Genomic DNA, 58,183 nt, shown 5'->3' with positions numbered 1-58,183 from the left:
CGCTGTCACCTCGGCCCCCAGCATAAAACCCAGAACTTGAGCGAAGCCCCAGGTTTTCCTTTTCTTCTGAGACGATCTTAGACGCCTGCAAGTTTTGATCCTTTTCGACCTACCGCATTGCAAGACTTTTTTCTTCCCCCCCCTCCTCCCACCCCCCAGTTCAATTTAAACCTCAATTTAACCTGTGAACGAGTTTGGCCCTGCTCAGGCAGGTCCCGATGGCCGTGAACATTCCCACGGGCGCCGCAGCGCTGCCGCCGCCGCGGGAGTCCCTCCCACGCCCCGCGGCTCCCCACGCCGCCGCCCCGAGCCTCCCTGGCCTCGCACGGAGCGCATGGCCCCGCTCACAGCCGAGATCCCCCGTGTTTTAAGTGTAACCTCCCGGTCCTAGCAGCGGGTAACTCATCACACAACCCCAACCAAGCGCGCAGCCGCCGGCCCGGCTGGTTTTTGTTCAGCCAGTCACTTCGGAGGTGGAGGTGAGGCCAGGGCAGGGGGAAGGAGCTGTGGGAAGCCCTTATTTTTGTGCTGCTCCAACATCTGTCCCCATGGGCACTGCCACCCGAGGCCGGCAGTGGTGGTCGCTTTGGTTCTGGAGAAACAGATGTTGGTGGGGCGAGGGGCGCAAAGCCCCGACTTTTAAATCAGGGGTGCGCTGGGACACAAGCGCGGCCCTGCCCAAGCCCCAGGAGAGAGGCAGAAGGGCTCCCCACAGCCCACCCTGCGCGACCCCCACCCAGCCCGCAGGGGGTGGCTTTCCCCGCGTGATTTTAAGGGCAGCGAAGCGAACAAGACCCGTGACTGGAGCTGGCAGCCAGGACAGGCTGGCCGCGGGCTCCACTCAGGGCTCCGCGCAGCCGGGCGCGCCTGGCCCCGGGGTGACGGCCGGCAGCGCGGGGCTGGGGTGCGCGGCGCCGGGCGGGACCCGCCGGGGCCGGTCCGGAGGAGAAGGCGGCGTGCCCAGCCCCTCGGCCGCCTCCCTTCTTCCTTCTCGCTGTCCCTGCCTCCCGCCGGGTCCGTCCCGCCCGGCGCCGCGGAGCGGCAGCGCCCGCCCGGCCGCACCGCCGCTCCCCGCGCCCCCCCCGACGGGCGGTTTCAAGTCCCCCCGTTCCGAGGTCTCCGCGGCGCCGGCCAATCAGCGCGCGCTGCGCGCCGCGGCCCGCCGCCTTAAAGGGCCCGCGCGCCGCGCGGCGCCGGGGAAGCGGCGCCGCCCGCGGGCCGAGCCGGGCGCGCTCTAGGACCGCGCGCCGCCGCCGCCCGCCCTCCCTGCCCGCCGCGGGAGGCCGCCCGCCGCCTCCGGAGCGGGGCGTGGCGCGGGGAGGCCCCGCCCCCGCCGGGCGGTGATTGGCGGGAGCGGGCGCCCGTCGGCGGCGGGGGCGGCGCCCGGCGCGGCCACGTTCGGGTGCGCGGCCAGCGGCGCGTTGGGCGCAGCGAGCGGCGGCGGGCGCGGGGCGATGGGGGCGCGGCGGTGGCCGGCGCTCTGACAGCCCCCGGCGCTCCCTCGGCGGCGGGCGCAGCGGCTCCGGCGGCAGCGGCGGCTCTCGGCGGCCGCCTCCCTCCTCCTCGGCGCGGACCATGTTCGCCAAAGGGAAGGGCTCGGCGGTGCCCTCGGACGGGCAGGCGCGGGAGAAGTAAGAGCGGCGGCGGCGGCGGCGGCGGCGGCGGCGGGGGGAGCGGGGCGGCGGCGGCGGCGGGCGGCTTTGTGCGGGGCGGGAGCGGGGCTCCTCTTCCTCCTCCGACCCGGCGCTCGGCTGTTGCAGGCTGGCGCTGTACGTCTACGAGTACCTGCTGCACGTCGGCGCCCAGAAGTCTGCGCAGACCTTCCTGTCCGAGGTGAGCCCCGCCGCCCCCCGCGCCCTTTGTGCGCCGCCGCACGCCCGCCCTCCATCTTGCGCGGGGCGGCGGCGGCGCCGGGGGGTCGCCGCGCGTGGGGGCCCACGCCCACCCGCGACCACCCCCCACCCGCACCGCCCCCCCCTCCCGACCCACCCCCCTCCGTCTTCCTCTTGCCCGCAGATCCGGTGGGAGAAGAACATCACTCTGGGCGAGCCCCCCGGCTTCCTGCACTCCTGGTGGTGGTAAGTGCGGGGGTGTCCCGTCGCGGGTGGGAGCAGCCCCCGGGGGCGGGGGGGGGGTGCGCGCCGGTGGCGCGGGGCCCCACGGGGTAAAGCCCCGGTAGTGGCGTGAGTCAGCAGCGGCGGCGAGCCCCGAACCGCCCCGGCTCCCGCTCCCCGCGGGCGTCGAGGCGCGGCGGAGCCACCCCCGGCCCCGCGGGAGCGGCGGGCAGGGCTCCCGCTGGAGCGCTGCCGGGCCAGCCGCAGGCACCGGGCTGTGCCGGTGCCACTGGGGCGCCCAGGGGAGCAGGGCTGGGCGGCTGCGAGGCTGCGAGAAGTCCCTGAAGTCTCACAGGGGTTATCCCTTCAAGGTGTTGCCTCTTGAAGGCTACTTTTGCTTCCTTAAGCACCCAGCATCCCCAGTGCTGACGCTCAGATCCGTGTAGTGTAAAGCTGGGATGCACAGCTGGATCCAGCTGAGGTCCCATCCCAGCTGTGGGCCCCGTGGGCTGGGAAGCCACTCACCTGCGCTGACCTGGGTGCCGGATCCCTGATGAGTAACTGCTCTTCTCCCATCTCTCCCTGCCGTGCAGCGTGTTTTGGGACCTGTACTGTGCAGCTCCCGAAAGGCGAGACACTTGTGAACATTCGAGTGAAGCCAAAGCCTTTCATGACTACGTGAGTAACAAGTTTCTAATCCTCGCGGTAATTACGGCGTTGGGGAGCTCCGGCGCACCGAGAGCCAACCTAATGTAACCGACTGGCAAAAAGCGTGGGGTTTTTTTTAACCAGCAATGTTCTGATTTGACTGAACAGTATTTCATAATGTTGCAATTATGTAAATGAGCTCAGATACTTATCTTAAGCACTTAAAGGCATTTGGGCTAGTGGTAGAATTAAGAAGTTTTGCATAGCAATGGACAACAAAGCGTTTATAGAGGGTCCATGGCAAGATCTTTCATGCTGAGGACACTGTGGTGGTGAGATGTTTCATGCTGAGGGCACCTTGCAGGACGGGTGGGGGTTGGATTTTGTTGGGAGGAGAAGGGGGAATTCCCCAAACCACTGTTGAATGCCCCAGTTAATATCTCCCTGCCTTTGGCTAGGCTGAGGGCTTCCTTGGTTTCCTGAGTCCTTCCTTGATCCCAGCAAGGGAGAGGTGTTGTCTTGTTGAAGCTGGTGTTGCAGACCCCCGTTGGTTGGTCGTTGTGCGTCTTGGCTCTCCATGGTTTGGGTTGCAGAGGTGGCAGCGTGACCCAGGGACGGATGATGCTTCTGGGGTGGCATGGCTGAGTCTGAGGTGTCTCCCAGAGAATCCCTCTTGGGAAGGGTGCATGGCATGTCCGCCCCATGGGCGACGGGTGGGCTGCCCACTCCCGTCCCGCACACGGTGCCTGCATCTGCAGCGTTGGGAGGAACTTGCACCAAAGGATTAGTCACCTGGCTGCGGGCTTGGACCCCAGTCAAGTGCGTTTAAACCTTGTAGCAGGAGCTGGTTTTGTCTGCTCCGGGGAGACTATGGTATGGAAACCATTTTTCCTCCCTTCCCAAGTTTCTCGTTGCCTCGACATGCCTGGCTTGGGATGTGTGAGGGTTTGGTGGCGAGCAGTGCCAGGCGAGCGTCTCGGGGACCTCCACGGCGTTCTCACATGCTGGCACTGGACACAGCGGCCGCCCTGGGGCACGGGCAGTGCCAGAGAGGCTGGGCTGGCTGCTGAGCTGCCTCTTGTCTCTTCCCACCCTGCTGGGTCTTGGGGGAAGTGTGTCTGGGTATTTGCTAGGTGGAGTTTGCCAGTCTGCCTGTCCATCCCTGCAGCCGCTGTCTGCATTGCTTGTTTTCACTGGGTCGGATTAAGATGGTGAACTCCTGAACCGAGGGTCAGAGCTGATAACCAGCTGCACGTCTAGCAGTTGTTGGCTTCTGCTTGCTTCCTGGATGTTTTGGGGCAAATTGTGGGGGGTTTGGGAGCCCAGATGGGACAGTGGGCTCATCAGGAGCAAAGCAAAGGTAGATCTTTAGGCAGCAGAGCCACAGGTGAAGATGATACTAGCAAGCAAGATCTGGTCCATCCACAGCAGCCTCCTCATCGTGTCTGAGGATTTAGTGTATTTAGAGAAATTAATCTTTTTTTAGCTTGGTAATAATTCTAACAATAGGCCTGAGTGCATTAGATGATTCGCATAAACTTCTTTAATACACGTTGCTTTAAGCTTACAGTAAATAGACACAATCCTGATTGTTTTTAATTCTCAGGGTAATGCAGTTTTCTAACAGCCCCAAGTGCTTTACCTTTTGAGTAACTCCTAAGATTTTTCACTCCCCTGTGCTTTGGCTTGGTGGCACTGGGTTCGTTTCCCCAGGCATGTTTTGGCCCCAAGACAGGGCTTGTGCTTCTCCATGGCGTGGCTGGTGACGGATGCTCAGGGTACAGTCCCTCTCTGAGGAGTGGTGTTTTCCTGGCACAGCTTGTACTTTACAGGGCGAGGGACCTACCTGGCCAAAACTTAAATATTGACTAAAGAGCCAAACGATAAACGTGGGAGTGTGAATACAGCCTTGTTTCTCTCCAGCTTCTGGGCAGGCTGCTGGTGCCGGTGAGCGTGGTGGGCAGTGTCAAACACCAAACCCAGCGACCCATCAGCAGTGCATGGCAGCTAAAACGGGATATGAGCCCCAAATGGGGCTGGATCAGTGAGTCATTAGTTGCTTCATGTGGTGGTTGTGGTTAAAAATATCCCAATCCAAGTCTTGCCCCAGGTTGGTAGAGAGTTGTATTTACACTTGGCCAGCAATGGGCAAACTCCGTGTGTCCTGCTTGGTGTTTGCCCAGAATATGGTGTGTGTTAACCCAGAGACTGTGCTACTGTAAGGACAGAAAGAGGGGATGCTTTGGGAGCCTGGCATGTCACTTTCCCAGAGCCAGAACCACTGGAGGGGTTCTTGCCTGGGACACAAATCTTTGGGGAACGGGGAGCAGTTCTCCTCGTTAGCAGGGTGGCATTTGCATGGTGTGTCATTTCCACTTTATTTTCCAGCATAACTGTATGAAAACTGTTAGAAGCAGCAGGTCAAATTGATGATTTTTTCCCTCCAGTTTTGAATGTTTATAAATCTTCAGTGAGAAATTAAAGGAAGGAAATTAGGAAAGTAAGGAGAAATCCCACCACTCTTTTTTTTTTTTTTTTTTTTTTTTTTTTTGAGGAGACCCTTGAAAACTGTGGGGTCTTATGAGTGCTTGGAAATACTGCTTTTTACCTTTCCCCTGAGGTTTTTCTCCCAAGCTGGGACAAAAGCCTGCTGGGACTTTGTAGAAAGCTGCTTGTTGGGAGAAGAGTGATGGGAGTGGGGATTCACCTGGCACAGGCAGGAGGAATGCTGCTCTGCTCTACCCTTCATCTCTGGCAGGTCTGTGCATCTGTTAACACAATTATCGAGTTGTGTTGGTTGGAGGGTTGTTAGTCATCCTCTTCCACCTGTATCCGAAGAGTTTATCCAAGCTAACAACCCCACGAGCACTCACCAGCTCCTAAAACTCAACCTGTAGCCATTGATTTAGGTTCCTCCAAGCCCCGTGGCGAGCATGCCAGCGTTCCAGCACGCTCCCGGAGCCGGCAAGCTTGCAGCGGGATCGCTCGTCATGACAGGGGATTTCAGCCGCCGCGTTATCTGGGAATTGGCCGATGGCTGGTCGCAGTTGAGCATTTCAACGCCGTGAAAGCCAATACAATTTGAGTTAGCGGTGATGACTGCCAGTTTAAATACCGCAGTGAATTTCTGTCAAAGAGCTAATACATAGAAAGGGGAATTGCAGAAAACTTGATCACCAGAACCACTTCAGTCGATTTTGGCCTCGAGCTACAGAAAATGAACTTAAATCTAGTTGACTGTTGCTACATACTTTTTTGTGGTATTGCTCTGCCTGCACAGCCAGCTCATATCAACGTGCAGCAGAGAAAACTCAGGGTAGCCTTTAGCTGATGAAGACTTTGACTTCATCATTCCCTAGTTCTGTTTCCCCCAGTTTCCTCCTGAGAAGGACCTGCACTTGGGAGCGTTTGAAATGCTGTTTTCTTTGCAGCACAAGATCTGCGGAGCTGTGGCTTCAACTTGACATTAACGCAAAGCATTGATTTATTTGTTTTTGTTTTTAACTTTGGAAAGCTCCTGCAGTTCTCTCTAACTTGAGTCTGGAAAGATGCTCTGCAGCAGTGGGGTGGTTGCTGCTGGAGGTGCAGTGGTTGGTCTGGGAAAAGATGGTGTGTTTGGGGCTCTTGTCCTCCTGTCTTGGTTGGGGACAACCAGGGCTCCTCCTTTTTCTCCCACCTGAAACAGTTCCCCTTAGAGAGATCTCAGGGGGTTCTGAAGCTCAGATGGATGGATGGATGGATGGAGAATTCAGGCTTGCTGGAGTTAGTGTGCTCGGTGGAAACAAGGTAAAGCCCAAGAGGCTGGAAGGACTTGGGCCTGCTTGCTGTACAGGCTGGGGGTGTCCCAGGGATGATTATTCTATGCTGGATCTGCCAGTCACGGCCCATCCAGGTGTGGGACAGGCACCCCATCCCAGCGTCACTGCCTGGGTATTCTTGGGCTGCAGGGGAGCATTTCCTTGTCACAGCACCATCTGCTCCCTAGGGTCTGTGTGGCCAACTCCTGGCATGGTGCCCTGGCAGGTGACATGGCCTTGTGGGACCCCTGGGAAGGGATGCTCTTCATGCGTGAAGGGTTTGGTGTGACTGTCTCCTCTCCCATGCCAGGGTCTCGTCTTGTTCCAGGACCAGTGAAGGTTGTAAGGCCTTGTTCAAGGCACCCATGGCTGTGAGGGTGGGACCAGCAGGTGTGATGATCTATGAGTACCTCTGTGGTGGTGGTGGTGGTGGTGATGGTCCATGAGAGCTCCTCCTGTTGTGTGCAGCCAGTGTTGTGTAGGAGAAACATGTTGTGTAGGAGAAGAGGTGTTTTTGGGGCAGGTTTAGTGCAGTGCAGGGACAGGGGTCGGGAACAGCTTTGTGTGGTCCCTGTGAGCCCCCACAGGCATTGCCTGAGCCCTGGGCTCAGTGGCAGCACACACAGCTCTGTCCCGTTTCCATGCGGGGCTGCGCTCTGTCTGGGCTCCATCCAGCTCCGCTCTGCAAGGACAGGGTTCCCCAGTAGGTAACCGGAGAGAGGAGTTTCCTTCAGGAGTGGCAGGCTGCCAGGAGCAGCTGCAAAACTCCACATCATTAAAAAAAAAAATTGCAACAAAAATAAATAAATCCAGATATTCCCTCTCCTGGCAGTGCTGGGCTCAGCCTTCCCTCCCAGTTAAGGGTACTGGTGAGCCTGGGTGTCCTTTAAATCCTGCTCTTGCTAGAGTACCATGCAAGGGTGGATTAGTTTAATATTATATTTTAAACAACATTGGCTGTCATGACAGAGCAACCTCGGCTTCCACGCTTCTTGCTGCCCATCAGCAGGACCAGGGCATTGCAGAGCAGCACCTTTCCACGGGTGATGCTCATGGAGAAGGCTCCATTGTGAAACTGGAGGTCAGAGCCCAGAGCTTATGTCTTAGTCTTTGACTGGGGAGCCTAAATATTTATCCTGTTCTGTCCCTAATGAAAACAAATTGTCAACAGTTGTTCAGTAACTGACTAAATTAAAATCTGTAATTAGTCAATTAGATTAAAGAGTTGGCACAACCTGATTGTATCATGCTGGTTAGGTTATTAAGAGAAAGGGTGTGATTTTTAATTACTGAATGCTAATTTTGACGGTTTCAAATAGAAACAGACGTTCCCCCCCTCCACCCCACCCCGAGTGCCTCTGCAAAAGTAAGGCAGGGGATGGATTTTATATCAACAAATGGTGCGAACACGCAAAGTTTCTCTGGCTCCAGTCCGGGAGGGGGTTCTCCAAAAAAGCCGGGAGCGGGATGGGAGGAGAGGAAGGATTTCTTCAATCCTGCCTGAGGATGGGAGGGCAAGTGGGGGTTTGTGCCACGGGTGGGGACCCCCTGCCTGGCTGTGTGTCGCAGTCTGGCTGCTGCCCATGGAGGTCCTGCCCTGCTGCCCCATTGCCCATGCCAGTGTGCCCTCGCCTTGCACGGGCCCATGTGCAGCAGCGACAAGCCGTACACTGGAGTATTTTTTCTTTTCCCTGTTTTCTTTTTTTTTTTTTAATAGTACCTTTTTAATCCCCCTCCCCCCAGTGCTTGAGAGGGGCCAGCTTCCAGTGGCAGGCAAAGCCCGCAGCGGGGAGGAGGAGGAGGAGGAGGAAGGCCTTGCGTGGCGAGCGCGGCAGCCCAGCGCCATCCCATTGTTTGCCCCGGCGGCCACGTGGGCGAGCGCGGTGAGGCCGGCGAGGGGACCCGCTGCCGGCTGCGGGGGGAGCGCCTGCCCCCGGCAGATGCTGGGCTCCGGGCGAGCACAAAGCTCGCAGCCCTGCCCTCCCCGGCCTTCGGAGGTCCCTTCGCAGGAACAAAGAGGGCGAGGGGCCACCGTGCCAAGCCGTGCCGTGCCGGGGAAGCCGTGGCCGGCACGGGCGCTCCTGTCCAGCGGCGGGCAGTGGGGAGGTGTTAGGTCAGGACGCCGTCTGTTGGGTACGAGTGGGACTTTCCTGTCCTCCTGATCATTTCCTTCCTTACCTTGGAAACTTGGATTTTCTCCTACCTTTTGTTCCCTATTTTTCTCTTGTAAAGCTGTCCCTGGTTCTATTGGAAACAGCTGCCATGGCTGGTCCTGGGGAGCGGGCGGGGGGCTCTGGCTGTTCCTCCTCTCTTGCCGCTCACGCCCCCGTGGCAGAGCTGGCACTGCCGAAATGGCACCCGGCTGTGCGAAGCCCTCGCTGGTGGGGGTGCTCCGGGGGGAGCTGCTGCAGCCACGTTCGTTCCTGGTTTTCCTTAGGAACAGAGGGGATGGCAGAAGGAGAGCGTTGGCAGCACCCGGAGCACCTTGTGTCCAGCCTGGCTAGAGCTGGGATCTGACCTGAGCCTTGTGTCCAGCCTGGCTAGAGCTGGGATCTGACCTGTGCCTTGTGTCCAGCCTGGCTAGAGCTGGGATCTGACCTGAGCCTTGTGTCCAGCCTGGCTAGAGCTGGGATCTGACCTGAGCCTTGTGTCCAGCCTGGCTAGAGCTGGGATCTGACCTGAGCCTTGTGTCCAGCCTGGCTAGAGCTGGGATCTGACCTGAGCCTTGTGTCCAGCCTAGCTAGAGCTGGGATCTGACCTGTGCCTTGTGTCCAGCTTAGCTAGAGCTGGGATCTGACCTGAGCCTTGTGTCCAGCCTAGCTAGAGCTGGGATCTGACCTGAGCCTTGTGTCCAGCCTGTAGTGCTGGGATCTGACCTGTGCCTTGTGTCCAGCCTGGCTAGAGCTGGGATCTGACCTGTGCCTTGTGTCCAGCCTGGCTAGAGCTGGGATCTGACCTGAGCCTTGTGTCCAGCCTGGCTAGAGCTGGGACCTGACCTGTGCCTTGTGTCCAGCCTGGCTAGAGCTGGGATCTGACCTGTGCCTTGTGTCCAGCCTGGCTAGAGCTGGGATCTGACCTGTGCCTTGTGTCCAGCCTGGCTAGAGCTGGGATCTGACCTGAGCCTTGTGTCCAGCCTGGCTAGAGCTGGGATCTGACCTGTGCCTTGTGTCCAGCCTGGCTAGAGCCGGGATCTGACCTGAGCCTTGTGTCCAGCCTGGCTAGAGCTGGGATCTGACCTGAGCCTTGTGTCCAGCCTGGCTAGAGCTGGGATCTGACCTGAGCCTTGTGTCCAGCCTGGCTAGAGCTAAGATCTGACCTGTGCCTTGTGTCCAGCCTGGCTAGAGCCGGGATCTGACCTGAGCCTTGTGTCCAGCCTGGCTAGAGCTGGGATCTGACCTGTGCCTTGTGTCCAGCCTGGCTAGAGCTGGGATCTGACCTGAGCCTTGTGTCCAGCCTGGCTAGAGCTGGGATCTGACCTGAGCCTTGTGTCCAGCCTGGCTAGAGCTGGGATCTGACCTGTGCCTTGTGTCCAGCCTGGCTAGAGCTGGGATCTGACCTGAGCCTTGTGTCCAGCCTGGCTAGAGCTGGGATCTGACCTGAGCCTTGTGTCCAGCCTGGCTAGAGCTGGGATCTGACCTGTGCCTTGTGTCCAGCCTGGCTAGTGCTGGGCTCTGACTGGCCCTGCCTGCAGGACACAGCATGGGCTGGATCCCTGTGAGCATCGCACACCTGCCTTGCCAGCATCCCGCTGGTGGCTCAGAGAGGTTCCCTGACTTCTACTGAGACTTCTGCTCAGCCCATGGGCACATTCCTCCTTATTTCCTGGAATTTTTTCCCTCCGAGTCCTCACCCTGCAAATCCCTGGGGGGACACCCAGGGCTGGGGTCTCAGCAGATCAGAAACAGTGCCTTCCTCCAGGCTGGCAGGGAGCAAAAATGTCTCTGCAAGTAAACAAATACCTCACCTCTGCCTAGGTTTGGGGTTTAGGTTTCTGTTTGGTCTCTCAAAACTCCTGGTCATGGCCACAAGTGCCAGGAGCTGGGTTCAGAGCTTACAGCTGTGTTGTCAAGGAGGGATTTCCAAAATATGGGATAGCTTCTGGGTGCTGCTACCTGTGCGTGATGGAACCCCGCTGCCCACCCACCCAGCCACTGCCACCTCCTCTCATCCCCAGAGCGGTGACACCAGTCTCCTGTGGCAGTCAGGGCAAGAGGGGCACCTGGGTGGCTTGGGTAAGATTTGGGTTTGGATGGGGGCGCAGCTCTGTGTGGCAAGACCAGCTTTCCTTTTGTGTTGAGTTTGTGCATTTCATGAATTTTTTTTTTTAATTTGATAAGAGGAGAAATGCTCATTCTCCTGCCCGAGCTTAATGTGGCATGCATGGTGACTGTTAGTATCAAAATTAAGCAGAAAACAAATGTGTACATATGCAATTACATCTGTGGAATATGCACTATTAAGAGGTACATGTGAATAAAGATAGAGGGGCGTGTGCCTGTGTATTTTGGAGTGGTGGGTCAGAGCAGTGCTTTGTGCCCGGCCATCCAGTGCCCTCCCACTTGCCTTACTCTTCCTCCTCCATGGTCTTTGCCACCACCAGCAGTGGTTTTTGGCAAGGTGATTTCCACTTCTGTGTTCCCCAGGCTGGGTGGGAGCCTGTGGGGTCGGTTGGTCGGTCTGTCTGTCTGTCCATGTGCGAGGCTGCGCCTGCTGCCTTAAGATAAAGTCCAAAGGAAGACCTCTGGCTGTGTCTTGAGCTAACATTTTCTTTTTAATTTTTTTTTTCCTTAATGTTTCTGCATCAACCCTTGAACATTTGATCTGGTGCCTCTCCTCCTGGGGTGCGGCAGCTTTCTGTAGTGAAAATGAGCTCTCACCACCCCTCCTGCCTGCCTCAAACAGGGTCTGGAATGGGGGGAAGGTTTCCTTCCTGTTTTCCCTGGATTTGGGCTGTTTTGGTTTTTTTTTTTACAATCTCTCAAGGCTGAGCTCGCACCTATAATTGGAATTTTTTGGCTACAAACTGAAGCAAGGGGATGCCCTGCAGCAGCTCTGACTTGCTGGTGAGCACGACCTGCCCAGCACAGCTGGGGTGCTGGCATCCCATGGCATTCCCAGCAGGTAAAACAACCCAGAGCCAGTCCCTCCTACCTGACATGGATTTCCTTCTGTGCCCCACTCCTGTCCCAGCTCCCACCCACACAGCTGTCATCGTACCTGGGTCAGCTGGTCCAGCACTGCCTGGTGCCCACCATGGCGAGTGGCTGGCTGGAGTCTCCTTCCTTCTAGAGCAGCCTTGCTGCAAGGGTGTCCCAAGCCTTGGCTTTGCTTATTTACCCATTTCTAGTAACTGTAAGGTGGGAAATGCCCCATTCTCACCCCACGGGTAGCTGGCATTGCCCAGCTGTGTCCCCAGGCAGGTGGCTGCTTCCTGCCCCAGGCAGTGTTTTTAACTCAGCGTCCAGGCTGGTTGTTTGGGGTTGTGTTTTTTGCTTTTTTTTTTTTTTTTTTTTTTTTTTTTTTTTTTAAGTGAAAAAAAGGCAGGGCACGCTGAGGAAGGGGGCAGGGTGCTTCCTTGAAGCACCCTGTTTTGGGGTGGGCAGATAAGGGTGCTGCGTCACACTTGGCTCCTCTGCCCTGCCAAGCCCAGCAGAGCATCCTCCTTGCTCTCCTGCTCCGCCCAGCCCTCACTGGGTGCTGATCCTGTTTTTTGGGGGAAGCCCCATTGGGATAAGGCAACCTCTAGTGCAGAAGCTGCTTGAACCCCCACACCTCCCTGCCCACGAGGGGTGCTCACAGCAAGAAGGAGGGAGAGGTGCTTTTCTCCCCCTTGGCTCCTTTCTGCCAGAGAGTGTGCAGCTGATGGGGTGTAAATCACACCCAGCCTCCCTGTGCCCATCTGCCAGCAGAATGGAGGTGGGGGGTCATGGCTGGTGACAGCTTGGGGTGACTTTCCATCACAGCTTCAGCCCCTCTCCGGTGTCCCTGTGGCTCTGGGAGAGTGCCTGCTCCTCCCTGAGGAGCGGAATCTGAGTCTTCCTGTTGGTGCTGGCAACACTGGCTGTTGGGGTCTTCCTGAAGACGTGAACCAGGAGGTGGGTCTGGTTCTGTGAGACCCTGTTGGGGTCTGGTTTGGGGCAGGGACAGCCACGCTTTGAAATGCTTGGTCTTTTGGCAGGATGTGCTTTGTGGGGTAGGGAGGTGTGGAGCTCACAAGGAAGCAAATGCTGCTTCACATTGCATATGGGTCCCTTTAGCCCAGCTCAAGCACAGTTTTCCATGGAAACCCCAAAACAGATGGTTTTGGTTTGTCCTGGGTATTACAGCACCAATAACACCCAGGTGCTTCACACCTTTGCCAGTCTCCGCTGGAGAGAAAGTCCAGGCTGAGGCTCCCAGGGCTCATTTCATCATTAAAAGCAGATTTACTTGCTCGTCCCAGAGCCCTTCGGGGTGTTGTGGCACATCCTGACAGCTTGTCCGTCCTTACCTGCAGTCATCAAGGAGTTTTCAACATGACTTATATAAAGCCTTTGTACTTGGATTGCTCCACCGTGCTGCACAATGGCTTCTTTGTCATCCTGCCAGCTAATTAATTTTAACTTTTACCGTTGCTCCAGCGCGGTGCCTCATCCGCCTGGTCCATTTGAAGCTTCTCCCCCCCAGCCTTAAGTGTTTTCCAAGCAGTTTGACTTGTTGCTGCTGAGTACTGGAGAAACCAGCTGGCCCCGCTGGTACTCATCTTCTGGAGAAGGAGCTGCCCTCACACTGCTGCTGGAGCTGGGGTTCGTGGAGGAAAAGCCATTAGGAGGCTCAGGTTTTCTCCAGTGGCTTGTTTCTCCTGGCTGGCAGCTGAAGGTCCCCACAGAGAACATCCTCTGATGAAAATGACAGGCTCTGGCTCCCTGGCCGGTGATTGGCACCACAAGGATCTCGCAGCCAGAGGTGAAAGCCTTGGCTGCATCTTCGGGACAAAACCCCTCGTGCCTGCGGACGTCTAAGCATGGGGGACTTGACAGTGGTGATTTCTGGAGGGCTGGGCTCTGTTTGGTTGTGCTCTGGGAACTGAGTCCTTGTTGCTTGCATCCTCTGAGCAAACATCTCCAGCACAGCATTCCTGGTGCAGCAGGGAGCTTACCCCTGGCACCTCCTGAGCATTCACAGGGGAGCTGAGCATCTCCTGAGAGCTGCCTGGAGAAGGACCAGGAGAGATGTGACCCCAGCTGGGTGTCCCAGCCCTTGGGGTGGGGTGAGCCAGGGTATTGTCTTTTCTGGGTAGGAGGGATGGAGATGGCCTCATGCATAAACATCAGCTGAACTGCAGCCCTGGGGTTTGTGTGAGCAGTGCTGTGGCAGGGGGAGTTCCCCTCTGCTCGGGATGGGGACAGTGGCAGGTCAGGGAATATGGAATTGCTGCCTTTGTGTTTAATCTGGTTATAAGGATGGCTATTAGAGATAATGAATTTTGCCTGTCCCCACTGTTGTAATACAAGAACCCAACTGTCTTTCAACACCGCGAAGGTCACTCCTCTTTATTTCTGGTTGTAAATATTGCTGGTTACAGATGTTTGGGGTTGATGGACATGGCTAATTAAGTTTCTCCTGTCAGCTGGTTGGCAGGGGTGCTGGCATGGAGGTGAGGTCAGAGGGCAGGATCACAGCCGGGCAGCAATACCAGCAGCCACTTAGCATGGTGTAAGCCCATCTTACTGCAGCCCCTCGGTGAGAGCAAAGCTGGCTTTGCGCTGAGCCTTGCCCCTCTCTTTATTATGAATTTGGAGCAGGCTGGTGGGAAGACGATGACTTTCGGGAGCAAGTTTCCATTTTGCTGCTCTCATTTGAGGGGAATTCAAATGAGGACACCTGCTGTCCCCAACCTGACCTGAGGGTGGGAAGAAGGGTGCAAAAACCCTTCTAATTTTTACCATCGAGTATCTTTTACGCCAGCACCAGCAGAGGCTTTTTCTTTCCCACGGGGACTAACATGGAAATGACAGTGTGCTGGCCAGCAGAGCTGATACCCCACATCAGATCAGCACCGGGAGGGGCTGGGGGTCCCTTTCTGTGGGGCGTGGGGCCGGTTGCTTCCCGGTGCTGATCCTGCCAGGCAGGAACCGTCCGCGTGCGCTGCCTGTGCGCCTGGAACGCAGCACGTGCTGCTGTGCTCCCCGGCTCCCCCCGCGCGCCTGATTTATGCCGCTCCACATTTTCTCCTCCTTTCCATGCCTCTTTCTCCTCTCCCTCATTTTTTTTTTTCCTCCCTTGTGCTGCCTGTGCATTGCCTTGCTCCTTTTTTTTTTTTTTTTTTTCTTTCTTCCCTTATTGCTCACAGGCCTCCCTGTTAACCCAGCGGGCTGCAAGATTTAGGGCTCCCTGCCTGGTGTGCAGTCTGAGTGGGGTTTTATTCTCCCAGAGGAGGGAACTGTGATCCCCATCACCCCACTGGGATATGATCCTTGCATGTAGATGGGGCTGTTTTATCATTCTGTCTTATGGCCGCAGAGCACAAGTCGTGTATCCCTGTTCTGGATGCTCCTGGCCATGGATTGCAGCAGAACTGGTGAGGTGGCCACGGGTGCCCATCGCCTCCATCCCGACGTCACTGTGCCGGCCATCTGTCCCCTCCTGTGCGGCGCCGGGCTGCCGGCTGCTTGCCGAGGCATCAGGGCTTGCCCAGCGGCTGCGAGGCCACCAGAGGAAAAAAAAATTACAAAGAAAAAAAGTTGCATTTTTGCTTTGCATGCCCCCATTGCATATGCATAACCTGACTTTTTGTTGCGTTTTTGGGAGGGGCTTTTTTTTTTTTTTTTTACTCCCCCTGCTGCTGTGCCAGGCGCATCAAAAGTTTGCTGGGTCTTGTGTGCATGTGCGGATGCCGAATAATTTTATTAGCTGCCTGGAAGGGAGCCAGCACGGCGTGCACCGTGCAGGAGGTGGCTGCTGGGGTGCCTTCCCTTTTCTTCCCCTTCCCAGCTGGCCCCCCTTTGCCTCTGCTGGTCTCCTGTGGGTTGCATCATCAACATTACCCCTTCATTTTATTTTTATACGTATTTCTTAGGGAGGTTTTTGGTTTGGATTTTTTTTTTTTCTTTTAGTTTTTGCTCCTTAAAGGGTTAAAACCGATGGGGAAGTTCAGCTAGCACTTGCAAGATATGGTTGCCTTAGCAACAGGCCTCCTAATCTGGTAGGTGACCTGAGAGACTGTGGAAGATGCAGGGGTTGGTTTGGCATTTCATTATTTCATGAGGCTGCGGCTCTCCAGCTGGTTCCCTTCCCAGCACCGCCACCGCCGCTGCTCCCCCCGCTGCCGCCCCCGGCATTCCTTGGCAAAGCCCGGAGGGGCCAGCAGCACGGTCCCCTCCCTGGGCGCTGCTGGGTCCTGGGAGCTCTTGCTCAGAAAAGGAGAGAGGGCTTCCCGCAGCTCAGGTGATAATTATTCAACTTTAGGATTGTAAAGATGGTTTCCTACCTTGCGTTTCCTCCTTTGAAAGGATTTGCCATGGTGGCCCCAGATGAAATAATCCATGTGGCCCCAGAGCTAAAGGTGTGCTCATTGGTGCTGTCGTGTCGGTACTTCCAAACCCTGTGTTTTGGGGTCTGTGGCTCCAGTAACAAACAGATGGGACATGAACAGGGAAGCACAGTGGTTGGTAAAGGTGATGGAGTTGAGATGCAGCATCCAGCCAGTGTTTTGGGGAAGGTTGGTGGGCTTTGGGAGGAGTGTGGCAGCATTATTCCAGCTGCTCTAGGCTCCTTTGGGCTCACCGGGCCAAGAGGCACAACCAGCACATACCCAGGGATGGATAGACCAAGACCTGGGCATTTCAGTGCCACAGCCATGGCCGCCTTGTAGTTTTTTTTCTTGGAAACATCCTCAAGTTGGCATTTCCCAGCACTGTCCCTTTTCCCTTGCTGTAGTCACCACCCCATGCAAAGCATTGGTGATCACCCGCTCGTCCCTTCAGCCATCCAAATTAAGAAACTGCATCCCAAAACTTCCCTGCCTGATTTGGCCTCACTAAATCTCTGTGCACCTTTGGATGGGAGCTCAAACTTCTGCCTGTGCAGTCCGGCACGGGATTCAAATGGATGTTGGTCACACCTGACAATGCCCATCAGCACAGAACTGTTGCATCCTAGTCCAAATAATCATTGAGCTTTTGCCAGGATGGCCAAGCCACTCTCCGTGCCCAAACCCAGGATGTTTTCCCCCTTGGTGGATGCTGAGTGGTTGTGGAGTGTGGCTCTGCCCTTAGCACCCAGCCAGGATGGCTGGGCAAGGAGACCCTGAGGGAAGGAAGGTGTCCAAAGGGCTGGGGCCAAGCTCCCTCTGGGTACCCATGGAATAAAAGGGCCAGGATAGCGCCAGGGGCATCCCATTCCCGCAGATCCCAGCGTGCAGAGACCTCTTTTGTTTTTTCCCCCTCCCACTACTCCACGGCGTCGATGGCAGCTGCCTGCGATGGACCCGGGGAGAGCCGCCTTTGTTTACCCGCCTCTCCGGCAGAGTGAGGGCGGGGATGCTCTTGGATCGAGGTGCTGATCTGTCATCTCCAGGTTTTATGCATCCCCAGACAAGAAATCAGTGGTGCAAAGCACAGACTTTTTGTTACTTATCGCCGAGCTCTGTGCAGAGCACGGCTGCTGAAAGCAATCTGGTGTCTGCGATGCCCAGATTTATGGTTTCCCAGCCTCATTTGAGGTGTTGGCTTCTACTGGGAAGTAGAAAACCTGGTTTGAGCCATCGGAATAGGATGAGAGGACCATGGCGTGTAGTGGCACTGGACCCCAGGTCTGATCCCTGAGCTGGCAAATGGTCCCAGAGCCTGTCATCACCCTGGGTGGGACAGCATCTCCCTTGCTCCATCTTATCTGATGGAGACAGGAGGACCAGTGTCCCAGGGAGCTGAAACAGCTCAGCTTTCCCTCTGTGTCTTCTCCACTCAGGGCTGGGATGGCAGAGGCAAAGGCTGGAGGGAAGCAAAGGGAGGAAATCAGGCGAGCCAGCAGAATCCCTAGAAAGCCCTTTTTTTGATCACTTCATCCCTTTTTTTCCCCGTATCTCTGCTTTGTGAGGCTTTCCAGGATTTGTCCCTCTCGGCGGGGATTTCGGGCGGGCAGCCGGGTCCCCAAGCACGGACAGACGGACAGGCTGCCAATCAGCCAGCACGCACCGTCCTTCCGTGGAGCGCCATGCTCTGCTGCCAGGGGCTCCTGGGGTTCAAGCACAGGATTATACATGGGGATTTTTTTTTTTTAAAGAAAATCAAAAATTCCCAGGGAAAATATATTTAAAAAAAAAAAAAAAAAAAAAAAGCCGTCTCCCCCCCGCCTCCGCCCTGCTGAGAAGCAGCTCTGCGATGGCGGCTGGAAAGCGAAGCCGTAAGTGTTGCGCGTGCCATCTGCTCCGCTTGGATCGCGGGAGCGGCTGGAGCCGGCGCAGCCTCGCGGGAAAGGGGGGCCAGCGCTTTGCAGGGGTAAAGATAGGGTCCCCCTGCCCCGAATTCCTCCCATCTGGGGTCCTCTAGGTCAGTTTGAAGCCCACGCTGGCGTGTTTGAGCCCCAGCTCGTGCTGCTTGGAGGTGTCCCATGGATGCAGGATGTGCGCCTCTCCCTCTGGTTCATCCAGAGGTGAAGATGGTCGTGGGGTGGATGAGTTGTGTGGAAGGGAATGGGAAGGTTTTGGTGGGTTTAGGAATCTGCAGCTCTGCTGGCTGCCTGAGGTGGAAGCACCTGCTGGCACAGGGTGCTCTGTAGTGTAGGGCACGTCTCACGGGGACCTTGGGTGTTTGCTGTCATGAGAGCAGCTCAGCAGGACACATCTGGTCCTCCCAAGGGGGATGCCAAAGGAAAACTCCTTCCCCAATAAGGAAAAATATATGCTGTCTCTAAAAAGAAAGAAACGTGTCTGTTTGTGGGTTTGCTATGGGAGCATCTCTGGGTTCCCACACAAGTTCCTCTGCTGGCTCCTCAGCTGGAGCCACCAGAGCAGTTTGGGTTTCTCTCTGCTTTACCAATTTTTACAAAACTGGTATTTTTTGAGGCTCCTCAGTGGGTCAAGCCAACAGACAGAGATGGGATGCAGAGGGAACCCAGGCTTTCTCCCTCTTAAGGCAGCCATGTCCTCAGCAGCTGTGTCTGGGGCTCATGCTGGGCTGTGGGTGGTTGACTTGTCTAGAGGGTAGCCAAGAGATGAATATTCCCAGGGTGTGTGATACCCAATCTGGGAGATCAGTTTGGACTGCAGGGACAGCAACTGTGGAGCCCTGAACTACCCCTTGGCTTGGCTCCACCAGCAGCACTTTTGGTCTGTGGATGTTTGTCATATATGGAGTGTGTATATATGCATACATATATATATATATAATTTGCTGACTGAAATTAAACCACATTAAGTACCATATAGCTTGCTTACACCTCTGCCCCAGTGGGATGGGGGGCAGAAGGGGAAAGTAAAACCTATGGATTGCGATAAGAATAGTTTATTAATTTAAATAAAATACAATAATAGGAATGAAAAGGGAGATGATAGAAAGAGAGAAGTAAAACATAAATCAGATAACTAATGCACTACATAATTCCTCACCACCTACTGACTAATGCCCAGCCTGCCCCCGAGCTTCCTGGCCAAATTCCCCCAGTTTACGTACTGGATATGACATTCTGTGGTATGGAGTAACCCTGTGGCCAGTTTGTGTCAGCTCTCCTGGCCATTCTCCCTCATGGTTTCTTGTGCACCTCCTCACTGGCAGAACACGGGAAGCTGAAAAGTCCTTGACTTGGAGTAAGCACTACTTAGCAACAGCAAAAACACCAGTGTGTTATCAACGCTGTTCTCATAACACAGCACTGTACCAGCTACTAGGAAGAAAATTAACTCTATCCCAGACAAAACCAGGACAATGTAATTTTATTTTTTTTGTATTAGAGAAGGTTTTCTTGCAGAGCTTGGGAACTTGGAGAGGATGCCTGGTGTTTTCCTCCCTCTCTTCCCATGCAAATGCAGTTGCTCCTTTTCTCCTGCTGATGGAAAAGGCAGCGGTGGTGTGAGTGGGTTGAGCTTGTGGAGAAGGGATAATGCTCTCCAAACAAAACCAGAGAGCTTGTGAGGAGAAATGGAAAACTGAGGGAGGGTAGAAATGTTTGAGGAGGGGGCTGCAGAAGGCTTTTGGTCTTGCTGGGCTTTGGGGCAGGGTGGAAGGATCCCAACTCAGTGTTTTCCCACACTTGTTCCCAGCTGGTGAGCCTGGTCAGACCTTCACAGGGGTTTCTGGGGTTCAGCACTGGCTGTAGTTAAGCCTTGTTAGAGCCCAGCCCTTTCTTGGGGAACCTCTTGGGAGCTCCAGTTCAACCCCATGGAGATGAGTTGGGAAGACACGTCCCCCTCACCAAGCCCTGGCCTCCAGGAAGCGCTGCCGTGCCCACAGCCTGTGGGCTCTCCAGAGCTGCCCACGGCCTTTAGCCATCCCACCTCACCAGACGCCACTTGCAGGTGGTGGGCTGACCCCACCTGGGTGCCAGGTGCCCCCCAAAGCCACTCTGTCACTCCTCAGCTGGACAGGAGAGAGGAAATACCACGAAAGGCCCATGGGTCGCATAAGGACAGGGAAACATCACTCATCAGCTACTGTCACAGGCAAAACTGACTCAACTCGAGTAAAAATTAATTTAATTTATTGCCAATCAAATCAGAAAATGATAATGAGAAATACAAACTAAATCTTAAAAGGCCTCCCTCCTACCCCTCCCTTCTTTCTGGGCCCGACTTCGCTCCCCATTTTCACTCCCTCTTTTCCACCAGTGGCTCCAGGGGACAGCCCCCCCTGGGCTGTGGTCAGCTCATCACAGTTGTCTCTGCTGCTCCTTCCTCCTCAGGGAAAGGACTCCTCCCACTCTTCCCCTGCTCCAGCATGAAGTTCTTTCCATGAGAGACAGTCTTCCACAAAATTCTCCAACATGGGTCCTTCTCCTGGGCTGCAGTTCTTCCCACACTGCTCCAGTGTGGGTCCCTTCCATGGGGTCACAGCCTCCTTTGGGCATGGCCCTGCTCCAATGTGGGGTTCCCCATGGGCTGCAGGGTGATCTCAGCTCCACCATGGAGCTCCATGGGCTGCAGGGCCACAGCTGCCTCACCATGGTCTGCACCCCAGGCTGCAGGGAATCTCTGCTCCGGTGCCTGGAGCACCTCCTCCCCCTCCTTCCCCACTGACCTTGGGGTCTGCAGGGTTGTTTCTCTCACATGTTCTCACTCCTCTCTTCTCTGTCTGCAGTTGCTCCTTCATAACAAGTTTTCTCTCTTCTTAAATACATTATTCTAGAGCCCAATACATTGCAAGTAGCTCAAAGTGCTGCACTTCAGTGGCTACCCCTGAGCCCAGCGTTCAGAAATTCATTAATTGGGCTGGAACAATTATTTTTGGCTTTTGCAGAGGGAAAGGCTATAAATAATCACCCTGCGAGCTTGTGCGGTGACTTTGCAGCCTCTGTTGGGTGGGGGGGTTGTGTTGGGTTTTTTTTTCCCTTGCTGCTGTCTGACTGGCTTTTTCTTGGCGGCCGAGAGTGGGAGACTTATCTGCAGAAAATGCCATTTGAGTTGATTAAAGAAACTCCTGCCATTGGCCCGAAGTGCCAAACTTTCTGCAGAAACGGTTGCGCTTTCTGAGAAACCGCCCCGGGGACCTGCTGGGTGCTGGGGACACGGGGAGGAGGGCGAGGAGGGCGGGAGGAAGGTTTCCCCAGGCTCAGGGAAGGCAAACAAAGCACAAGACAAAGGATGTGGGGGAATCTTACCAAGGTGGAATCGTACCAAGGAGGGCTTGCCAGGCAGAGGGGCAGTGGTGGTGGGCACACTTCTGTGCTTGCACTGCCCTCCCACTGAGGGTTTTTGGTCCTTGGGGAGCTGAGTTTCAGCCAGACACTGATCCAGAGGTGAAAGACTCTGCATCTCAGTACCTGCCTCTCGAGCTCACCCATCCGATACCCCTGTGAGCCAAACCACAACTGCCTTAGCAGAAGCAAACAGCATCTAGTACACCTTCTTTTGTAAGCCCTCTGTCGCATCTAAAATAAATTTGCATGTAAATTGACAGGCTGATTTTAATGTCTCCTGGCTCTAGAGCACTGAAGGCCCAGGCTTCCTTTGTACGTGGGCATGTGGCATGGTCCCCACACTTGCTGGGCTCTGGCATGGTGGCACAGAGCCGTTCCCATGGTGGAGGTGGCAGAGGCATGGGGTGACTGCTTGCAGGGAAGCAGAAACGTAGTATTTCCTTTAAAAAAAAAAAAAAACAACAGATTTTTTTTAAGGATTGAGACTTACTGAGAGGCTGGTGGCTGAGAATGGCCAACACAGGACAGCAAACTGGGTTTTCCTGTAGGGAAGCTGCTCTGTGCCAGGCTGCTGCACTCCAGGGCCCACGCAGTGTCCTGTGCAGGAACACATCCCACATCTCTTCCCTTGCCTGGCAGCAATTAAAACACATTCCCTTCATTGGTATGGGTTGCCAAAGACAACAGCCACGAGTCACTGATGTCTTGGAGAGTATCACTTTGGCCAGAGCACCCCTTGGTACCTGGATTTGGGGAGCACTGCTGGAGCTGGAGCCAGTGTGAGGATCTGTTAGGAGCATTTCGGGAAAGGCTGCCTGGAGCAGAGCATCTCCCGAGCAGTCTCGCTGTGGCAGCTTTCCTTCGTCATCCATTATTTATTTGATCCTCTGCAAAACAAATTCGCTCCTCGGCACTGATTCTGATGACGGTGCTCATTTTACAAAAGAGGTAAAAGGAGCTGGTTTTGTTCCCAGTCTGAAAGACTTGAACAAAAAGGTGTTTCCTGCCGCCTTCTCTCCTGTATCAGTGAGATAAATCTGCAGAGTTTGAGAGCGGTGGTGAAAATTTTGGAATCTCAAGTAGCAAAACGTTGAGCAGTGCTTTCCCTGTTGGTCCCCATCTTTCCTGGACTTCCAAGGCTGTTTGCTGTGGGAGGATTGGGGGAACCAAGATGCTCAACTCACCTCGTAGCTCACAGCCGAAGGTTTCTTGAGGGCGTTGACTGTGTGTCCAGAGAAAAGGGGCTTCAGAAGGTGCTTGTGCTTCTGCTCCTTGCTTGTGCTGTTGGAGGGCAGCTCTGCTCTATGGGTGCACAGAAGAGTATATGCTTGGGGCTTGGAGCCAGTGGGGTGGTTTCAGAGGGTGTTCGGGGATGTCCTCAGTCACACCAGTGGCCAAGCCAGCTCCACGTTGCTTGCACCAAACAAGCTGGAGCGGTGGGCTGAGCGTTGGGCCGGGAAGTTTGGAGGGAGGAGACGGCGCGTCGGAGCCGCGTTCGTCAGGATGGAAATAACTGTCAGCCCCATTCAATCTGTCGCCTTGTTCCCGGGGGACAATTGCAAAACAGGATTACTGGTACTTAAAAATTCATAGAAAACGTTTCTTATCACAACGTCATAATTGTTATGACTCAGAAGAGTAGAATTGCCATTTTCCTGTGCCTTTTTTTCCCCCTTCACTTTTGTTGCATACCGAATCCCTTGCTGCAGCTGCGGGATCATCGGGAAGGGGGGAAAAAAAGAAAAAAACAAACCAGGGCGATGCTTTATTTTATGCTAACTGCAGCATTTGACTTGAAAATGATGTCCCACTGGGTCTCGTGGTCAGCGTATTACGGCGTGATGGATGGCTGTCAGAGCGGCGGTGGCTGGCAGATTGCGATGGGTGGAGGAGAACAGATGCCCGGTGACTTCAGGGGCTTTAGCAGAGCCCAGGACTGAAGAGTGGAAAACAAAAGCAGATGGGAGAGCTCTGCTTGGGCTAACTATTCTTCTCCGGCCACGTGTCAGGGAGGGAAGCTCGTCGGGCGGCCGTGTCCCTTCTGTGCTGTTCCTCTGTGGTGAGCTGGGCTGCCTGCTGGAGCCCTGGGTGAACCCCACTTGACCTGAGGCCTGAGCCTACGTGCAGACCATCCCTGCAGATCTCGAAAGGGCAGCCTTTTACCCCTGTGAAAGAACAGATTGCGCTCCATTTGATGGTTCTTGTTAACCCTTGGCCCTGCTGATGGATCCGAGGCAAGGCCTGGGCAGGCTCCAGGGGCTGCCCTTTCGAAGGGCGTGTGCCGGCGTATTTTGTGCTCTGCATGGCATTTGTCTTTGGAGTTGGGCAGGACCCTGTGAGTTTGATTGGTGCTGATGGAAGGAAGTGAAAGGAGAAGAGTGAGCCTTTCCTGCAAGAGCCTATTCTTAATGAAACCCTTTGCAGATGGTGCTCTGCAACCCCTCATCTCCTCCCTGTCTCTCCTGCAAACTTTCCTATACTTTCTACCCCGTCAGAGGGTTTAGAAAAGAACCTGCTTTGCCATATTTTGCTTCTCACATCTCTATTTCCTAATCTTTTACCCCTTCACTTTGTTCCTACCCCTCTGGTCCATCCAAACTTAGGCAGGTGGCTGCTGCCTTCCCAGCTGGTGTTTGCTGGGGATTGCAGGGTTAATGGTGAAATTAAATTTCACTGCTGTTTTTAAATTAATTGAATCATCAGCGTGGGTAACGGGAAACAGTGGTATCATAATGTATTTGATATGGGTCTTTAAGTCAGCATTTGCTGTGAGATCTGGAGCACTAGATCTTGGTGGAAGCGATGGCTAACTGATATATTGCAGTTATGGCCACAGTACAAAGGCTCCTGCTATGTCTTAAAACGTTCAGGTCATGAAGTTGAGTTGGTTTATGATATGGCTGTTTTCTGTGCGCGCTTCCCACGGTGCTCCTCGATCATACTGGGAAAAACCCTGCAGTTGGCAGGAGCCAGCGGTGCTCCCGGTTTGTGCCTCTGGGCAGGCACCACACGTCTAGGAGGATGCCCTTTTGGGTGACAGAGGAGCATTGGGGTTTTGCTCCTAGGAGTCTCTAAAGTTTTTTCTGCTGGAGGAAGCAGACACAGGGGAAAACATACTTTTCCCTCAAAGAAAACAGTGGGAAGGCTTCTACTGATTTGCATCATCTGGCCTTTCCTTGGTGGCCCTGGGGTGGCTTCAGGACCTATCTTGGAGAAGAGAAACTGTCTAGGCTGAGGGGCAGCATCCTCATGTGATGTCCCCACCATGCTGGGGACAAAATTCCTAGCAGACCATTGTATGGGCTCCTCATTTCTTGTCCTTTACCTGGTCCAGCGTGGTGGGACTGCGTGATGGGACGCGTGTTACAATGTGGTCCCTCGTGGTAGACGGTGACCGAGGGCTGGTGTTAATTAAAAAGTGTAAAAAAGTAAAGTTTTAGTGTATGTGTTGTGGAACTGCTTGCAGGTTTCCACCCATGAGGGGTTCCTGCATCCTATCCCAGCAGCTGTAACAGGCAGGATGAGAGGAAATGACCTCAAGTTGCACCAGAGGAGGTTTAGATTGGATATTAGGAAAAATTTCTTCACTGAAAAGCTTGTCAAGCCTTGGAACAGGCTGCTCAGGGCAGTGATGGAGTCACCATCCCTGGAGGGATTTAAAAGCTGTGTAGATGTGGCCCTTGGGGACGTGGTTTAGTGGTGGGCTTGGCAGTGCTGGGGGAATGGTTGGACTCGATGTTCTTAGAGGTCTTTTCTGACATAAATGATTCTATGATTCCCTCTCGTCAGCAACTTCCTCCGGAGATCGCAATTGTATGGATGACCCCGGAGTGCACCTAGGGCCACGTCAGCAGCACTGCCTTTCACAGCCAAAATCTCAAGGCTACTTAACCAACTGAAACCTCTCAGAAGCTGCCTTGATATGAATATTGATCTCCACATTTAACTCTGCTTTGCCCAGTTGATATTGCCCAGGCTGGTGGCGTGGAGGACGCACAGCTGGATTTTGGATCAGGATTTGGTGGGACACACCAGAAACCTCAGGGCTGAAGAGCCTGTTCTGGTGCACTAGTTCAGATTTTGTGTAAAGACTTGCTTATTATTTCTGCTAGTTATGTCTCTAATGAGGTGAGACGTGCCATATGTTGTCCATAGGGAGGGAGTGCCACAGGTGGGGTGGGGGCTGGCCTGGTGGGTAGTTGCTACAAAGAAGAGCCTGAAACTGCCTCAAACTCAGACTTGGTGAGCCAAGATTGCAGCTGATCTGTCTGTGCCATGGGCATTGGTGCCATGTCACGTCTCAGAGCCGTCTACAGACTGGCAGCACCTTCTTGCTCTTCATCCACTGTCATATTCTCCAGCTCCTGTCAATTTTATCCTTCCGTTCCTTTTTCCTTTCTCTTAACCCTCAACAGGTTTTTGCTTCAAAATAAAGTGGTTTTGGGGTCGGGCCCAACCACACAGCTCCTTTGCCTGCTCACAGGAGTGGCAGCCCCGATCTGAGCAGCCCAGGCTGCTCTCTGAGCAGAAGTTTGAAACTAAACCGTAGCAGGGTAAAGAAATATTAATTGGTGAGCGCTGAACTTAATTTGAACAGGGCTCTGCTGTTTAAACAATTGTTGGAGCCATAAACCAGAAGCCCTTAATTATGGCTAATTATTTTTTGTGATGAATCTATATGGAAGCTCCTCAACATGAGCGCTCTTGTGAAATGCACCGATTGCGTGTTCAGGCATCATCCAGCCTGAATGTCCCTAATAAAATCAGAGACAGGAGTGTTGCCTCCAGCCCAGGAGGAGCCTGCTGCCTGCGGTTTCCTTAAACCCAGGGGTCGGGGCAGGGTGCAGGGTCTTGGAGGCTCCCTGGGCAGGCAGCTAGGGACTCGAGGGCAGGAAAGAGCAAGACAGGAGCTGTTTAGGACATGGACTTTAAACTCTCTGGCATTTGGGGTTTGTTTAAAAACCAGCTAGGTAAATATTTGTGAAGCGCCTGGGATCCGGCTGCGGGGTCAGGCGCTGTGTGCAGCCCTGCGGGCTGGCCTGGCCTCCTGTGGATCCCGTCCTTCCCACAGCAGGAGGCATGTCCATCCTCACCCCTGCCCAGGAGATGGTGGGGGCAGTGCAGGACACTTGGCATCATCACTTGGGCCACGTTTCTCTAGGGTGTGGGGTAAAAACGGGTGCTTAGAGGTCTCTCTCCTGGGGTGTACGGGTGTGATGCTTCAGTGGGACACGTTTAGAACAGATCTCCTGGCGAGGCTGCACTGTGCATCTCAGGGATGTCCCTTCTGTGCCATCCGGGCTACTTCTGGCAGTTGGTGGTGCCTTCTCCTGATGAACCTGGAGCTCCTGCCCTGTGCACCCCTGCAGGAGGGAGGCTGCTGGGGGGGATCCTTCTGGGGACCCCCAGTGCATGCCAGGGCAGGTAGGAGGTGTGGCTTGCTAGGGAGGATGGCAGGGCAAGGATGGCACGACAAGGATGGCATGACAGGGATGGCACAGCAGGGATGGCAGGGCGGGAGGATGGCATGACAGGGATGGCAGGGCAAGGATGGCAGGGTGGGAGGATGTCACAGCAAGGATGGCAGGGCAGGAGGATGGCAGGGCACGGTGCAGCGCCGAGGGAGCGGTCCAGGCTGCCTGTACACAGCAGCTGTCAGCGCTGCTGCCTTCACCCGCCCAGCCCCAGCCTCTTCCTCGTGGCACAGATGGTTTTAACACTTTCCTGGGCCTTTTTTTCTATAATTAACTCTTGTTTGCAAGTGGGAAGACACTTCTTTCCTTTTGGCAGAGCCATCAAACTCTCCTCGGCGGTGTGCTTTTTTAAAGCCATCGTGTATCTATCCCCCAACTGCAGTCTGTTGTTTTTACCAGGCTCTTTTAAGGCACTGGGCTGCCCCCCCTTTTCTCCCCCCCTTGCTCTTGCCCGGAGGTAAAATCCGCAGGGATTGCAGGCGGAGGAGGCCCCAGCCAGCTCCGGCAGGGGAGTTAACGAATCCGGCCAAGGCGATACAAAAGCCGGTGCCCGGGGAGGGGGGAAGATGGAGGGGCCCCTTCCCTGCACCAGGAGCCTTTGAACCCCCCTGCTCCCAGCTTTGTGCAGCTTAGCAGGGTGCTGCCTGCACAAAGGCCCCTCGTCCCTTGTGTCAGTTCCATGCTGCAGCTGGGAAGAGTTTTCCCAGGAGAGGCTGTTGCCCACCAAAAGCCTGGTGGGTGCTGGGGGCTGCTGTGGTGGGTGCTCTGTCCCACCAGGATAAAGGCAGGGAGGACCCCCAAAGAGCCCTGGAGCTTCACCAGTACTTGGGAATCTGCAGGGTGCCCCAGGAGGGGGGTTCTCTCTCCAGCCTTTACAAAGACCTAGAAAAACTAACTGGAATACCGTGGGCCTTTTGGGGAGCTCGGGTCTGCCTGTAGCTCCCTGTGGAGTTTCAGGAGGTTTTGTTCTCAGGGAGGTGAGGCTGCAGCAGCTTTCAAATCTGGAATGATGCTCAGCTTTGGGGACTGAGGATGGTCAGCATCACAAGCTGGTGCTCGTAGGAATGTCACCGTGGAGAGGAGGGTGCCGGGGGGGCCGTGCCGCCGGTGTCGTGCCTGGGTTTGTGTCGGGGTGTTGCAAGAGCAGCTCTGACTGTGGGGAGCGAAGAAGCTGATCTTACCTATGGATATCAAATGGTGGATGTGAAAAAAAAACAAAAGAGAAAAAGCCTATCAGGAAGTTTCCGCCAGCAATCCGTGGCCATGACCACCATGCCTGAGCTGCCTCCACTCCTCATCCCAGTCCATCCCTTGAACTGCACTCACCGGCTCTGTAGCCAGGTGTTTCCCAGCACTGCCAGTCTAAACAAGACCTTGCAGTGATGCTCAGCTCTCTCACATCGCTCCCTCCCCCTCTCTGCTGTCTGAAAGCCTGGGGCTCTTTTTTTTTTTTTTTTTTTTTCCCTTACTCTCCAGACTTTAAGTTTTCCTGCCTCACGTACCAGTTTATTGCTGGGTCAGGGGGCAGGGGTTTGCACGCTGGTTTTATAGGGTCCCTCCAGAGCTGGCTTCAAAAAGCTCCCAGTTCATAAATGGGGGGTTTGTATTAACCACTGTGTTTTGACAGGGAGAGCTGCTCTTAGAAGAGAAATAATTAATGTTTTGTAAGCTTTAAGGGTGATGTGGCTTGGAGTTGCACCTAACAAAACCGCTCTGTGCAGAAAACAGTGATTTTTTTTAAAACCCATATTTTTATCAGAAATCCTCCCCTATCCCAATGTGCACCTTGTCAGTTGTGCAACCCCAGGAGGACTTTTCCATGGGGAAGTCCTGCAGCTCAGCTGTGCCTGGATCACCAGTGCCAGCAGCACCAAAGCAATGCAGAGAGTTGGTGTTAAGGTAAATAAAACATGAGGCCAATTCGGAGCGATGTTTCTGATCCCCAGGTTAAGGCAGGCGAGAGGCAGCAGAGCAGGAGGGGAGGTGGTGTGGTGAATTCCCTCTTATCCCATGGATGTGTACCTCTTCTCCTCCAGAACATGCTGAAATGGTTAAAATGGCTCTTCCTGTTCACCCTCCCCCTCCCAAGAAATCCCAGCCTACCAGGGGAGATCTGCACCCCCTCCAAGCTAGCTTAGCCCCTGGCTTTTTTTGGCAGTGGAGAAAGCCACCAGTTCTTGGGAACAACACTGAATTACACAGTGGCTTACGTCAGATTTACTCCTCCTGTCCTTTGCTCTAGCTGCTCTATTAATTTTGATATGCCTTGAGCAATTATCAAACCTGGGAAACACTGTTTTTGGGGGGCAACACCCACAAATAACTGCAATAAACCGTACTGTTGAAAAAGGGGAGGGAACACCAGACATGGGGCTGTGCTTGCCTGGATTTCGAGTGTTTTAATGTGAATTTTCATCAGAAGCCATGTGTGTAGAGTGGTTGGGGATCTCTTGGGGGTCTGGAGGGGGAATCACACCCTTTCCCCACCCATACACCACTTTTGAGGTCCAAAGCGTTATTCCCAGGGGCATAGAGGGTGCAAAGGGGCAGCCTTGGAGCAGGTTTGGGATGTGAGGGCTCCATATGGCTGGAAGGGATTAGCCTGGGGGATTAGATGAGTGGAGAGGAGGGGAAAGTTGCTGCAATCCCCCCTCCCCAAAAATCCTCATCTCTGACCCCTGGCAGATGTGCAAAGATGATTTCTGGGGACAATTAGCACTGCTTTGAGTTTGTCTGCGCCCCTGGAGTCACAACTCAGTCTCGGTGCTGCTGGGGTAAAGCGATGCCCATGGCCTGGGCTGGGATCCTGTGCTGGCAGGTGGTGAGGAGAGCTGGGATTTTCCTCCTGCCACCACCTCACACCCACATCTTGCACCTTCCCCTGTGCTTGATTTCCAGCCTGAGCTGCTTGCTCAAGCTTTCAGCTTGCCTGGAAAGAGTATCAGTGGTGCTCAGTCCGTGCTGCGTGGGCAAACCCGCTCCCCAGGGATGGATGAGCCTGGGACACAGCGCTTGGGAAGTCATGTGTGTTGTGACCTTGTTGGTGGCCATCCACTGGTTGGCGAGGATCGCCACCGCTGCTGTGGGAGCTGGGGATGCAGGGTGGTGTTCTGCAGCTCCAGACTGGGCAGTGAAACACTGCAGGGATCCAGGATGCACCACAGCTCCATTGCTGCACAGCAAAACACTGCAGGGATGCCAGGATGCAAGATGTTTTGTGGCTCCTTTCCTAAGGCAGGATGTGAGTGAAAAGGTCTGCATGGAGGGCAGAATATTTCACCATTTTTCAGACATCACCCTGGAAATCGTGGGAATCACGCCAGGGAATAATGGCTTTTCTCCATCATCACTCAGTCGCAAAACCCATCTTGCTCGGGATTGGGGTTTGCCAGCAGCTTTCCTCGTGGTGCTCCAGTGTTGCTGTCCCAACAATGGCTCACTGAGAACTGGATTGGCTCTTGGAGTACAACTGCAGCCTCATGAAGGGTGTCTAAACCCTTAATGGCTTCTTGGGATGAATCAAGGGTGCAGAAACATGCAGGGTTAGTCATGGCGGTGCTCCCAGGAGGGTGGGTCCTATAGGATGGGTGTCACTTGTGTAGTGACAAGGACAAAAGCCCATAGCCATCACTGTTACTGAATACAGCAGTCCTCAATTCTGCTCTGAGTCCCTCCATCCCAGTTAATTCAGGGCCCTGAAGGGCTGCCCCAGGTCTGGCCGCAGCGGTGCTGGCTGATCCCGTGCAAAGTCCACCACCTTCCTCCCCATCCGCCTCGCCAGGGTTTATAGGATGTGCCAGACTTTGTCCCTGTGCAGCAAGTCACAGCCCTTAGTTAAGTTCAGCTGCCACCTCTGCCTCAATTTAAGGCATTTCCACTCCTTCAACAGCATTTTTCATGGAAGATGCTGTGCAGAGAAGGTGCTACAAAGCAGCATCAAACATCAACAGATCCGCTTTTTTAAAAAATACTGATTTCTTTTTTGTTAACCAACTGCTTTGTTAGAGAAAGAGATTTTTTTCTTATTTTTTCTTGTTTTTTTTTTAATTATTTCTTTTTTTTTAAGGGCTGGCTGTGATAAAACTTCACAGATCAGCAGGCAAATCCATCAGGGGCCACTGCAAGCGGGGCTGGATGCTTGGCCGCCTCCGTAGGTACACAAAACCCGCCCGAGCGCCCGCGAAAGGTTACGGCACTGCTCGGAAAGCGCCGCTGTAACCTTTCACAGGCGTTCAAACAGGCTTTGTGTTATTACACGAAGATGGTGGCCACGAGCATCTTGTCAGGGACGGGCAGATGGTGTTCACCTGCTCCGGACCAACTTCTTTTGCCCTTTGCCTTTGGTGTCGGGGAATAATGCCGGGGCAGCTGCTCGCAGTAAAATAGGCTTAAGCAAATGGGATATTTTGGCATTCAAGTGCACGACAAGAATGGGAGTATTTGCATTAATTCTCTCCTCTCTTTCCCTGCGGCGGGAGAGGATGGAGAAAACTGGGATGTTTTCCCGTGGGGTAAAGCCAGGGCTTGGTCTTCTCTGGCTGGATTGGGGGTGGGAAGTGCGGGATGCTGTGCTGGGGTGTCAGTGCTCCATCCCACAGCATCCAACTGCCCAGACAATGGAAAAGGATGTTTTTCCAGGGAGGTCACGGTGCTTCCCTCTCCACTGCAAAGGCAGTTGCCGGGAAAGGTGGTCTCACCCTCTTCCCTGGATTCAGATGAGGGTTAGTTACCAGACATCACTGACTCCCCGTGCAAACTCACAGCTTGTTTTGTGTTATTTTTGATTGCAAAGAGCAAATGATGAGATGAACTGGCTGAAACACAAGGTGGCAAAAATTTGAAAAAAAAAATTGAAAAATATATTTGTAATCTACACCCATCTTTAATGGAGAAATCGCTGCCGGGCTCCAGGGTGTTTTGCCAACGGGATTGGCAATATCCTTGTTAGTTGTCAGTAAATCCTTTGGACAAGTTAAAACTAGTTTTCTTTAAATGCACGTGGTGCAGTGGCGTGGCATTTTTCTAAAGTCACGAATTATTATTATTTTTCCTTCTTGAATTGGATTACCAGTTTAAATCTAGCTTTTCTTACAACCCCTTCCAAAACGCACTTGGCAGTTTTGATCTGGAAGAGAAGGCAGAGGAGTGCAGAGCAGCAGGCACTGGGAAGCAGGAGTCCAGCTGCCAGCACCAGCAGCTTCCCCTGCACCTCATCACCACATTATTACTAGTTTTCTGAGAGGGTAGGCAATATTTTCCTTAATCTGGTCTTTTCAAAGGCTGGTAACAGAGAGGACTTGATTTTAGCCATGGAAGGATGGAAGGTGAGCTGGCGCACATGGCACTGAGCATCCAGCCGTGCAATCCCACATAGTTGCACCCCAGAAACTGCAGCATGGAGCAAGGAACATCACTGGGAGTAAAGTCGTGTGGAACTTGAAACCATCACAACTTTGTAGTGAATGCCAGGAAATTACCTTTCCCAGCAGCTTTGCTTGCTGGGAACATTTCCCTTTTGGTTTAAGGACTGTGATTTTTTTTAAATCTGAAATTAATCTGTGATCTTTCCATAAAGTCTTGGGTGGGTACATCAGGAGCACGTTTAGAAGGAACCACTGAATGTCGAGTGCAGAAGGGAATGCAGGTTGTTGGTGCAAGGAGCTGCTGGGTGTCCCTCACAGAGCTGAGCTTCCCACACTGATAGATGAGCAGTAGATTAATAGTCCTAAGCAATTGCATTATCTAATGAAAATTTTATATAATTATTTTATATAACTTTTTTGGCAGGTAGACCCCGAAATGGATGGTATTGATTGCTGGAAAAGAGCCTGGCCTGTCTGTTGCTGGAATTATTAGAGGAGAATTGATAGTAATTAATTCCTGTGTATTTACAGCATTTTCCAGGGTGCTAATTGCATGGGATCCATTTAAGCTGTTTGGCAGTGGGGTTCATACACTGGTTCTCATACACTGGTTTTAAGGTGTAGCTGGACGTGGATCTTGTGCCAGGGAAGATGCTGGCAGTGGGAAAGCCAGGACCATCAGCTTCACCTTCACTCCAAGCCAGGGATAGGGGCCACTCCATGGGGCTGCCCCTGGCACAGCATCCCTAAATACCAGGGTTGGGGTGAATCTGTACACCCAACCACACGGTGTGAAGCCCTGGAGTGCTCTCCTCTGCAAAGCCCTTCCTGAGTCAGGAGAAGCACTTCCAGCAAGCCCGGCTTCACTTCCCACAAGTTTCCCTTTGTAAACCTCGCTCCCCGTACACACGCGTGTGCAAAACAGAGCCTAATTGCGTTTAGTTCTGTTTTACACCTCCCATGCTTATCCCCCCCCTGCTCCCCACCCCCCTTTAATTCGGTCGCTGTGAAATTTTTGCAGCCCTGCCAAGTTATTTCCTTGGGATATATTTAGAGAAAGCCAGCTCAGCAGAGCGCGCTGGGTGTTTGTGGAAGGATGTTTGTAAATGTTAGCAGGAACGCTGGCGGGCTGGCGGAGCAGATGTCCGCGAGATGCTACCAAGAGCCTTATTTACAAACTTGTAAATGACTGAAGGGGTTTCCTTCCCGGGGATAAGGGGGACGCCGACTTAAGAGATTAAAATCCTATTGTTTTGTGGCCGGAGCTGCTGTCTCAGATTATCCTTTACAAGGGAGGGGGGGGAAAAAAAATCCAACAAAAAAACCCGTATTAGCTTGAAACACCATTCAACTGTTGTGCCTTTTTTTAAATGGTCTGGGGGTTTTTTTAACGCTCAAGGAAAACACGGGCCTGGGGGTTGTTTCTTTCTCCATAAAGGAGAGGGGAAAAGTTGCCGAGCGTGGCTGTTCCTGTCCAGGGTGTGTGCTGGAGCTTTGTGTGCTGGGCAGCTCACAGGTGATGGATTTAAAATAAGCACAAAAAGCTTGTGCTGTTGTAGAAGTAGAATTAAGCTGAACTTATATGCACAGCTTGGTGTCCTATGGGAGCACAGCGATGGCTTTTGGGTGGTTTGGTCATACTGCTATGAGCCCATTTAATCTGTTTTGGGGGTTTTTTATATCTTGGGAATACACAAAGCTTCAACCCAGCATTCTTTTACCTTCTCTTACCCTAAAATAAACCAAAGCTGGTTTGCTTTGTCTTCTGGAGCATCCAGCCAAGTGGCTTGCACTGGAGAAAGCAGGATGGACTCTGGCGTACCCTGGCTGGAGAGCACGTTACACCCCCAGGAAACCCATCTGAGAGGCTCTGCAGGCACCATGGTTTTGAGGTGGGTGCCACAGTGGGTGCCCGCTGCTGGCACGTGGGCTGGCAGTCACAATCTCAGAACCTGCAGCAGGCTGGTGTTCTATTTATTTTGGTGCACGTTGATACAACACAGGCCCTGGCACCGACCCGTGGAGGGGACTGGTGGGGGAGAGGATCTGAGGGCTGGGTCCAGAGGAAGCGGTCGGCGTGTCGTCCTCCCTGGCGTTAATCGGGTTACTGTGAGGTGTGGGAGGGTTCTATTATTAAATTTAAAACCTGGCTATATAAGATGAAGGCAGCTTTAACGAGATGAAAAGGCTTAACTGGAGTCCAATTAAATTCCGTATTACCTGTTTACGCAGCCTGCTTAAGTCCTGACCCGCACGCTGGTTTCTTCTTTAGGCTCCAAAGCCTGTGCTCTAGGCAAAAAAGTAAAATCAAAGGAGACAGATAGATACCAGATCACCAGCATGTCCTGAGCACCCCCGTGTGCTCCTACCAGAGACAGCTGCCCTCAAGTCTTGTGATGCTCCCACAGTGGCTGCAAGGTGTGAGATCAGCCAAAATCCTCTGGTCCACTGTTCTGAAGAGGACAAAGGGCAAAACCAGCTGGAGCTCAAAAAGGGAATACCCAGCCATCCTTAGTTTGGTTTTAGGTCTGTGCCACAAAGATACTTTTTGCTCTCTCCATCTCACTGCTGGGTTGGTGGGGGCTGTGTCTGACCAAGCAGCCAGAGCTGGTGGTTCTTCCCACGAATGGAGCATCATCTCTCATCCCTACCACTCTTGGCATGTTATTTTTATTAAAATAAGTGTTTGGTGAAAGCCAGCATGGGATGCTGGGGCAAGCTGCTTGCCTGGAGTGTGTGGTGGGGACACCAGCTTGCATTTAATGGCTGAGTTACTACCACCAGTTGGAACCTGTTTTTCATAGATGGTTAATAGGAACCACTGCTGGTGTTGGTGAAACGTGGCAGGTTTGGGTGGGTGGTGAGCTTGGCTGGTGCCCTGCCACCATTATGACACTGAGAGCCTTGCAGGAAGGGTTCTAGTGTCTCTAGCCCACCTTTAGGCTGCTCTTCAAGGTCCACAAATGGCGATGAGGAGGAAGAATCCCTTGCAACAGCCCCGTGTGTGGACAACACATGCAGAAAGCTCCTTGACTTCCCAAGCCCTCTCTTGTAGGGTGCTGCCTTTTATTAGGCAGGTACCTGGGAGCTGGGAGCAGACACATTCTGGCAGTGACGGTAATTTCAACCCACCTGCTCTGGTTTCTAAATTCAGCCCCCAAAACCCTCGCGGGGCCTCGGCGGTGCCTCACGGCTGCTCTGGGGCCGAGCGTGCGGCAGGGCGGGGGGCAGGAAACGGCTCGCCGCACCCTGCTCGCAGCAAACCCTCACGCCCAGCAAAGACCTAAACCCTGCAGTAAAGAAAGTAAATAAATAAAAGCACTGGACCGCAGCTCCTCCCAGGGCTGTGGGACAGCGGAGGTGAGTTGTGTTCCCGGCTCAGCCGGCCTGGGAAAGCAAATTTGGGTGACACCAAAGTGCTGGTGGGGATGCGCCAGAGGCTGGGGAGCGGTGTGGGGCAGCCAGGCCAGTGCTTCTTCCCTGCTGCTCTTCAGCACAGTTAATACAGCAGAATAACCTGGTTTCTCCTGGAGGATTAGGCTAAGAAAACAAGATGGTTTTAATAGCCCTTTTACATCCTGCATAGATTGTCGCTGAAGACCCTAACCAGCTTTGTAGCACAGCCAGACAGCACATCTTTTCCTTTTTTTCCCTTTTTTCCCCCTCCACAACCTGATGCCATTGGTCCTGCGCAAGTGGGCTCCTATCGATAATTCAAGTGCCCAGCTCCTGGCTGTGCTGTTTTGTCCGATTTCCATTGCCTCCTGACCTCCATCCTTCTTTATTTGCAAAGCTATACTCGCAGGCAGCGGTAATAAATCAATTAATGACTCTGATGAATCGTTTAATGGCTGACAAAATAACACTACAGTCAACAGCTTGGATCTCTACAGCAGTACCAGAAGATGCTGGTTGACTCAGGGTAGGGAGACGAAACAGAGACTGTTAGCTCAATTAGTGCAATTAGTGTGCGATTTAAAGGCTTAGACGGCATCTGCTGGCGTACCAGGCCGGTGTGTTAACTGAGAGCTTCGGTTTGGAAGCGAAACACAGTGATCCAGATTGTCATCATTCCACTGGCTTCCACCAAAAAAAGAGGAAAAATACCAACGTATGTGGCAGGGAATTAAAAATACATATGTGTGTTTGTGTATATAGCTATACATGTGCGCCCCAGGAACACATATATATTGATTTCCAATGTGGGGAAAATTTGCCATCTTACAAAAGGCAAATGAGCTGGCATGCCAGCATTGCCAGAACTGTCCTGGCTCGTTTCTGGCAGTGGTTTCCACATGTTTCAGTGGAAGGAAATTCGGGGTGTCACATGCCAATGGGGACCTTCGTGTGGCTGATGTGCTTCTGGTTCAGCTCCAGCTTATATGTGGTGGCACAGCAGTTCCATGCCTATTTTCTGCCAGCTTCCATGGCAACTGCACATTGTCTGTACCTTCACCAGGGAGGATCGATGGGTTTTAGATGTTCACCTAAGGGAAGAGCTTTGGAAAGCAAACTGCAACCAAAAGTCCCTAAAAAGAGTTTATGGGACAAAATGTTGAAAATAAATCATATGGGAGGAGCTGTGTGGCCAACAAGTCCTGGAAATGGGTGCTGGAAAGCCTTTGGGTTTGTGTGCTGACCCTAAGAGTTTGGGTGCTCACCCTTAAGGTTTAGAAAAGTTGTTCCTGCTGTCTGTTTTTGCCTTTTTTCTTTCATTTCTGGCATGCCCAAGTGTTTTACAGAGCTGCTTCAGCCACAGCTGTGCTCCCATTGCTTCACCAGGGCTAAAGGTGCCTCAGTGTTTACCTTAGCAGCGGTGATGGGGAGGGGAATAAAAAAAGAAATAAAATGTCACTTCGCAGCCTTGTAAATCATTCATCAAGGGCTGACCAATTTGGCTCTCATCCTACAATATGCTCAGGGTACTTGCGGGTTTTTAATTACCAAGTTCTGCCAAGCGCCACATGTGCGAGGAACTTTAAATCCCCGTTTACGCTGCGAAGGCATAGGTGAGGTTTCAGGGTGTTTAACACAGAAAAATACTCTGTGGTTTTGTGGGAAAATGGGCATTTGCTTCACGATTTTCTTTGGCTCCTCTGCCCTTCTCCCTCTGCTCCCTGTTGCAGAAGGGAAGAGAAGAGCAGCGTCTTTCCCCCCAGATCTTCAAATCCATGTTCCTCCTTACTCCCCACCACTTTGGGATCCATTTCGCTTTGGGAGATTCCCCAAGCAAAGGATTATAGTGTGCTGGAAATCTCTTGAAACCATAAAATATCACCTTGGCAGCTTTATTGCAGCGCTTGCCGCCTTGGGAGAGAAGCGTTTTGCGTGATAGAGGGTTTAATAAAGGAAATTCCAAATGGGCTCACTGCAGTTTGGGGCTCAGTCTTATATATTTTTGCATTAAGAACCGTCATCTGCTTTGCAGAGAAACTGCAATATGTTCATGGCCTTGGATTAAGATTTGGTTTTACTTTTATAGCTGACCCACTTGGGGGGATGGAGGGAGGGGGAGAAGTGGGTTCACTCCCTCTCCCATCTATTTTTGCTGCCGTCTGATGTATAAAAAGAGCCTGGAATGGGCAGGCTTATTTTTCCTGCCAGGACTTTTTTTTTTTTTTTTTTATTAACTGTAAAAACACTCAGATCTGGCCTTTGCTGCTGATGGGGGGAAGGCTGTTCAGGATGCCTTGTTCAGGGGCACGGGAGGGAGCGTGGCGTGGGGTGTGCCTGGGGGTGCAGGACCCTGTAGCCTCAGGGGGAATTGGTTATTTCATGAAGAGAGGCTCTTACTGGGGAATCGGCCTCCACTGCTGTCTGTGACACTTGCAGCTCTGAGGTGCTGGGGTGGGAAAACCAACCACTCATCTGGCATGGTCCTGGCCTTCATCCCACATCCTGCACGCCAGCTCCTGCTGGAGAGCATGGTGAGGGGCACAGGGGATGCCCTGGGAAGGCACAAGGCAATGATTAGTCTGGTGCTCCCCTGCCTCTGCAAGGCTTTCTGGTCAGGAATAGCAGGGTTGTCGACCAAACATGGGGATCCTATCTTGGCAATCCTTAGTCCTTAGTAATAATCCTTAATTTTCCAGGCTGCCCTGACAGCCTGGCTTCCCCCTCTGCTCACATCTTGTGGTTGTTGCTGCATCGGATGTGGTCGGGAGCCGGGGCTGGCTCGGCTGCTGTTGGGACGTGGGGTTTGTTGGGTGAAACCAAGCCTGAGCAGGCTCACATGTACCCCATCTGTTCATGGGATTTCCTCTGTGGAAATTTTTTCCACTATGGTTTTAGGTGGGTACGTCCATCATAAAAAGCGGTGGAGGGAGTAGTTCAGCAATCCAAATCAATTAACACCACTGAGGTGCCTTTATAACTGCCCTATAACTGGAATGGGGGTCACTTGGTGTTGGGCAAGCTGGGGTGCACTTGGTTGGCACAGGTACTGCTCCTAATCTCACAGGGATGTGTCACCAGCAGTGGCTTTTAGAGAAAGATCTTTTTCTTGTATTTTCCGTCAGAGTAAGAGCTTTCCATCACACTGGTGCTTTCCCAGAAGTGAATAAATGCAAATAGGGATGCTGACAGGAGTGAGTGGGGTGTCCCATGTCTGTCCCCGTCTCTCTTTTTGGGCCTGGAGCTGTGCTGGTGGCTCATTGTAGGAAGGCACGAGGGGGGATGTGACTCCACAGGTTGAATGCAATGAATTTGGAAATTAATAATAAAGCCTTGGCATGTTGGTGAGGTCAGGGAAACATAATTGTCAAAGGACAGGGCTAAACCAGCGAGCATGGTGGGGTGGTGGGAGAGAAGCATTTTAAAGCTTTCAAACAGCTTCTGCCTAAAATTACACATTGGATGTGTAATTTGCTCCTTGGTGGATTAACAAGACTCAGTGCCCGGGTAAATGAATAAACAAACCCCAGAATCATCTCCAGGTTCTGTGTGGCCATCTCCTCCGTGGGTGAGTCACAGAGGCAGGTGTCCCTCCAGCTGCGAGCATCCTCTGCCGGTTCCTGCACAGGGGAAGATGCTCAGGGCTCCAGAGATACAAGGCCGATTGGCTCAGTGGGACGTGGCAGGAGAGGTGGCATTTTTAACCTGCTTTTGTCATAACTCTGACCATGTTTGCCTTGGTTTTGTTCCCTGCAGAGCGCAGCTGCTGCCCCGAGTCCCGTGCTTGGAAACATTCCCCCGAATGACGGGATGCCCGGGGGCCCCATCCCGCCCGGGTTCTTCCAGGTAGGCTGCGGCTCCTCCCGGTGCTCCCTCCACACCGCGCACGTGTTTGCTTTCGCTCTGGGTGTCAGCGCTGTCGTGCCTGTGTTTTGTTTGGTGTTTTTTTTCCCCAAGAGGATGCTAGGGAAGCAGCATGCCTGCACAGCTGACCTGTCTAGGAATAACTCGTGTTGTGCTGTCCTTCCACATTTGCTTTCTATCTTTTGTGGCCTTAAAGCAAATTCCTTTTTCACTCGAAGAGGTTACTGTGTATTTACAACCAATGTTTTTTTTCCAAACTGCTTGGTTTGTGTTTGGGTTTGGATTGTATTTGTTCTCCGGTCCTAACAGACGTGTATAATTGAAAACATTCTGGATTTTGATTCCTGAAACTTTTTCCCCCTCCTCTGGTTAACCACTTGATTTTTTCCAAATGCAATCACTGAATGCATTAACAAACCCTGGCTGCGGCTGCAGGCAGGAGTGGGCTCCAGCCAAATCCCTGAATGCCGTGGAGGCACCTTGTAAGCAAATACCCTGCAAAGTCCCCAAAGTCCCCTCGCTCCTTCCTTATCCCACAACAAGCTCTGACAGAGGAGTGGGTAACATGTTTGGAGTGACGCTGACAGAAAGGATATTATCACCAAGCACAAAGAAAAGGAGTTTTCAAACCTCGAACCTTGGGGGTTTTTCTCAGGAATCTCTTCGCCCAGATTGAGCTGCACTGGTTTGCAGCAACATAAGCTTTTGGTGCTTTAAAATCCTCCTGCTTGAGGATGAAACACTTGTTCGTGTAAAAAATGGGATAAGAGTTGAAAGGAATATTTGTTTTGGCAAGCTGGGCTTTTTTTAATCTGGGCTTGTGATTTGTATATGGGAGAACTTCTCGGGCAGTAGACAGGCGAGCTCGATAAGGAGCTAGTGATTTATTGTGGCGATATCTGAGCCCGATATCGGCGATTGCATTTGTGTGGGAAGGGGGAGGGAGGGTCCCGTCTTTTTTTTGAGAGAGAAGGAGAGATCCCATTTCCTGAACATGCTTCTGACAAAGTAAGAATATCCGATATTGATCGGGAACCCTAAAACAGGCGGATCTCGTAGCAGCGCTCGGCAGCAGGGGGTGAAGCCAACGGCAGAGATGCAATCTTGCAGGTCATAGCTGCTGCCAGCAATCCGAGTGCCAAGCTGCTGCTTCCAACAAATGTGTCTCCCAAACGTCCTGATCTCGCCCCGCGGTGAAGCTGACTGTCCTTTGGGGCTTCTGCTTCACGCCGAGCTGCGAGGGCTGCAAAACTGGCATGAATTTAGGGCAAGGCATCGAGAGTATGGGTTGGCTTTCCCAGAGTGGGAAAGGTGAGGAAGAGGAGTCACATCTCTCCAGACTTTTACTGTTCATGCTGCTGTCTTGACTCTTCCCGTTGACAGCCTCCAAGCTGTCCCCCCTTCTTTCCTTTCTGCCCTCCTGTAGCACTTTTGCACTGAAGGTCTGATTCAGGAGCAAACAACCCATCTCAGCTCCCTGCCTCCCATGCAGCTGGCCCAGGAGCCACTGGGGAATGGGGTGGCTCAGAAGCAGGAGTGGATCCTGAAATCCCAGACAATGTAATAACACCAGGACAGGTTATGCTGCCCATCCCCGGCACTGCCAGAGGGAAGAGAGGATGGGTGCTGGTGCATATGGCTCACATGTGACATCTCAAGAGCCTGCCTTTCCTGAAAGCCCTCCAACATCTGGTTTCTCCTCCCAGCCCTCGGGATGGAAAGCAGAAGAAAAATCCCACCTTTTAACACAGTCTGAACATCGCCTCCATGAAAGCCTGTCTGATTTATTGCGGGTGCCGGAGCTCATTCCAGCTTCAGGAGATGCTGGAGAGCAGCTCTTGCTGGAGGCTCAGTGTTGAGCCAGTCACAGCTTGGGGATAATTTCCTATCTGTAGGAGATTAAAATGCCTAAATTCAGAGGGCAAAAAACCAAAAAGGTCACAGAAGATAGAAAGGACTTCTCCCCAGCCCTTGGTATGCCAGCCCTGGGAGTGAGTGAGGTGGTGCCATCCTCATGCCAGGAGAGGGCTCAGGGGTTTTCAGCACCTTGCTCTTCTGCACCAGGGACCTGCAAGGGATATCCCCAAGGGTAGCAGGCATGGGCAGATAGGTTTTGAGAGGATTTAGAGAGCTTGATCAGGTCCAGGCATGCTGGGGAGTCACACAGGGAGCTGAGGACTGAGTCACCAGCAAAGCCCAGGTAGCAGAAACTCTGCACTGCCACCCTGGGGGTGCATGAACCACCCCCCGCCCTGCATGTGAGGATGTCCACTGCAGGCATAGGGAAAAAAATTATATGGACCATTTCTGGGATTCTGGAGCCTGAACACGTGTGAGTGAGCTTGGAGGAGAAGGAGTGCTCCAGGAAAGGGAGAAGCAAGGAGGACTCCAGGCTGCAGTGCCCTTCAGGTCAGGGGCCAAGGGAAGTGCAGCCTGCAGAATCTCCCAGAATGATGGGAAAGGAGAGGCCCGTGGCATTCTTGGGTTGCTGGGGCATTTCATGGTGCCAGCCAGCGGCACAGCATCGGCTGCGCTCCGGACAAAAGGTTGTCTGGGTTGACGGCCAGCATGGGTAGATGCTTTTATTTAAATCTCTCTCTTTGTCCCGTTGAGATGAGCAAACAAACCCTCTGCTCATCCTCCTAAAGGTCATCAGAGGCGTTCCTGCTTTTGTTTTGAAAGCTGGATTGATGCCGGGGTGCAGATCCCTCACAAGAGGGATGGGGGCATGCCAGGGAAATACAGGAAGGAAAACAAAAATTGAAAGCAATTAATACCACACCTTTATACCAGTAAACAAACGGGGGGCCGAGTCAGCAGCCCCCCCCAGCCATGCCTGCTGTCCCCAGCGCAGAGTCCCCGCGCCGCCCCGTACCCCGCGCTGATGAAATGGAAAGTTGACCATAAATCAATGTCGGCGCTGCGTTAGCTATGCATCAGCGGCTCGGCGCCGAGATGCACCAAAACAAAGCACCGGCTGCTCCGTGTTCCCACACTGCCCCCTAATGCAGACAGACCTCGAGAGCTGGGGAGGACGGGGGCTCCAGAGCCCGGGGGGCTCCCCCCACCCACATCCCCTGCCCTCCCCACCTCTCCTCCCTGCGTCCTGGAGACCTCCCCCTTTGGGTGAGGTCGCCCGTGGGGTGAGGATGGTGAAGCCAGGGACAATAGGAAGGGGTCCATGTTGTCCTGCTCCCTCCTTGGATGCCACCATTTTCCCCCTGCTGTCCTGATGTCTCAGTGGGATTTCCCACTGCTCGGCGGGTGCCACCAGCTCGGGCCAGCCAGTTCCAGTGAGGCAGCACGAGAGCCCTAAAACCAGGCTGCTCTTCCCAAAATCAGTGGGTAGAACTTGGTACCAGCCTGCAACAGGCAGGGTTTGAAGGAAGGTAGCCTCCAAGCTGGAGGAAAGGAAAAGCAAGCATCAGAGAAAGTTTTTTTCTGGAAGTTTAGTAGGATGCCCGAGGCTTTTGTACCGAGCGTCTGGAGCATATGGTGGGATTTGCAGTCAACTTTCTCTCGGGTGCTCCAGCCAGATGGAGGTGACTGTTCTTGGCTCTGGCTGACACGGGTTTGTTTCCTGAAGAGCTTGTGTTAAACATATTCCTTAAAACCAGGCTTCTGCAGTTGGGAGCCCCAGCTGCAGGCGAGGCAGAGCTCCTGCCCACGACTGCCTTTCGCTGTCTGCGGGGGGAACTTGGCCCGCCTCGCCTCGCCTTGCCTTGCTGCCTTGCCTTGCCTTGCCTAACCTCGCCTTGCTTTGCCTTGCCTTGCTTTGCCTTGCCTTGCCTTGTCTAACCTCTCCTGGCCTCACTTTGCCCTGTCTCGGGAAGGTCCTCACCGAGCACCACATGCTGGAAGTCAACCGGGGTCTTTCTCTTTGAAGGCAACTGGAGCATCTCTCCTAAAGGCTCCTTCAGAGATAGCTCTTTTTTTCCTTGTCAACCTGCAAAACATCTCTCTCCTTCAGTAGAAATAAATCTCCTCTCCAATAAACCCAGGCATGGCTTTAATTAATATCCATCTAATTTATTTTAGTATTTTCTAACGTCAAAACTGGCAGGCAGGGGCAGGTATTTTAAACACAAGATGCCTCCCTATTGCTAACTCGAAACCATCGGTGTCTCGTGGCAGTGATGCTTTGCCTTCTCGTACCATCCTGCCTTGTTCTGCCACCCCCAGAGGTGCTTGAAAATGTTTTTAAATAGCAAAACTCCCCCATTAGCTGAAAGTATGTAGCCCATAAAACATGATCCATTTGTGGTGAATTACGCTGGAAACATAAATTGACACACACAGAGCTATGATCGCTCGTGCCATTTTCCATCTTTAATATTTTACAAGAAGTTTGAGGAGTCGAGCTCATGAAAGACAGAGTGGAAATAACCTGATCTCCTGGAAACTCCCTGTAGGAAGCAGCTGTGGCAGCAAACTTCGGCTGTCCGGCAGGCCAGGCTGGGCTCTTGAAGTCCCTGGAGTGTAGAGGGGAGAAATAAATGAAGCAGAGTGGAGGTTGGGGCACCGACAGCTGTTGGAAACAGTTTCCTCTAACACCATTTTAGCTGTTGGGGTTCTTTTTTGGGGTTTTTTGAGGCAGCTACAGGAAGATGAAGAATAACCCCACACAAAGAGTGTCCAGTTTGAGGGGAAAAAGGAAAAACTTGAGAGAGGATGGGGTTTCTGTGGCTGGGGAGAGTGCTGGTCTGGAGATGAGAGTGCAGCAACTGCAGAGCAGGTCCTGTTCAGCCAGCATGGCATGTCAGGGAACCGTGCCACAGGGATGCGACTCCAGGGCTGGATGGAGGGATGTGGAGGAAGCAGGACAGCATGTGTTCAGCCTCCTCCTTTAACAGGAGTAGTTAATAACTGCTAAACACAAGTTTTTTTAAGAAAAAAAGGATGTTCTGTTGGTTGGAGCCCACATGTCGTCTCTGCAAAACACTTGTCTCAACTGCCGTGATCCATCGGGATCGTCTGCTGCTCCCTCTGCAGCGAGGCAATCCCGTGCAAAAAGCCAACCACTGCAGCAGGCGTTCGCGGCCCAACACGGGTCCCAGCCCTGAAACATCTGCAAGTATTTATGGAGATAACAGCATCCAGAGAGACTGCTTTCTGACAGAGCAGGGCAGCCCTGCCGAGGGGGCCGCGGCGGTCGCAGCTTGGAGCGAACATTTTGGATGCTGCTGCACAGAAAAAGCAAGAAAAGCAGGAACATTTGAAAAAGCTGCTTTCAGCTCCTCCCTGCCTGCCAAAACGTTTGCACAAGCTGGGCGTCACCTTATCCAGAAGTGTCCTCTGGGAATGGTACCACACGGGATAATGCAAGGGCAAGGATTGCTGCGGCGCCGAGCCTGGAGCATCCCGGGAGCAGCCTTGGTGTCAGGGCAGGAGCACGCTCCAGAGGATGCACTCAGCAGCACAAACAACGGATGCTCTCTGGGTCCAGCTGCCGCAGGGGATTTTTCTCCGCTGGAAATGCTGCTGTGTCTCATAGATGCTTTTTCTCCAATAATCAAACAGTGTCTGCTCTCCAGCTCTAAGTGCAGACTCCAAGCATCACCTTCAGGCCCAGCCAGGGTGCCTTCAGGTGGCCGTGTCCCCCATGTGTTTGGTACCTGTTCACCCCACACCCTCACCTGCTGTGGGATATGAGGGAAGGGCATCAGAACCTGGACAGCAATGACCCCCTCCTGCAGCACAAGGCAGGCATTGTGGAGGACACTGGCTCTTGCACTGATGGGGCTTGAGGTTTGGCCTCTGCCCGCCCTGGTTTTTACCTTCCACTTGGTTTCATCACTCATTCACCTCTTCTGATCTTCCCTACCCCAAATCTTGCAGCTGAGATGTGTAGGAAGGGCTTTGGGGGTGTCCAGACCTTACTGGGGGATGGTGGGAGGTGTCTGTTGCCCCTGCTGCACTTTGCATTCACAGACAGAGTTAGCAACTCAGAAGCAAAAATAAGTCAACTTCCATGCCTGGAGAGGACTTCTGCTAAAGGAGGTTGATGCTGCAGTTGGACCTCAGAGGTTTGTCTTCTCCGCTCTGGTGGGACATGGATGGAGAAGGCAGTGGGGAGGGTTGTCTTGAGGTGCTGTGACCTCGTCCAGATGAGGTTGGCCAGGAACTAAGGGCAGGGGCTGGTTCCTTTTGGCACCTGGAAAATAAGTGGTGGTGTAAGTGGTGGGATTTCAGCGGCTGGAGCAGAGAAGCTGGCAGGAGGCTGTTGGTTTAAATCTGCTTGGCTCCATCTTGCCACTGAACCATTCAAAAAAAAAAAAAAATTAAAAAAAAAAGAAGGAAAAAAAAGAAAAAACCCACCCTCTCACTTTATTTACATTGCACTCAAGTTTCCGCTGTACAAAAGATTTGCAGGTGCAAATATGTCCTGCCTTCATTAACTTCCCCTCCCTTTTTAATTTATGTGATTTCAATTTTCCTTCCCTGTACTGTTAATTAGGGGACCCTCTAATCAGTACCATTATCACAGTGGTATTCATGTTTAGGAAAGCTGCTAAACAAATGCTTGCAAAATTGCTAAATGGCTAATTAATGTCTGTTAATTAAGAAAATTGCTCATGGTAACAAACCATGCCATTGCTGGCAGCAGCTAGAAGGCGAACACTTGTTGAAATTAGTAACGAGGCAGGTAGAGAACATCTGCTCCGGCGCCGGTCCTGGAGCCTGCCGTCGCTTCCCATCACCTACTGACAGAGCTCCTGTGCTTCCTCTACCAATTACACCTCCTTTGACTCAAAAAATACTTTTTTTTTCCCCTTTTTTTTCCTTTTCCTCACGTTAACACGCACCGGTATACTTCTTGCACCGAGCTCGCGGTTTTTCCAAGCAAATTTTCATTTTGTGCTTTTAAGGGAAATTTAAAAAAAAAAATAAATTAAAGTGGGCGTTCAAGCCCAAAATGTCAGCGACTGCTGCATTGCAGTCTTAAACCTGCACCAACTAATCTCTCCTTTTTTCCCCTAGACATCCTTTCTTTGCTCGCAAGCCATTTTACTCGCATCCTTAGGGAATCCACCTCGAGGAAGGATGTTGCATCCCTTCAGCGTGGCGGTGCAGCCCCGGTTGTGCGGGCCAAACGCTGCCCAAGCGTGAGCTGGGACGTGCTCCTCGTCCTCGGCGCTCGCTCCAGCACCTCCAGTGAACCACGGTCAAAACACAAACCCAGGGGTGTTTCCAACCTTTGGGATGAGAGAGGAAAAAAATACATTTTTTTAATTTTTTTTTTTTAGATTTTTTTTTTCTTTTTTTTTTTTTTCTTTTTTTTTTTTTGGGTTTGGGGGTAGTTTTTCTGTTTCCCCCCCAGCCTCTCTGGTCCTCTCCTGCATATTTTTTTTTCCCTCGTTGCACGCCCCTGCAAAGTATTTCCCTGTGTGTTTATCATTGCAGACTTGGTTGAACCACTGGACTGTTTACTCTCAATGTGGCCACTGTATTTTGACAGATGTTCTGATTTTGAATATATATTTTTTTCGCATATATCATTACTCATTGTTCAGCTACAAATGAATAGAAAATCAATTTAAAAAAAAAAAAAAAAAAGGAAAAAGAATTTATTTAAAACCGGGAGAACTGACTCCCCGACTGAACAGGTCCACCTGTGAATCCTTTTTTTAGCTCTTTCTGCGCTTTCATGTGCTAATCTATAACCTCCTTCTACTGTCTGACCTCACAGGGACCGCCTGGGTCACAGCCCTCGCCACACGCACAGCCTCCACCCCACAATCCTAACAGCATGATGGGACCCCACAGTCAGGTAAAGACACTAGTGATGGGTAGGGCTGTGAACCGGGACGTGCGCTCGATTTACTTCTTTTTTCCCCCTCTGTAAGCATGCTGGGCAGCGGGTACCCGCTCCCCGGGGAGCATCCCCCCGGGCACCCCAGCTCCGAAGCAAAATGTTGGGTTTTTTCCCTTTTTTTTTTCTTTTTTTTTTTTTTTCTTTCTCTCTTTTTTTCTTTTTTTTGGTGTTTTTTGGATATGCAGTTGTCAGTGGACTGAGAAGTCAATCGTGGGTATCAGACTGTTTTACCTTCCCAAGGTAGCCTGAGAAATTTAACTTGATGTGGATTTTTAAGCTTCTGTTAGTAGCAGCAGTTGTAAAAAGAAGTAACGTTAAGCCTTTCTTCTTTTTTTTTTTTTTCAGTACTTAGCACTGGGGTTTTTTGTGTGTGCGTGTCTGTATGTGCTTATTTGCCACTTTTTTTTAATATATCTCTATATATTAAACTTGCACATTATCTAACACTCAGGGTTTCCCATGCACTAATTTTAACAGCCTCACCTAGTATTGCCAATGCCAAACACGCTCTCAAACAATAAACCTACAGAGAAAATGTCTAGAAAATGGACTCCAGACACCTTTCTCTTTTTTTTTTTTTTCCCTTTTGAAACGTAACTTTTTTAAAAAGGATGTCTCCAGAAAAAAAAAAAAAAAAAAAAAGCACTGTGTACAGGCTAACCAGCGTGCGTGGGGAGTGTGCTGCCTCCCCAGGGCTCAGCCCTGACCCCCTTTTGTGTCCCCGCAGCCGTTCATGTCGCCGCGCTACGCCGGAGGTCCCCGGCCCCCCATCAGGATGGGCAACCAGGTACTGCGCTCCCGGGATTCTGGATTTCCTAGGGATAGCTGTTATTTGGGAAGGGGGGTGAGGGCCAGGTGTCCTGCAGATGCTCCTTGGGTTTGGGTGGCAAGCATCACCTGCTTGGTCCACCCTCCTTTTTCCTAGTGCCGGATCATCGGGTGTCACTTAACAACGATGGTTTAATTTTACACTGAGGTTTGGGCCTCTCCAGGGTGGAAGCAGCAGTGGCAATGTGCTGCTTTCCAGCCGTGGTGTTCCCAGCAGGGCTGCGCCATGCTGCATGCTCGCTGCCTGGCTGGATTTTCCCTGCAATCGCAGAAAATTAAAGTGGTGGAGATAATCCTGCTGCTGGGTTGACCGAGCGTTTAGATCAGCGGCGGGGTCAAGCGGGGCAGGTCACTGCTGAATTTTTTGGGTTGGATTTATCCTCTTATCCCAGCTTATACAAGGGCAGTTTGTTTCTGGCCTTGCGGACGGAGGCTTCCACCCCACGCCCTGCCTGGACGCATGCGTGGCCTTTGGTTAAGGAATTCATCTCCTTGCCAATGATGCCATGCAGATCCATAGGGTAACGGCCAAGCCAGAGGTTATTTGTAAGGGAAATTAAAGAAAAACTGTAATTCCTTTGAGTAGCAAAGGTGTCTGTTCAAAAATTATCTAGGGAGCTTGTTTTTTGGCTGTCAGCGTGATTCTTTCTTCTGTAGGTCTAATTAGCAGAAAGAGCAGGATAGTCAGGAAGTAGGATGTACCAGCTTGCTCTGGGTTTGTGCTTGCTGGATTTGAGACTTGAATCTTTGGAGTTTGCTAACTGATGCTGAGACAGCTGAGATGTAGCTGAGAAAAACCCAGAAGGGGCTAATGGAGGAGCCCCATGGCTGGAAGAGCCTTGCACCCATGGCACTGATGATCTAACGAGGTATTAATTCACTGCACCTCCTCATGGGTCAGTTTTAACAGGACCCCATCCTGCAGTGGTTCTTGACTCATCCCAAGCTCTGCTGCAGTTGAGCACAGTGAGCTGGGCAGGCAGGAGAAGCAGGGGGAACTGGTTTGAGGAGGCTGTTCCCACAGCAGGATCAAGTGTCCAGGAGAGGGTAAAGTTAATTAGAAGGATTTCATTTTTTTCCCCTCAAACATCACATAAAAAACACATGTTTGTACCTAGGCAGAGCTCAGCGAGGTTATGGTCACATCCTGAGGGACAAGAGGAATAAATAGGCAGGCAGGAAGGTCAGGCAGCAGAAGTGTAAATATCCACTCCTGCAACCCTCCTGGTTTATCTTCCTCCTGCTTCCAGCCTGCAGAAAACTTGGGATTGGGCTGATTGTGCCTCGGCACAGCCGTGTGCACCCAGGGCCTGTGCTGTGCTCCATCACGGGGATCCGCAGTGTTGACATCCAGCGTAGCAAAACTGTTTACAGTTTGCTTCCCTCAGGCAGACAATATCTGCATTTTTCTTCCCCTTTATCTGTGTGGAGTAGCCTTTGAAGCTTAAATAGCAGCATTGCCTGAGTGGAATGTGAGTTTGGGGCGGGGGCCTTGCTCTGCTGCACATGGAGCATCTCCCCAGCACAGCCAGTGAATCACTGCCTGGTTTGGCCCTGGTGCTGTGTGTCTCCAGGGTGCCATGCTGCTCCTCACCTTTCCCTGCTGGATTTGACACTGCTGCCCTGCTCAGCCCCCTGAGGTTTCTCCCGCTTTCCTAAAATACAACAGCATTTGGCCCAGGGGGAGGCGGAAACACCTTGTTTGGGGTTTAGAGAGGGTTTGCAGAAGGATGAGGGAGGCAAAGACCTGGAGGCTGTAGCAGTGGGATGGGGGATGCAGCGGGATGCAGCGGGATGCAGCGGGATGCAGGATTTACTTTTTTAATCTTGCTCCCTTGCTTTCACAGCCCCCGGGTGCTGTTCCCGGTACACAGCCATTGCTGCCCAATTCGATGGATCCCACGCGACAGCAAGGTAAACCCAGCAGAGCAGGGTCGAGCGCTGATGTTCTTAATTAGCTGTTAATTCGGGACCCAGAGTGGCTGTGGTGCTGTGTAACACCCCTGCTTTCCTCCCAACAGGGCACCCTAACATGGGCGGCCCCATGCAAAGGATGAATCCTCCGCGAGGGATGGGCCCCATGGGTCCCGGTCCGCAGGTAAGCCCGGTGCCAGAGCACATCCTACAAACCATGGGAACAACCTCCTGGGGCTCAGAGGGCTGGGAGTTCCCCCCCACGCCCTGTTCCCCCATTAGTGTTAATGTGTTTTACATTAGTCTTGCATCTGGAAATCCCTCCTCTTAACAGGAGTGAGGTCCTCAGAGCTCATTAAGGGTATTACAGCCTCCCTCCTGCCCTTCTGTCAGAGGGGATGGCACTTAGCTCCACGCCGGAGCAGCCTTTGAGTGCATTACACTGCCTGCCTGGGAAACCGTTGCAACCCTAACTGCAGGAAAGGGAAAGGAGGCTTGCATTTGAAATTAATAAATAAAAAGAAATGGCAAAGATCCCTTTAGCAAAGGGAATAAGGCTTTCCCCTGCGAGGTTCCCCTCCACCTGCCCTTCCTGCTGCCTGCTTGAGCTCTCTATTTCAGGAAAAGGGGAGTAAACTTGAAATTAAGCAGATCTGGGTTAATATATGCTGTCGTTCCGTTGATTCACTTCATGGAGTGGCTTGTTGTTGACTCACTCCTGTTTGTTCCTTCTACGAGACTTCAAAACCAGATTACCATATTTTGGTTGGAGGTTTATCCTCTCTGCATCGTCGCCTACGTGGAGTTTGTAGCGCGAGGATCAGAGTCTGTCAGGAGATGAGCGGGTGCGCTGGAGTTTTGTTTTGTTTTTCCCCTGGAGACTGTTGAGATAAGTGAATGTTGTGTAAAGAGGGAGTTGTGTCATGTCTTTAGCACCAACCTGAGGATGCTGCTCAGGGGTGCTCGGCCACGTCCACGCACCCGGATCCATCCTAGCACAGGGGACAAAAAAACTGCACGAGCATCGTTTCACAGGCAAGCCCTCCCATAGCGCTGCTGCTGTGCTTGAAATCCTCCTTTCCTGGAGGATTACACCCAGAAAGAAAAAAGAAAAAACAAAGGCATTTGCAAGCGTGGCCTGCGCCAAGGCGAGCGGCGGCGGCTTGCCCGGGGGAGGCTGCTTCCCACTTCCAGAGCTCGCCGCAAAACTTGGAAGCGGCGAGCGCGCGCTGAGCGCCGCGTGGGATGGCGGCGGCTCTGGGAGCCGGCAGGAGTTGTGAAATGTTCAGAGCTTTATTTTTGACTCCACCGTTCCCTGTGTATGTACATTAGGGAGAGGTTTTTTAAGAGGCAGCCTTTCCCTGGAGAAGCGCTGGGCTTCCCAATCTGGCACCCGCAGGCGCTGCCTCCCTGCAGCCATCCAGGAATCGGTGCCTGCGCAGGCAGCCACCAAAAATAACGACCCAGACCCAGCAGCCCCTCACACCTTGTGTGCCCAGGGCTTGTTTTCCTTTAAGCTTTGCATTGGGACCTTCCTAAATACTTCTCAAACGATTCCAGAGGGCTTCAGAACATCTAGCCAGGACATCCTGGAGTCCTGACAGCAGCTCCTTATTACACAGCAGTGATGAATCATCCCTTTCAGCTGATTGCCGCTGCCTTTTTCCCTTTGAGTCCCATTTGTAGCTCTGCAGAAGCCAGGACAGGGTTTGCCAGCATCAGTATGAAGAGGGTTTGTAGCTCTCTGGGTTCTGGTGGTGCCTTGCCCAGGTCGCTCGGCACAGCTGCATTCCCTCCTCACCCTCCCTGAGCATCTTTCTGCTGGCTTCGTTTTCCAGCCTTTCAGCTCCAATTAAAAACGCTGAGCCCTTTTTTTTTTTTTTTTTTTTTTTAAATAAGGGGCTTGATGCTGCTATTCAGTATAAATGGCTGAAATTTCTATCAATTAAGGACTTGCTGGTAATTTGTTTGGGGAAAACCCTTTTCTGCCTCTTCAAAACAAACTTTGGTGATGCCCTCAGCAGTGCACCATGCACTGGTGCACTGTAAATTCAGGTAAAAATTGACAGCACTAAAGTGTTGTACTTAAAATCCAGTTTGGAGCACTCCAAGGGGCTGTGGTGTAGGAAGTGGCCAGCCACCCCTCCTCCCGCTGTAGCAGCTTTTTCTTTAAGTGGCAGAAACACAGTCCAAAAAGATGCATTACAGAAGAGAGGGAGGTGGGAGGAGAAGAGTGGCAACGCGACCTAAATCTGGCTGCACGTCGCCTGGAGGGCACACGGAGCAAAGCACAGACCAAATGGAGCGCAGCATTCGGGGGATTCCTCTTCCTCCACTGCCTTGGGCTTGGCTTTGTACTAGAGCTGGTTTTAGGAGATGAGGGATGCAGATCTGAGGCTCCCAGTCCCAGCTAGAGGCTAAGCCAGGGAGGAATAAGGCAGGGGAGGGGGCCCAGGGGGCTGCCTGCCCTCGCCCGCTCCCCGTAGCTGCAGATCTGCTCAGGGGGATGGAGCAGAGAGATGGGGAGCAACAGAAAAACAAGCCTGGCTTGGTATTCCCTACTCCAGCAGTCATCCAGGGAGCAAGGAGTGCTCCATCTCTGGGGGAGCTCATGCAGCCTTTCCACATCCTTACACTGCAGCAGGAACCTTCCAAGTCGTGCTTTTTCTCCTCCTGCTGCCCCTGTTTTCTCCTGCACAAAGGGAAAAATCCAAAAGACTGTTGCTGGTGCTGGGGGCTGTGAACAGAATTGTCTTGTGGAGATGGGAGGGGGATGTTTTCCCTCCACAGAGAGCAGGAAGGGGGAACTTGGGGCTCAGCCTGGCTCCCATCCATATTCAGCTGCCTTTTTTTTTTTCTTTTATAAACACAATTGCCTCTTATGTTCATCGTCATTAATTTTTTTTTTAAGCTCATTTTTGCACACAGACCCGCTTGTTTTTTGTTTGTTTATTGGCTTGTTTTCCCCTTGTCTCTCTGGTGCCCCTTCCCGTTACGGTAGACTGACCCTTGGTTATCGTTGCAGAACTACGGCAGCGGCATGAGACCTCCACCCAACTCCCTAGGCCCTGGCATGCCTGGAATTAACATGTAAGGCAATCCCCACGCAGGGAGGTTTCACCACTGACTCGGGACTGTCTGCAGAAAAGCACAACATTGATTTTTTCCCCTGTTCAATTCTGTCCCCAGGGGGCCGGGCGCCGGTAGACCGTGGCCGAACCCCAGCAGTGCTAACTCAGTGAGTATCTTGGGTTGGTTGGGAAGTGTCCTGCAAATGGGATCATTCCCCATTAGCTGGGCCTTGCTAATGAGAAGGGGTTCCCCAGTCTCTTGCTGGGACTCCTATCCTGGCCAGGCTGAAGGGGCACTGGGGTTTTGGCTGTGCCCTGATGGGATCCAGCCCATGGCTGAACCTGTCTCTCTTGTCCCTACAGATCCCATACTCTTCTTCATCGCCTGGTACATACGTGGTGAGTCCTCCTGCCCCTGCTGTCTGTCCTTTCGTCAGGAGTTCCTGTGGTTTGGGGGGAGTCAGTGCCGTGGGAGGTGGCACTGGGCTGGGTTTGGGGGTTGGGAGTTGGGGGAGGAGTTTGAAAACATGGAAATGTGGGCAGTGCTCATATTTACACATTTGACACCAACTTTGTTTCTGCAGGGTCCGCCCGGCGGCGGTGGCCCTCCAGGGACACCCATCATGCCCAGTCCTGCAGGTACGAGCCCTCTGAGACCCCTCTCTTTCCAGGGCCATCCCTGCCCTGTTGATAATGACCAATTTTTTGTGGCTTTTGGCTTTCTGGGAAGTGAGTGGCATGGGCTTCTTGACTCCGGGATTGCATTTGGGGATGTTCCTACATCCCCCTGTGGTTTTGAATGCTGTGGGGCTCAGGAAGGTGAGGAATTACCTCCCCACCCTTCCCAGCCAGGAGTTGAATTATTTTTCACAGTTGAATTTCTGTGATTAAAAACTTTGTGGATATTCATTAAATACAAATTAGCCAGAAAATGGTGGTAGTTAGAGGGAATTTTGGGTGATAAAATACAAAAGAATGAGTTCAAGTGGCATAAGTTTGTTTTAATTAAGAAATGAATTAATCACCCGACTTACTGGGCTTCACTGTTTTACAGATTCAACAAATTCAAGTGACAACATCTACACAATGATTAATCCAGTACCGCCCGCAGGCAGTCGATCGAATGTAAGTCTGCTTTCTAATAATTTACATATCAGATACCATAACAAATCATAATTAACTTCATCAGTTGAGAGTAAAGCAGTTTAATTGATTTCAGCCATTTGTTACAAAACAGAAATAAAACAAACCATCAAAAAGCGATTAACTCTTGGGCGACTTTGTTAATTTTTTATGCTTATTAAGAGAGCAGCAGTCCTGCTGCTCCGGCCAAGGTGCTGGGTTTTGTGGGATATGGGCAACCTTAAATCCTGTGGAATGCTGGTTGGAATGCTGTGCTGCAGCTCTGGGTCGGCCCTCCAGCCAAATTTTATAGGGGAACCCAGAGGACCATGAGCCCCACAGCCTTGGGGGGTGATGCAGCCTCAGGATGTGCCAGGGAATGTTTAGATTGGATATTCAGAATTTTTTTTCATCAGAGGGGTTGTCAAGCATTGGAATGTGCTGCCCAGGGCAGTGGTGGAGTCACCATCCCTGGAATCGTCCAAGAAGTATGTGGATCTGGCACTTCAGGGTATGGTTTAGTGGGGGTGCTGCGTTGACTGTTGGACTTGGTAATCTCAAAGGACTTCTGCAACCTCAACAATTCAGTGATTCTGTGATACCTCCCTCCTTGCCCTGCTCCAGAGGGATGGCCGGGGCAGGGACAGTCCTCAGGAACCACCGTGGCAGCTGCTTGGGGTTGTTTTGTGGCTGATTTTGGTTTTGTCACCTTTTTCTTCCACAGTTCCCGATGGGCCCCGGCTCTGACGGCCCCATGGGCGGCATGGGCGGGATGGAGCCCCATCACATGAACGGATCGTTAGGTGAGCCTTGATGGTGCTTCATTCCCTGGGGACGCTGGCAGAGCATCCCCGTGCCTGTTCCCATCCTGGGGTCAGCCCCCAGTTCGCACCCGTGCTCAAAGCAGAGCCTTTGGGTGGAAGTCGGCGGGGCTGTGGGAGCCACAGGGCCATGGCTGCAGGCCCAGTAAGGCTCTTCTCCTTTCTCTCCCCTTTCTGCAGGGTCAGGAGACATAGATGGACTTCCAAAAGTAAGTGGGGTTGGTTGCAGGGTGGGTGTCTGGGCTCTCCCCTTCCCTCAGCACTGGGGTGCTGCTGTGACCCCGATGGATGGGGACACGGGGACCGTGACTGGGGTGGGCAGGGCTGTGCCCCGCCCCATGGCATTGTCCTGCCCCTGTGGCATTTCGGGGGGCTGTGGGGACCTGCTCACCACCTCCCCTCCCCTCTCCCACAGAATTCTCCAAACAACATAAGTGGCATTAGCAATCCCCCGGGCACTCCAAGAGACGACGGGGAGCTGGGAGGCAACTTTCTCCATTCCTTCCAAAATGACAATGTGAGTGAGTGCCTGCCTGGGGATGGGGGGACAGTCCCCGAGGTGTCCCAGCACTGGGGTGGGTGGGCTTGGCACAGTGGGTGCCTTTTGGACTTGGGTTGTGCCGTGTGGGAGCTGCTGCAGGACAGAAAAGTGGGCAGGAGGAAATAAGGCAGTGGGTGGAAGTTGGGGCTCTGTGGTGGGATGGAGTGCACAGGTGAGGTGGAGAGGAGCCGGCGCAGAGGTGCCTGCGCTGGCCTGGCCCATTCGAGGCTCCGTGGGTGGCTGCAGACATCCCTCCTGTTCTCCCTCTATTAGCAGCATATACACATGTACATGTTAATTATTTGTTTCAAATTGCATCTCGCCCCATACTGTTCTGCTGATTTTCTTCCCGGAAAAGCAAGTTGCAGCGCAGATTAGGCCCTGATAAATTGGAGTCTCCAGCATCTCCTCTCTTCCTGGTTTATTAGATCCAATTAGGTTGTTGTGTAGTCGTCATCAGCCTCCTTTTGCATCCCTCTCTTCGAAGTCCGGGGCTCTGACCCGCCTGGTTTCTCACCGTGGCTCTTGTCTCTCTTGCAGTATTCCCCCAGCATGACGATGAGTGTGTGATTTCCCTCCCCCTCCTCCTCTCCAGGATCAAGAGAGTCAGCTGCCGTTCGGAGGATCTCAACGAATTATGCAAGAAGAAGAAGAAGAAGAAGCTAGGTGTATGGGCAGGGACACGCGTGGCGGGGGCCAAAACCCCAGGTTTAGTTTCATGCAATAAAAAGGCTGAACTTTTTATTCCATAAAACATGAAGGACAAAACTTAAAATATTTCAAGACATGACAAGACCCTTCTTTGTGCAGAAGGGTTTATATATGTACATGACACTTCTTTTTGGAAACAAACGGAAGCCTCTAGCACCCAACTCCGATCTCTTTGCTTTGTTCTTTTAAATAAAGACAGAAACCGAACCTGTTGTATGTTTGTGCCGTGCGACACCAGGAAGCTAGTCTAGATATGAAATCATGTTGTCTCTGTTGTAGTCATTTTTTTAAATAAACTGGACAGTTTACAATGGTGGTTTTCGTTCAGAAGGCCTGTTTTTCTTTTTTTTTTTTTTCCTTTTTTTTTTTTTTTTCTTTTTTGTTTTGGGGGTTTTTTCCCGTGTATTTTTTGGGGTTTTGTTGGGGTTTTTTTTGTTTGTTTGCAGCACAACGCTTCCTCCTCCAGTTAACAAGATCTGCTTTGGGGAAGAGACTCCACCACCTCGTTATAAACTTGTTAACGCAGGTGACCCCTTCTAGGATCACATCCTCCAATGAATCGTGATCTTGCTCTCTGTGACTGTGGCATGCACTGTGTTAGTCTTTCCCCCTCCTCTGAGTACAAGAAGAAATCTCTTGTCCCTCCCTTCCCCAGAATCCTTCAGCTGGTTCACTGCAAAAATAAATTTTTTTAAATAATTTTTTTTAAATCCACCAAAAAAAAAAAAAAGAAAAGGTTAATCTGACCTGGGACTTTGAAGCTGTGATCTCCAGCTAACTTTGGGATTTTCTGGGGGTTTTATTTGCTTTGGGGGTATTTTGTGGGGGGGTTTCTTTTCTTTAGAGATGTGCTCTTGTCAGGATTTCACTTATCTATGATTTGGAACTGGATGGAGATATTTTTTAAGGAATTCTTGTTGTTAAAATGTAACCTTGCTATTCTGTAGGCTCGCTCTGTAATAAGAAAATAAAAATTAATGGCAAGCATCGAAGGCCCTTCCTTCTGGTGGGAGAGGAAGGGACGAGCCAAGGCGGCGGGTTGGGATCTCTGTACATGACACTACCCTGTAGTTTGGTCTTGGTTTTTCTCCAGCTCCCATTTCTGCTCCATGTATATCATATTCTGTAAAATATTCTCTCCCTTGGATTTGACCTTTGTGCGGATTATTGAAAGCATTGTATCTTGTTTCAGTGTTTTTTCTTACCTTGTAGTCTGGTTCGAAAATTACCGAGAGGGAAAAAAAAAAAAATATTATACATTGTAGTTTGTGTACGATATTTGTTGATAATGTTTTATTAAAGGGATGTCTTTTTTCCGCACCCCTTCATTGAAATGTTTTTGGGGGACATTTGGCTTGTTTTTATTATTCTGACTGCAAGACATGAGATGACAAAACAACTTTTTTTTTTTAGTGTGTAATATGAATAATTTTTTTTTTTAATGTTTGCCTTCTTTTTCCTAGGCATTTTCATTCTGCTTTACCTGTAGAAAGTCAGGAGGGACGGAAGGGCGGGTGGGATGGGGGGGTCTGAGGGTGTCAGTCTCATAGTTACAGTCAGGTTAATATTTTCCAATTAATGCAGATTTGTTGCATTGCATACCCAGGGGCTCCCCAAGGGGTCAAATTTTTACCTTTTCCACTTTACATCTTATTCAGGTGTGGGGGGTTTTTTCCTTTGTTGTTTTGTTTTTTTGTTTTTTTTTTTTTTAGTTTTTTTGTTCTGATGTGAGGAAATGAAAGGACCGGTTTTAATGTATTTTAAAATGAATAGCTAAATTATTGTCTTCATTGGTATGGGATGGTTTTTTGAATGAAACGGTTCCCCCTCCTTCTCCCCCCTCCCCCTGCTGTAATAAATATCAACATAAACATTTGATTTCCGTGCTCTGCAGTTTGTTCCTGGTGTTTGCTGCCAGACACAGGGTGGGAGTTGGG

The 58,183-nt window shown here is 52.3% G+C and overlaps 1 protein-coding gene across 4 annotated transcripts; it reads left to right on the top strand.

The window, feature by feature from the left end:
* The first annotated feature begins 1,348 nt into the window (after window positions 1–1,348).
* On the top strand, window positions 1,349–57,566 carry SSBP3 (single stranded DNA binding protein 3). Of its 4 annotated transcripts, none has more exons than XM_068198834.1 (18): window positions 1,349–1,631; window positions 1,761–1,833; window positions 2,017–2,078; window positions 2,648–2,732; window positions 39,315–39,404; window positions 47,113–47,193; window positions 47,966–48,025; window positions 49,914–49,980; window positions 50,088–50,164; window positions 53,006–53,070; window positions 53,170–53,218; window positions 53,415–53,450; window positions 53,636–53,690; window positions 54,106–54,176; window positions 54,898–54,976; window positions 55,175–55,203; window positions 55,410–55,511; window positions 56,131–57,566. In XM_068198834.1, exons 1-18 carry the CDS (start codon window positions 1,576–1,578, stop codon window positions 56,260–56,262), a joined length of 1,269 nt encoding a protein of 422 aa, XP_068054935.1. In that variant the 5' UTR covers window positions 1,349–1,575; the 3' UTR covers window positions 56,263–57,566. The 4 variants fall into 4 exon arrangements, with proteins under 4 accessions (XP_068054935.1, XP_068054932.1, XP_068054933.1 ...); XM_068198832.1 differs by having other exon boundaries at window positions 1,378–1,631; window positions 56,076–57,566; XM_068198831.1 differs by lacking the exon at window positions 47,113–47,193 and having other exon boundaries at window positions 1,364–1,631; window positions 56,076–57,566.
* Window positions 57,567–58,183: the final 617 nt, after the last annotated feature.

The sequence above is a fragment of the Anomalospiza imberbis genome, chromosome 9 (genome assembly GCF_031753505.1).
Source record: "Anomalospiza imberbis isolate Cuckoo-Finch-1a 21T00152 chromosome 9, ASM3175350v1, whole genome shotgun sequence".
In the NCBI taxonomy this organism is placed as follows: Eukaryota; Metazoa; Chordata; class Aves; order Passeriformes; family Viduidae; genus Anomalospiza; species Anomalospiza imberbis.
The sequence above is the reverse complement of the archived record's forward strand: the minus strand, read 5'-3'. Positions and strand labels throughout refer to the sequence as shown.

Excerpts from the sequence above, each read along its gene's own strand:
- SSBP3 (XM_068198834.1), top strand. The coding sequence starts at position 1,576 with ATGTTCGCCAAAGGGAAGGGCTCGGCGGTGCCCTCGGACGGGCAGGCG. Across the intron at positions 39,405-47,112 it reads TCCCGCCCGGGTTCTTCCAG|GGACCGCCTGGGTCACAGCC; the intron begins GTAGGCTGCGGC and ends CTGACCTCACAG. Across the intron at positions 54,177-54,897 it reads CCGCAGGCAGTCGATCGAAT|TTCCCGATGGGCCCCGGCTC; the intron begins GTAAGTCTGCTT and ends TTTCTTCCACAG.